This window comes from Dendrobium catenatum, unplaced genomic scaffold (assembly GCF_001605985.2).
Source record: "Dendrobium catenatum unplaced genomic scaffold, ASM160598v2 fragScaff_scaffold_85, whole genome shotgun sequence".
In the NCBI taxonomy this organism is placed as follows: domain Eukaryota; kingdom Viridiplantae; phylum Streptophyta; class Magnoliopsida; order Asparagales; family Orchidaceae; genus Dendrobium; species Dendrobium catenatum.
Window position 1 is genome coordinate 1 of NW_021318547.1, and position 61,745 is coordinate 61,745.

Below are 61,745 nucleotides of genomic sequence, written 5' to 3' on the forward strand. Positions count from 1 at the left end.
CTATATAACTATTAATTTTTTATTTTTTATCAATTTCAGCATTAAATAACTCGTGGAAACTTGCTCAAAGATATATAGAATATTTGATTATTAAAATATGTTAATTTTGTACTAGCTCAATTTATTAAATTAAAAAATAAATGCCATAAATATTAACAGTTGAGAACTTTCAGCAGCGTACTGTGATATATGGAAAGAACAATACTTTAGGACAATCATCTCTATGTTGACAACAAATGCTAGCCAAGTTTGGGAATGTCGGAAGAGGTGGATATTGATGAGGTTTTATGAATTTATTTGTGATATTTAATGTGCAGCTGTTGTGTTTGCTGTCATTTTGGAAGAAGGTTCGGCTATGGCTTACAGAAGCAGGTTAATTTATGAAGTATGGTTTATGGTTGTTGCTGGGGTAGGTAGTGCAGCTAGGTTGAGGTCCGAGGGATGAATAGGCTTTTGTGTTTTTTGACGTATTTTTGAGGTGTTTATGGCTTCGAGAGATTGTTTATCTAGAGTTGAAAATATTTTGTTGAGTGCGGGGCTTGTTGTGGTTGTGGAAGATGTAGGAATTTAATTGGCTCTTGATAAAATCTGTCAGGATTGTGGTGTAATGATTAAGTATTTAAGTGGAGGAAAATGTGGTCTTGAATGCTATTGCTTGTAGTGTTGTAAGACAATGAAGTGTAATTGTGAAGATGTATTTTTTGTTTGCTGTGAATTATTAGATGGAGACGTGAGGTGAACGGGCTAGAATGATATGTGAAGGCTGTAGCTTGAGGAGGTCAACATGTAGAAGTTGGGACATCAGCATATATGTCTTCTCAATGTGGTAGAGCAGACATCACAATGGTTCAAATTTTATTTGAAACTAAAATAAACTTGTCAATATATGTTGTATGCTTGAGGATAGATGTAGTGAAGCAATTAATAGTATAAGTTGCATGCAGAAGACCATCTGCATTTGGTAAATCAACAATCTCCCACTTGGTTGAAGGAATATAATATTTTGTATCCTTTTATAATTACCAATGAGGATAAAAACAATTCTCTAAGCGCTGATCTAAGGTTTGAGACCATTGGATTATGGATCATCTTATGTGATTTCCCTAACAAATGTCCATATCACAAGTATGGATCATCTCATCCTCACGAAACCAACCCTAGATCTTCATGTCTATATCAGATCGAGTAAGCTATAATTACCTTTTGAGTAATAAGCCTTTTGATTGATAAACCAATAACAATAATCAACCTCTACTAATAATATGACCTTTGTATTAAGTAAGAAATTTGTTGAAAATATTTTGCATAAGAAATCCATGTTTTGAGAGAGCATTTAATGTTTAAATTAATACAAAAATAAAATAATTTAAATAATTCCATCCAACATTTATTTATATGTGTACCCATACACAATTCTATGGGCATGGTGTGACCCAAGAGTTATTCACTAAACACTTTTATTTGTTGGAATCAAAAGGCCACTAATCTACCCAGGTAAGTCAAGTGAAGTTTGATAGTTTATGGTTGAAGCAGCAACACCACATCTTACCTATCAAATAGCCTGATGATTTTGCATTAATGAATAGCCAGCCCTTTAGATGTCTTGTGAATCAACCTATTTACCATTGGAGCTATTATACTCATAACATTGAACACATGAATTAAAAATGAGCACATTTTCTCAGGTTAGTTGGGAAACTTGCATATTTTAAGATTTAATGGTCTGTGTAGACCAAGTAGAGTGGTCCTTATGCTCTACGAAGGGTGTGGATGGATTCTAGTTGGCAGAACCCTACATAACATATGTATACCTATTTTCATCCTGGTCTATTCCTTATTGATCTTACTTGGGTTGAAATACAGGTTACATCAAACTCAAATGCATGTAATTTTGCTTATTAGTAGGCAAAGAAACTGTTTTACTTGAACCTAAGAAAATGGATCCTAGTTTTGATACCCAATGTGCATTAAAATGTCCTTGGACTCTAAGATCATTTCTTTGATGGATTAACACATGGCCATTTGTGCCTAAGAGCCAAGGTTTAAAAATACGCAATTGGATATTGAGCCTTTTTGTTTTTATTAGACAAACTGTATGCCTCGCGGAGACGTAAGCATCAAAATAAAATCATTAAATATATTTAAATATGTAAAATAGAGATTTAAAGTGTAACAATTTTAAATCATAAGAATTCATACAACCATACAATTATAAGCAAGAAGTTTAAGATGTATAAGTAAATATAAATTAGAAATCTAAAATAAATAAGTAAACACATTCTAAAATAAATTAATTATGATTTAGGGCTCTGAATTGACAAGTCAATTTCACCACTTAGAGGTTCTTCATTAGAATCATCTTTATAATTGATTGCTTTCTCGCCTCAATCATTCTCTCTTGTATCAACATCCTTTTAGTCTTCTCTATCATTTTCAATCTCAATCACCTTCCTCTTCCATAATTAATAAAATCAAATAAGAATATTATATAAAATAATAACTATATTGATACTGCATAATTTATTTTATATAAAGTTTTATACTAACATCTTTTGTTACCTTCTTGATAAGTTTGGGCTATAATTTTTCAACCCAACATATAAAAAAAATGAAAAAAGATCGTACGCTTCTATAAAATTCCTCAAGACACATCTTGACATGCTTCTCTAGTTTAAGGCATTTTTCTTCACGTGAGGCTATAGCCTCAAAGAACTTGTGGCTCTCTGAGGTGTGCCTCAAGGTGCTTATCTTACTGTGCAATTTTAATTATTATCTATAATTTATTTGATACCTACCCGATGGCGCACTTTGGGGTTATTATGATATTGGTTGATGATACAGACTAAAAAGCGACTATCTAACTCAAAGTACAAAGCATGTCATATATGAAACTCAATATGGCAGTTGAATTGGGAACATATATCATCTTTTGTTTTCCTTTTCCAATCTTTGGGATTTCTATTCTCTTTGTTTCATGCATTCCTCCAATGTGGTTTCTACAGGCTTACATTTTTTCATTCTATACTATTTATGGTTTTCTCAATATAACCTTACTGGGATAGTCCTAGTGAAATTTTTATGGATCTTTAGTAATTATATAATAAAATATTTAAGTAGTGCGCCCATGCCTTTCATGCTGTCGACTAGATTTTGATTTATCTAAATATCTGTATGTAGTTTCTGGATAGATAAAGGCATTTTCAAGCCACTGATGTTTTTAAGCTAGCATTTTAACACCAAAATCAGTTTTCCCCAGGTTTCTATTGGTAATATGCGCTCTTGACTCGATTTCAAGTTATTCACTTTGATATTGAATTTGATGAAGTGTGAGTGATTTTGAGCATCTTCAAACTTTCAGAGATGTTTACTGGTTCTAGATTTGATTTAGAAAGTGTTGAAAATAGAATCCTTTACCTTTGTGATTGATAATGTGTAAAAAATGTGGCGTGTTTGCTGACCAGGTTTATCTGAAGTGTAAATGTAGGTTTTAAGAGCACAGCACGCATCCATATCCATTGCATTACGATGTCTCGGCTTTTCATTTATTTACACTAGATTTTTTTTTGTGTGAAGATAGTTCTTTATTGATTATATTCTAATGAACTAGGCGTGAAGGTTAGGACGTTACATAGAATGTGGAAGAGAATGATTTCTTATCTGAATTTGATTGAATCATACTCTAGGTGACTAGAGTTTCTTGCTTCATGAAGTTTTTTGGCCATCTTCTGACATGCATATAACAAATTTTCATTTCACTGGAGGATTGAAATTTTGTCTGATATTAGTTAAAAGTTTATTTTGTAGATTTTGTTATTAGAGATGGACTGATCCTGAAAATATATTGTGTACAAAAGCTTATTGATGACATTTCTTATATGCTAGCTATTCAAAATTATTAATTCTACCCTTCCATTAAGTTCTTAATTTGCAAATTGGTTATAGGGGCAAGTAATTGTGCCTGAAGAGGAGTGGGAAGAATTTATCAGCCTATTGAGGAAGCCTTTACCAGCTGCATTTAGAATTAACGCCAGGTAATTCTTTCATTTATTCATACATATTTTTAAGCCGTTCATTGTCATTTTATATGCGAAGACTCCTCAAGTTAGAGCATATATATGTCTATTAGCTTTAATTTGTTCCATAAATGAGATAAAGTAGGTGTCCTAGAGTGCATTGGTAAAGGTATGCGCCAGTTATTTTAAACTGGAGACGTGAGGAGTGACAAATTTCTTCTTATGAAATGGCAATATATTTAGTTCATTCATGAAAAAATATGATTGCTGGTAATTTAGATGACGACAAAAATATTACAATATGGAGAAGCCAAGGGAGTGCTTTAATATTTGATACTTGGATTTAATATATAATAATTCTTTCACTGCAGACTTTTGATATATTGAGAATCCATAGAATAGATTCCCAATGCTAATTTTTTTATTTTTTATTTTACATGGGCAACTCATCATTCAATTGACCAATTAGATGTCAAGCATGGTAACTATAAGTTAAACGAGCTGGCCAATAACTTTTAAATATTGAGATGGATCATCTAGAGGTTCTTCATTATTAGATGTGGGCTGAGCTTCCATGAAGGAATTAGTAGGCTTACAACAAAAAAGTCTTGTTTCTTCAAGAAGATTAGTACCATATTTCCTATGGAAAATAGATGCTTTACTATCGACAAATTCAATTCTAAGGAGGTCCTTGGGTTGTCTCAAGTCTTTTGGTGAAAATATTTTTGCAGGTAATGATTTACCTCAGAGAGGTTGAGTTCACTTACACTGCGCAAGACGTTGTCAAAATAAAGGGTTTTACAAAGTTTGTCAAAACTAGGCTTGTGGGCTTACTATAGATAGTCTTCATGGTTAGACCTATACGATTCTTCCCTTTAGCAACATACCCAAGAGGTTGCTTAATATAAATTACTTCTTGCTTTTAATTATAAAGAAAGACATCCCTTTGTAGAAGAGCCTAACCTTGATCGATGGCCATAGATAAACAAATTATGACGGAGTTTATGCATGCAACTGGAGTTGTCAAAATAGTATGCCCCATGAACCTAGGTGAACTCTTGGCCACCAATCATGCTTGTAGGAATCGATCAATCTATATGAATGACATTTGATTGCGAACACCAACTTTTATGCAATTGGTTTTAACCCAGGAAGGGGGCAACCAAATCATAAGTATGACAATTGGTAAGAGCGTCTATTTCAATATCCATGGCAATTTTTTTATATAAAGGATTCTGTAATGCATTTTAATATTCTCGGGAATATATATAAATGACAAGGAGAAGCCAAGGGAGGAATGAAGTAGGTAAATGATCAAATGAAATATAAGAGCTAATAAGATTATGTTGTCATATACAATTGTCGAGCGCAATGTGTGGATGCAGGTTAAATGATTAATCGATTGGCGGATATTCAGTTGGATCTAACAATGTGGTTGGAGGTGCTATTATGATTGCAGGTCAGGTTTGATGAGAGTATTGCTATAAATGTGTGGAGTAGGAAGAGGAGCCTCTCATGCTGCAGGTTTAAGAGTAGAGGAGGGAGAAAAGAAAGATGTAGTTTCATAAAATGTGACGTCAACATAAGTATATACTCATTTTGTATGCGGATTATAACACCAGTAAGGCAGTAACCCTTATGAGTGTGAGAGTATTCAAGAAAGCTACACTGAATAGCGTAAGAAGAGAGTTCTTCTTTCAAGTGAAGTGCATGAATAAAGTAGGTACAACTTGACTGCAATAAAGAGTGGATAGGGGTGGGGTGTGGTTGAGAAGTGGAAAAGAGGTCTGATTAATGAGGTAGCAAACGATCATGACATCATACAAACATAATTAATGATGTGCATTTAGGTGAAACGTCAATGCTCTGAGAACATCAAGGAGTTAGCGATTTTTTTATCCAACAACACAATGCTATTGAGAGGTATAAGGACATTTAAGTTAGATGAATGCTATTATTGATAGAGCATAATATACAAAATTGAAATTGGATGAATTCTAAAACATAATCAATGCTAAAGGTTTTGATTAAAGATGACGATTGAACCTATATTTCTTAAAAAAAGTCTAAATACAGAAAGGACCTTTGAGTGACAATTTAGTAAGTAGATCCAAGAAACCCAAAAATTAGTAATAAAGCTGCTAAAATTATGAAGGGCCATATAAGGACATGGATATGGTTCCAAATGTTTGAGTGACTTACTTTAAAATGACGAGGACAATTACCATTGGTAGTGTATGGAAAATACATGCAATGGTGTTTATATAATTTACATGTATGATTATCAAATTTGAGTAAACGAAGAACCACAAATAAATTTGAGTACATATGGATATAACAAAGATAAAATCTTGAAGTTTGCAAGGAGGATGACTCATACAACAATACCAATGAAAGTGTTAATGGTGGAAATGGTGCATAAGGAACATTTGTTTTAGGGTAGTAGACCCCACCAATTTTCTTCTTTGAGCCAATATCCTGAGAGACATAATGGGAAGGATAAAAATCATAGAACAATCATGTGGCTCAACAAGATAGTGAAGATGATGGGGACATCAGAGCATGGAAAGTGTATCAGAGGCATGGCTGTCGATCTACGATTACGATCGAGTCGATGTATTTTTGAGTCATTTCATGTATTTGTTTTATTATGTTATTTGTTTCTTGTTATTTATGTTGTATTTATTTTTCCGTTTTTTACCCCTTAAGGGAGATCGTATGTAAGCCCTGAGGGCATTGTCGTCTTTCGTATTTTGAGTCTTATGTACGAGGTTATTTATAGCCTCTATATTTCACTTTGAAAGTTTAATGAATGAGTGATTGATAATATTTTCCCCTTGCTAGATTTCATTGTGAGATTTTGAGAGTGTTTGAGAGACGAATTCCTAGGAGAGAGAAAACGGATCACCCACCAACCTTGGAGACGGCCAGGTTAATGGTTCTATCTTATCTATCATTTTTCCCTCCTTCCTCCCTCAATTAGCCGCTGGCCACCATACAACTTCCACTTGCCATCGGGTAACCTCAACTCCATCTCCACCCTCATCTGACAAACCCAACCTCATCATCACCCCACCGAAATTTCCCGCTCTCAAGCCCACCAATCCGCCGGCCTCATCTCCCTCCTCCCTCCAAAGTTCACATCACTACGTGAATACTTTCCATAAATGACTATTATAAATTTTGGAAGACTTAATTTCAAATTTCAAAGCAATTTGAATTTGAAAATTTCTTTCCTAATTTAAGAAATCTATTTTAGAAAAGTTTTTAAATTAAAGCATATTTGAATTTCAAATTCATTTGGATTTTTTTAAAACCTTTCCTAATTCCTAAACCCAAATTAAGAAACCTTCAATCCCTCTCATCAATCCCCTCCAAGTCCATCAATGTCGCCGGCCCCTCTAGGATTGGATTATGAATTCTTTCCTAAAACCCAATTCCCCACTTTGGAAACAATTCCAAACTTCTCTCTCTCTCTCTCTTTTAAAAAAACTTAATTCCTTCCCAAAATTAAGCTTTCCCCCTTGGAATTAAATCCCAAATTCTGTCCTACTCTAACCACCCCCTCTCTCTTACCCCATATTCTTTTTAAATTATTTCCAAACCTAGAGAATTGATTTGGAAATTAATTTCAGCTTTCCCTCCATAATCCTCTTCTCTAAATCTGAACTCAATCTTTCCCTAGTCTTCCCCCTTGGCCGACCACCCTCTCTTGCCACTTCCTACTTGGATTCTTGAAAGAAACCTCTCTTTCAAGGGGAAACAGCAAGGACAGCAAAGGATTATTACCTTCAACACTTAGGGGCTGTTTGGCTGTCTGAAAAAAAAATGCAGTGTAAACTAAATTCAATGTAAAGTAAATGTATTGTATTCCAAATACTTTGAGACTGTTTGGTTGTCTGCAAAATAAACGCAGGAGAAATGTTTCCCTTGTTTGATTAGGTAGATCCAGAGTAAAGTAAAAATGATTTTTATAATAATTTGAAAGAAATCATGGATACTCATGCAGCCATCTTTTAGTATTTTCATCAAAACCTCTCGCACCGCCATTTTCAATTTTCAATATTTTTGTCACATTCATAAGACTCGAATTAAAGAGCTCTTAGGCATTGTTTGGGATAAATATTACTTTCTAAAGCTGCTTTTTAAAACTTTTTTTTTTTAAAATCTTTATACTAAAAAATTAATTTATAAATAAATACAAAAAAATGAGGCAACCAAACAGCCCCTTAAACGCTTGTGAGAGACTTATTCCTCTCCAGTTGAACCTTCAAGGGAAGCTACGACGAACTTCTTCAACTTCTCGCCTATTTGTTTCTAGGTTTTGACAAAGGTGAACTTCTTTCCCTTTTTAATTACTTTCCTAATCCCCTAACCTTGTAGGTGATGACGAATCACAAGGAGTCGTGCTTCGCCTTATGCCTAAGCTTAGTAAACGTAGGATTGAGCGTGCTTTCTATTCTTCTAATCTTATTGTTAGATTATGGATTTGTTGAAAGCTATTTACTTCGCATGTTGTTGAGTTTCTAACTTATTTTGATAATTCAAGCGTTTGGCAAGTGGCTTAGCCTAAACGTAGGCACCCCTCTCTTGTTTTCTATTATCGTTTCGATTGCTAATAATTTTAATCCTACTTGCTTAATTCAAGAAATCATGCAATTTCGTATCGCATACATTTAAAAACATTTTAGTCCTACATCAGAAGAGCAAAAAATTTTAAAGGAAATCGGGCATGTGATCAAAGGACTCACAATGCTTTTGCCAAAAACATGTGAAGGGACCCATTGGGTACAATCATGGGAGGAAATAGAACATGCAGAGAGGCAAAAGTTTTGCGATTACTTGTGATATCAGAAGAGGCATCCAAATCTGAAATACAGAACATGCCTAAAGAGGCCTCTGCAGTATAGCTAGAGGAAATAATGAGAGGCAGATGTGGAGGTTTGGGAGTTTTGAATCAAGCGATCGTATTTCGCTGGAGAAAGCATGACAAAATGTATAGGAGTGATAGTAATGAAAGAACCATCACCAAGAATAAATGTCGTAGATGCATGCTGGGTTGAAAGAGGATTAGCCAAATTTGGTCCAACATCGCTTTGAAGAAATATTGCCGCGTCTATAGTGTGTATGTCCTCTACAACCACAACTACCGCCACAACATCTACAACCTCCATGACCAACATGATGCATGGTAGTGAAGGCAAAGGTTGTAAACGAGTCGAGTTGAGTCGAGCTCGAGCTCGAGTCATGCCTAACTCTAGCTCGACTCGTCAGGTAAATCATGAGCTCGAACTCGAGTTGAGCTCAAAAGATGAGCTCGAGCTCGGCTCGTGGTAATATAAATGGGCTCGCGAGTAGATTGTGAGATTACGCAAAAGGCAGCCTCACGTGATTCCGTTGGAGAGGTTGTTGCCAGAGAATAAGAAGCGTTTTGAGCTCCCGACTGTTGCGTGAGAAGGGGAGAAGGTAATTTTTTTAATTTATTTTTGAGGACCGGTCCGCCAGTTGTATTTTTTATTTTTGTTTTTTGAAAATTGCTCCAACCTCATTAATGCAAAGCAGCATTTTGTTGAAAAGATAAATATATTCTAAAATCCTCCCTGCATATTTCGAGCTCTGGACTATCACGTGAGAAGGGGAGAAGAGGAGGCAACTATTTTTTTTTTAATTTATTTTTGAGAACCAGTCCATAGTTTTATATTTATATTTTCATTTTTAAAAAATAGCTAGAACTTCATTAATGCAAAGCAGTTTTTTCTTGAAAGATAAAGATATTCTAAAATGCTAGCTTTTTTTTTGGGAATAGAAGTCTACTTTTTCTTAATACTAGCCGATTTTATCGGAGTAAAATTTTTATTTGTTGATTTATGTAAGTAAAAAAATTCAATTAATTAAATAATTAGGAGCCTGCTCATGAGCTGGCTTGGCTCACTTACACGCCTAGTGAAGGCAATATGATTAGAAAATTATGGATAAGACAATCACAATATTACTTAAAAATACGGGAGAGAGTAGTGGCAAGATTGAGAACCATGGAATTGATCATCAACTGAGATTATACATGTTGAAGGAATGGATGAATGCCGAAGAGAAATTGAACAGCCAATAATTTTCATTTTGTTGTTGCTAAACTTTGGGATCAATGACTAGGCCTATGGCAAAGTAACTCATCTCAATTCCCACCCAAGGTGCTATTTCAAATCCTAAATGAACAAATCCTTTTGCTGCTTAAAAACTTGGTCTTGGTACAAAGTATAGACTCTAAAGAGGTTGCTTTTATAGAAATAAGTAAAGTATATAAAATCTCAATTTGCCTTGTCTGTATCATGAAACATGACTATGAACTTTGAATTTGGATTTGTGAGTTTAAGGTGTATATCTGCCCTATTTTGCATTTGATTGTCATTATCTTTTATGGATTTAATACTGTGATCAGAGTCATTCAAGAATCTATTAAGTGATAATGTAAGATGGGAATGTTAAAATGAATGTAAAGTGAAGCTAGGAAGAGACAGATGGAGCAGTAGTTGTATGAGAGGAATTTTAGGATCAAATCTCATTTAAAGATATGGTAGTGAAAATTAAACTTTGGTGCTTAGGCATTTGTAATGGTTGAGAATGAACAAAAGGGATAAGCCAAAGGTAACAAAGATAGAATTTTTGCCAAAAAAATTATGCAAGCTAGATTCAAAACATCTAATAGTATACTAAACAAGAACAAATGGAGTACAAGGCTTAATAAAAACAACCCCAATTGATGAGAATTTGGCCAACTGCAATGAGAATTTCCTCTTCCAATTATTTATTGTTGAATTTTTTTATCTTTCGTCATTTATTTTGGTCTTTTATCCTGCTATTAGTAACATTTATTGAATATAAGATAATGACAAATAGATTTAAGTTGTTTAGGTGTGCATAATGAAGGGTAGAAGATGCACTAATGATTATTTGATAAGCTTAGTGATGATGGATTAGAAAGATGAAGGGCTGTACTGAAGGTAACTTGAATATTAGTCATACAAATAAAAAATTGTGCAATGCAGCTTTAACAGCATATGCAACATGTAACAAGGATGAATGAGATTCATTAAGCCGACCTCAAATAATTAATACAAAAATATGGTCTATTCCACCGCCACTGCAAGTTCCAACTAAAAATGTTAGTCCGTCATGGTTCATGAATTGGAAGGCATAACGTTTTCCTGATGTGAAACTACTAGGAGTTACGATTAAAATTAAAAAGAGAATTGTTAAAGTTTGCTTTTATAAATTTATGTGGATCATGCAAGATAAAGTTAAGAATTAGAAACGTAACTTAGCTTAGGCCAAAGGATGTCCTCATCATTTCCATTCCAACGGACAGGAATGGAAGAACTCTAATCTAGCAAGTAAACCTCTTTGAGAAATAGGTTTTGATTTTGTTCTTTTTTGCACTTACATGCATTACAATCTGTTTATTAAGCTTTCCATACATCGTTCTTGCATAATTTTTTGCGCTTCTGATTGTACCCTTATATTTTGGTGAATCCTGGTCTTTTTCTTTTTATTTTGCATATAAAAAAGATTTGTTAAATCAATCATGATTTCTTGAATATTTCACATCTACCATAACCAACTGTTCATAATGGCACATTGCCATGTTAACTGCCCGTTTCACAATGGAAGTTGATGTTAGATTGCATTATGCTACAGTGGCCAATTCTTCAAGGATATACGGTTGCAGTTGGAAAATGAGTTCATGAAGTCTCTGGATACTGAGGTATCGAACCTGTACTTTCATTGACTCCTTGTTTAACTTTTGGAATTCTTATAATGTCAGTTATATTTATTTCATTTTTGTGTATCTCTACAGACTAGTAATGACTATGAAATTGAAGCTATTAGACCTTTGCCTTGGTATCCTGATAAGCTTGCGTGGCATTTGAATTTTTCTCGTATGCAGCTAAGGAAGAATCAAATACTTGAGAGGTAATAGTTGCTATGATGTGAAAAATTCTCTCTTTCTTTAGAAGTGTACGTCTCTTTGATTGTTTATGAAAGTTTGGACTACTTCTGAAACTGGTTTCCTGTACTACATGCTCAGCATGTCTTGGTTGCTTAACAAAATTTCTACGCATGGGAGCAAAACTTGTACGTTTGGCTCAAAGGTCAATTTTCCAGGGAGGTTTTGTTTTCTTTTAGGTAGCATATGATATTATTAAGTGAGCTTGTACTAGGTGGTGCAAGACAACCAATTTAAATGAATAAATTCCCTGCTGCAAGATATATGCAGTTATTCTATTTTGCTTGTATTTTTTATTTACCTTTGAAACCTGGGCTGTTTTTAGCATTTATTTTTAAATAGTTCAATTTTAGTCTATTGTATTTATTATTTTCAAAGCATAAAGTGCAAAGAAATATGTAAAAATTATTTTTTCTTTAATGCACAAAACACAAAATGAAGTGTCACTTTTACTAGTTAGAGTACTTAGTTGTATATCATGTATACATACAATAATCATTTAATAAATTAAATTTAAGCTACATAAGTTAACAGTTTTCAGCAAATGTAATGATACTTTCAATATTAATACTAAAAAAATGTAAAATATGAATAATTTAATGATTGAATTAAAATTTGATATAAAATAAAAAAGAAACAGATGTACTGATATAAAGTTAAAAAGAAGTCTGATATGAAGCTGATTGTCAAACTCTATAAATTGGAGTAATTTTGTCAATATCACCACTTCTACAACAATTTTGGATAATAATTACCCCCCTATTGAGATAAAATTGGAGTTTCAAATTGGAGTGAAAATTTTTTCGGATCATAATCTCTCCAAACAGAGCAGTCAACCCTCTTTTCTAGAGGATGTTTGAAGCTTTTTCACAAATGTTAAAAATTTTGGGTGTCATTCATAATTTTATTTTTAGGATGGTTCAATACTCTTGATGATTATCTTAAAATGGGGTATTCATTGCTTATTCAAGACAATATTATATTCGAGCTTGTGAAAGGGACATACACACCTCCTGTACAAGATAATGTCGTGCCTCTTTTTGGAGGTGGAATTATAATCTACTAAGAAGTTGAGAGATCTGAATTTTTCTGCAACTACAAATGACAATTCGTTACTCTTTGTAGAGGATACACACCACCAATTCATGATAATATTTTATTGCAGCCTGCGAAGGGAAAAAATGCATTCCAAATTCCTAATAAAAATAAAAAAAACAATGATGAAAACTTACGTACCATACTTACAGCCTCTTGCCTCGTGATGGTGCCAACCTCTTTCTCTTGTTTCAAATACTCATGAAGCCTATTTATTGATACAAATGCATGATAAGAAAAAATTTAAAAAATTGACAACAGGGTCACAGCGAGCTACACACTTCAAAAAACAGTACAAAGTAAAAAGATTTTTGAATAGGACCACAAACATAAATACGAATAGCTAGAACATCAAGACATTCCAGAGAACATGTTTTAATAAGAGAATTTACTATATTCTCAGGAGCTCGCTATACTACCTCTCAATCATTGAAAATTTGGAAATCGCTCCTCGTATGCCACCCAAAACTTCTTACAATTTCAAGCACGACTATAGTTTTAAGAAGTGAAAGATTCTCAGAATAATATACGAACTTATACTTCAATCTATACAAGTCCCACCTTTTCAATCATCATGTTCAATAGTAATAGGCCATAGTTGTGATATAAGTATGCGCAATGAGGATAACAAATTTAAATTTTATTTTGTATTCTAGATTTCATTATTTTATTAAAATTATTCTAGTTAATATCATTGTGTTTGTTTTCAAAATGTTAGCAGTTTGTTAGCAATTTGTTAGTTGTAGTTAGCTATTTATTAGTTTTTTTTTTGTAGTTTGTTTTTTTATTTATTTATAAATATGAAAAATCCAAGTCATGTAAGGCTAGTTCATGGCATGAATAAAAATTCTTGTAATGGTTGTATAGTCTTCTTCTTCATCTATTAAGGGATTGCAATCCTTAATTAAGTATGCGGCTTGAAGATCTTTATAAGTTATCTCCATTTACAAACATAAGGTTTGCTTTCAGGTTATTTCTTTCTCTACTTCCTTTTTCTGTCAACTCTCTTCTTTTACATTTTTTTTTATTATTGATTGAAAATGAGATTGTGTTTGATCAAATTTATACAATCTAAATTTATGTCAATTGCATAAAGTTTTAATTAGATTTGCGGCTTTTGTGATCCTTAATTATGGTTATTACTTTGTAGTAGAAGGAATTTTTGTTTGAATTGATTTAACTCATGCTTCGTTTATCATCAAAAGCAAACAATAGTTGTACTAGATTAATGGCTAGTGTATTGCCAGTTGTTGCATAATTGTTACATTGGCTCCAAATCACATATTAGATCTGGATAAGAAATCCTAGACTTTAAGATATCCTACATTAAATTTAATATCCTAGCTTAAGGTTGTACCACAATATTTTCTAGACTTAGAATATAATCAATTTAAAAAATAAATAATGCAATTAAAACAAAGTCAATTTAGCTATGATTCAAGACAATTTCAACATAATTTTATAGAATTAGGACAATTTTTCCTACATTTGTTGGATAATATAGAATATATAGTTTCAAAGTACTGAATTTGCAAATTCAAAACTAGTAGGATTTGCTCAAATATTTTGTCAAAGTGACGCAAATATAATCCGCGTGGGCTAATAGGAAATATAAGCTTAGGAAATGTTTGAAAATGTTTATTTTTTTCATTTTATTTTGTTTCTAGTTTTTTTTTTTAAAGATTTAAAAACAAAAACATGTTTGGATGGTATGCTTTTTTATGGATCATAAAAAAACTTATTGTCATAATAAAAATCCAACAGGGTTAGATTTTAATTGCAAAGGGACAATAGTCGGATGACAAAAGTCTAGCAATGGTGGTGACAATTTTTGATGGTGGCTGTCGACAGTGATCACCAAAAAATGCTATAAAGTTTTGATGCTCTCTCTTTTCTCTTGAACTTGCCTTCCATATACAGAATAAGGCAATATTTAAAGATTTTTTGAGAGGGACATTTTCGTAGATTTGTCCATAATCCAAACACTCTATTATAACTAGTTTAATGCCTTAGTTATGTTAGAATTGGATGATTGGACTTGTTAGATACGTCTTGTTGAGCTGCTTGATTTGAATGTAAGCACATCAAAATTGGAGATTGTTTGATCCCGTAATTGATGTCTTGAAGCTTTCAAGTATGTTTTAAGTTTTTGATTTGGGTTCATTTGGGCTCAAATTGGATGAAATAGGAGTTCTAATGCTCATGAATTCAATTTTGGAAGTTTTTAATTCAAGTATTACCTCGATATTCATACCGATCAAGCTAGCTTTTTGGATATGCATCATTTTCCTGCTATTTTCGGATGTTGAGGGTTGTTTCATCCACAAATATATTTTAAATCTTTAAAAAATTTCTAAATGTAAAATTAAAATTTTGAAAAAAATTAAACGGTGCTACCACTCCCTACACATCAATGTGGACCTCCTTTCATTGTGAACTAAATAAAATTTCCTTAATTATAATTTAGCTTTCATAAGATTGACTAATTGATTGGAGCAAAATTGTTGATCTTAGCATATTCTGATTCCTTCTCCTAAAAGATGCTCGACACTTATGTCCTGATGTTCTAGTTATTCATTTTTATGTTTGTGGTCCTACTCGAAATATACATTTTTTAGTGTGTTGTTTTCTTGAAGTGTGTGGTTCGCTGTGATTCTGTTGTCAAATTTTTTGAATTTTTTCTTGTTATGTGTTTTTACCGGCAAACAGGTTTCATGAGTTTTTAAAACAAGAGAATGAGGTTGGCACCATCACGAGGCAAGAGGCTGTAAGCATGGTATGTAAGTTCTTCATCATTGTTATTTTTAAATTTTTATTTTGAAGTGTGATGCATTTTTTCCCTCTGTTTGTCCTGTTCATATTCTTTAAAATTGCATATTGTACCTCACAATATTTCACAGCAAAAAAAAGGTATTGAGTTTAGACTTTTTATGCTGTAGGTACCACCTCTGTTCCTGGATGTACTCCCTGATCACTATATACTTGACAGTAAGCCAGTTGTTTAACTTTGCCTATTTAAACTTAGAAGTTTGTTTTACTTTATCATTCGATTTAATGCTTTTTCAACTTGTAGCCTCATTTTGGAATATATGCGATATGAGTTTGTTCTTTTCTTGAGTGGCATCATCCATAAACCACGACCTTCTAGTTTTCTCTGGTGCAGCTAGTAATGGAAGAGATAGAGACAACCCTCCTACCTCTTTTAAAAGGAAATTTAATTTTTTTGGGCTTGAAGTGTTTTTACTTACTTATCATGAGCAAAACTGCAACATACTATAATACCTCAAATTACTTATCATTAACAAAATTGCAAATTACTATAATACTACGGCCTTTGTGAACGCTGAGTTGCTAATGAACTTTTAAGGCTAGTAAATTTGTGGAGGTTAATGATAAGAAAAATAATTAAAGAGTTTGATTTATAATTAATGTACACTTATTTTGAAGTTTTTGCATATTTAATTTTCATGTATAAAAACTTTCATTGCTTAACATCAAGTGTTATAGTGACAAATGTCTTCTTGATTTGTGCAGTGTGTGCAGCCCCAGGATCAAAAACATTTCAGTTGCTTGAAATAATACATCAGTCTATTAAGCCTGGTTCACTCCCTCATGGACTTGTGTGTTATTTTTTTTATAATTTCGATCTTTTTTGCTGTCGGCCATGTATTTTAATTCATTTTCTGTCTGAAATTGAAATAAGTTGGTCTTCAGTATCCATATCGAGTACCTTTACTATATGACGCTTCAGGTCATTGCCAATGATGTTGATGTTCAAAGATGCAACCTTCTTATCCATCAGACTAAAAGGATGTGCAGTGCTAACTTGATAGTTACAAATCATGAAGCTCAATTCTTTCCTAGTTGTTTGCTACAAGGGGAATTGAAGAAAGATATTTTGCAATTTGATCGTGTTTTATGTGATGTTCCCTGCAGTGGTGATGGTACTCTGCGGAAGGCCCCTGATATCTGGCGAAAATGGTAAGATTTTGTTCCCAGTCCAGTTTTCTTTTCTGTTTTTCTGTTTTGTCTTATAATAAGCTTGTATTATGTCCAGGAATGCAGGAATGGGTAATGGACTTCACCGCCTTCAAGTGGAAATTGCTATGCGTGGTAATGAGTTCGGAGTGGCTTTTGCCATTCCTTCCTAACTTTGCTGAGTGTATACCGGTGGCTGTTAAAGATATGCGGGTGCTACTTTTAATAGAAATTATTTATTCAGCATGCCTTTGCTTGTATATTTTTTATTTCTTTGTTGAGTTATTTTATTTGAATTTTCAATCTTAGTTCCTTATGCTACTAAGGAGTTGATCTGTCATCTGTGCTTCTTTATTTGAACCTTTTAATGTTGCCTTCATATGTAATACTGTCCGGGCCTTGGGAAAGCGATGGCTACCTTTTCATGAAACATTTTTTCCATTTTAAAGTAATGAGTTGCTTATCCTTGCTCAAGTTTTGCAATTTCAAGGTGGTATCTGTATAAATGATGCAGTAAGGAAATCAGATTTCTGAATTAATCCTTGTATGGAGTTGTTTATGATTTTGTTTCCTGTTATTTCATGAGAGATGCTCTTATGTAAATAGAGCTCGTATTATATTTCTTATGGCAGGTGTTACCTTACTCAAGGTGGGAGGAAGAATGGTTTATTCGACCTGCTCAATGAATCCAGTTGAAAATGAGGCTGTTGTAGCTGAGGTTGCTTCTGAGCAAACTATAATTTAATTTAATTTAATTTATTTTATTTATGTAATTGCTTTTGTATTCATGCATCGATTGTGCAAAATTTAGAAGTAAAAACGTTTATATTCTACTTTATGGTAACGATTAATATATTCACTCCCTGAATAGTTTCTTATTTTTATTGCAGCAAGAATATGCAACCTTCTTATATGAAAGCAAACTTTAGTCAAATACTTGACTTTTATATTAGTGGTATGGGTAGAACTGTGGATGCTTGCTAGTATTTGAGCAGTCTTAAGCTCTGTTTGGCATTATTGTTTTGTGTTGTGCGATGTTATGCTATCCAGTAAAATAAATAATTGTTTGATAAAATCATATTAAGACTTGTTGTCTAAACTTAAAGAGTTATGGTTGCATATACTAGTTCAGTTATCATATAATTAATTGATTAAATAGAAGTGCTAAACCATAAATTTTCTTGCTACTTGTATCCTTATTCTAAAAAGCTGCTCTTTTGCATTCCTTCAACTGGAGTTTTCTCTCAGCTTTTGACCCGTTTTTCTATTAAAGAAAAACTAGAAACAAGTAGTATAAAGCTATGCTAAACAAAGCCTTAAAAATTGACCACCAGGATTGATGAAGTATGCTTACACACTCTATTACCTATCTCATCCATATTATTCAAAAAAGCAATATGATTGTCTATGCTGTATGGTTCTAAGTTTTAGTTTATTAATAGGTTACCATGCATCTTCCTTGATAACATTCTAACAAGGTGAACATGAAATTGATCTTGGGATTGAATTTGGTAGTTGATCAATTTGTTCACTTATGATCACAATTTAGTCATTGGATTATAGGTAGATCAAAGGGACCATTTTTATTGAAGTTTTGTTGGTCTGATCTTTTGATGTAAATTTCTAGTGATTTTGATTTTTTTAAAATAACAAATTTAGTGGTGGGATTGTGACTTTGGTTGATCAAGTCATTAAAAAAGTGCATGTTTTAGATAACTCGAGTCTGTTGTTCAAAGCAATGGTGAAATAAATTAGGATGTTAGTAGTAAAATTCAAGTTGGATGGTTGAAGTGGAGGAATGCATCAGGCCTACTGTGTGATATAAAAGTACCTCTCAAACCTAAGGGAAAATTTTATAAGATGGTGGTGAGACCTGCAATGCTTTATGGCATAGAATGTTGGCCATTAAAAGAGAAACATAAAATTAAGTGTTGTAGAGATGAGTTTGCTTAGGTGGATGAGTGCCTTTACACTTAGAGATATAATGCAAAATGAGTTTATATGTTAAAAAGTTGGAGTAGCTTTAGTGGTAGATAAGATGAGAGAGAGTCGCATTAAATGGTTTGGTCACATGAAATGTCTGCCTTCCGGTTAGGAGAGTAGATGTTTTAGATTTGGCCTATGTTATGAAAGGTAGAGGTAGACCAAAAAGGACTTGATTTGAAAGTATTAAAAATGACATTTTTTATTAGATTTAAATGTGAATTTGACTTTTAATAGGACATAATGGAGAAAAAAGGATTATGTTGCCAACCCTACATAGTGGTATAAAGCCTTTTTGGTTGTTCGTGTAGATCATACCATTTAGATTGAATATCAAGTCAAAGGAAGTTCATCGGTGAAGATAGATTTTCAATTGGATGCCTGATGATTGGTATCAGGAGGATGAAAATTTAGACCATCAGGTGGCAATAAATACATTGGTATAATGGAATATATTTCTATTTTGAATTTACATTTGATTTTTTTTAAAGAAGTTAGTTCATGAATAAATAAGGTTTTTCCTAAATTGTGGAGTTAAATAAAGTTGTTACTTATTTGATGATGTTGGTTAGGGCTGTCATGGTCGGGTCACAGTTTGGGTGCGGATCCAACCTGGAACTGATCTGATATCAGTTGACCCAACCCGTTTTTAAAAACGGTTCATTTTCTCGGACCCAAACCCGACCTGTCAATCGGTAGTCTCGTCGTCGTTGTCCTTCTGGCTCAACCTAACACAACCCGGTTTTCTTCTAGCTCAACTCTTTTTTCACCTCCTCTTTTTCATCATCTATTTCCCCTACCATTCACATTTCAACAATCTCATCTCCCACATTTTCCCAAATTCCACTGCTTTTTCCATAGCAGACAAGCCTTTTTATTGTGAAGAAGTTAGATCGCTGAAAGGTGGCGTTTTTCCGAGTTTGGCACCGCGGTGGTAGGAAAGAACCAAACTGCGATTCAATTTCCAGGGTAGAACTTGACTAGAAGTGAACTGGCATCAGAAAAAGGAGTTCTGAGACAAATAACATGGGAGGATCGAGCAGCTAAGTAGGCTTCTGCGTGCATCTGGTCCAGAGGAGATCAGTGAATTCTCTTCATTTTTTCTTGTGCCAGTCCAGTCAGAGCGAGAGACCCATCATCGTAGTCACGCATTCATTCTCCTCTGCTTTCGCCTGTTGAAGGAGCCAAATAATCGGGTCAGCCTGTGTCAACTTCCGGTTAGCGAGTTGACCCAAACACGATCCGTTTTTTTTCAAATGTCTCGAATTTTAGAATCCGAACCCGAACCATTTGTGAAATGTGTTGACCCTAATCCAAAAATTTCGGGTCGGATTTTTGGGCCGTGTTAAATATTGACAACCCTAAAGTTGGTATTGGTGAGATAATGCCAAATATAAATTAATTCGTGTTAGGAGAGTAGATGTTTTAGATTACCCATGTTAAGAATGGTAGAGGTAGACCAAACAAGATTTAATAAGAAAGTATTAAAAATTACATTTTTTTTATTTGATTTAAATGAGAATTTAACTCTTAATAAGACATAATGAAGAAAAATGATTCATGTGCCAACTCCATATAGTGGGATAAAGACTTATTGCTACTGTTGTTGCAGATCATAACATTTAGGTTGAAAATCAAGTCAAATTAGTTCATGGGTGAAGATAAATCTTCAATTGAATGAGGATGAAAATTTAGACCATTAGGCGGCGATAAATACATTGGTATAAGACGGCTACTAAATTTTGAACTTGTTTGGAATATGTTTCTCTTTTTATTTTAAATTCGATTTTCTTTTTATGAAGTTAGTTCATGAATGAATAAGGTTTTTCGTAAATTTTGGAGTTAGAGAAAGTTGTTACTTATTTGATGTACTTGGTTTGGTGAGATAATGCCAAATGTAAATTAATTCATTTGAATTGGCATGACCAGTTTAGACAGGTCATTACAATTATCCTAAATAAATTCACACTTCACCAAAATTGTCCAAATTAATCTTATGTTGATTTTAGTAGCAACAAAATCTAGAGAAATCTTGATATGCTTCAATATTTCAAATTCATGTATTACTTTGATGTAATTCATACAAATAAGGCTTGGTTATGCAACATTTGTGCTTTACAATCTTTTCTTTAAAACAAATGAATGCAAAAAGATGACATTACAGAAATGGAGACTTAAAACTTATTCTTTGTAAACCTTTTTGCACAACTTATATCCAAGTCCCTTCAGTTATCCTTTTCTTTTTTTTGTCCTTCGGCACTAATTTTATCTGCCTATCATACGAATGCATTTTCTACTCCCCAAGACTATTTCTACAATCATATTATCAATGAATGCTACTCTTACTATTCCTTTAATATAATGATTCCTCAATCAATTTTTACCTGTTTTTCCTTTCATCTATTTTTAATATTCTCATTTTTACCTCATCAACTTGGCTATTGGTGAAGTTTTTACGGCAAAACATTAGTTGGACTTAGGTTTTTCAGACCTGGCGGGCTCACTTAGTTCTTTGGGATGACCAACTATGCACACTCTGGTTCCTTTGATTTAGCTTTCTCTTGACCAAGCTATATGCCATTATGCCATTGGAATAACTTTTTTAAGTATTTTTTATTTAGTAAGATCTAGCTCAATAATTAACTGTTATATCTATGGGAGTATATAGATGCAACAGATTGAAGATTGCATTAATGGTTCGTTGTTAAGATAGGATCAATCCTATTGCATAACCTAACAAGTGTCTTGTCGTTGCAAGTAAATAAATTGGATAAATACATGAATTGCACCTTTGTATATTAAGTTATAAATGATCTGAATGTGAACTAGCTGGGACTTGTTTGTTTCGATCCGTTAACACCAAGAAAACATGAACAATTGGGACTTGTTGTTTCTATTCGTTTACACCAAGCAAACATGAACAATAGGGAAAATTGATATGCATCAAATACTTCAACAAAGTTCATAATTTTTATAGTACATCTTCTAAGCATCATAACAAACAATTTGTTGTCCATGTTTTTTAGAATATATTTGATGGGTTATTTATTATTGCCTTTTTCTCTTAAAAAGTTTTATATTTCATCTCAACCAGATTCTTCGAAGAAATAAAGGATCAGTTGAGCTTCTTGATGTTTCCCATGAGTTACCAGGATTGGTTCGTCGACCTGGTCTTAAAACATGGAAGGTTATTTTCTCTCTGATTAAGTTCTCTGCCAAAATTCCTTCAATGAACCATTTAATAAGATATTTTTATTGTTACATAGCTCAAGAGTTTGATTGATGAACTTCCTGAACATGCCTTTGTAATAAAAAACTTATTTCCTGTTCTTTTTATTATAATTAAATGCTCAGGTTGATATAGTTATTGCTGGAGTGTTTGGCGTAATAATTCTTTCCCTATTCTTATTTAACCTAAATGTGAAGGACCACGATTAGATTGTGGGAAAACTGACATCGAGTATCTCTATTTTATTGGAAATGATCTGAGCTTGAGTGAGCTGTCAGAAGCTTCGCATCTATTTTGGAAAAGAAACATAACATGAACAACTTTTGTTTACAGGAAATTGACCCCTATGCTGAACAAAAGTTCTCCAAATTATGGCAGATTTTCTGCCCAGCAGAAGTTTCTTATAGAAAGCAAGTTGATTTATTCCTTGTAACTGTATAAGGGAATTGATATATCATAAAAAAATTATCTTGATCCGAGGCAAAATCAAGTTGCAAACTTCCAAAATTAAATCCGGGACCATGTGAACTCCGATTTCAGCAAACTTATAGTCAAACTGAACTTCTCGGAAATACGAACCCAACGACACTAAATTTGACTCAATCCAAGCTCAAATGAGTCCAAATCAAAGACCCAAAGAACACTTGGAAGGTTCAAACTATAATTTGGATTACCAAACGATTTCCAAACATGACATACTTATATTCAAATTGAGCAGCTTGACAAGATGAATCCAACGAGCCCAAGATTGCTAAATTTTGATATCATTAAGACATTCAAATGTCTTGTAACCGATTCACAATCAAGGGAATCAACATCGGCCGTCCATTCAAACAACTCCCAATTTACCCTTGATCTTCTTCCTATTTACTGGCCGTGCCACTCTTGGAACTATATAAATAGACTCCTTAGGTCCAAAGCAAGGAAGCAAGAAGAGAGATCGGAGATAGCTCTTGCCACCTAGCTCCTCCTTGACCACTGCTCGGACTTCGGTCTGACCACCGCCGCACCACCAGCTGATGCCGGACTTACGCCGGATAACCACCTGAACTTGTTTACTATTTAAAAGACTTATCGTAACCCTCTTCATTTATCATTAAGCTACTGGAAATGAGGGTTAAAAAAAGTTGAAGTAAGGATAGGCTGCCCATAACCTCTCATAAAAATAGAAAGCTATTGTCCTCCAAATGATATTTTCTTATATTATGAATTAATTATGTATGTTTAATTAATTTTGAATCAGCTCAAAGCAAACTTTTGATTGAGTGATAAGAAATTAAAAAATAATTCAAAATCATTTTTGAGCTCAATATTCTGGCTTCACACGACTCAGTATGTCCAAGTTGATTTTTTTATTAGGTTTCTTTCTAAGTCATATAAAATACTTATATTTTAATCATTATATTTTTATCATTATAGCTTTCTTTGCAGCCATAAGAAGTTTAATGGCATCTGAATAGATAAAGCTATCATTTTTTATGTTTTGAAATCTTTGTTATTCTCAAGTTTATTGTTCAGTGCTGGCTAATATGTAGGCTTTTTAAAATTGACCTAGTTTAGCTTTCTAGCTATGATGCACCGACACGACACGGACACAGGGCACGACATTTTTTAAAAATATAGGACACGGGTGCGGCGTAGACACGACATAATAATTTTTTAATATAATATATAGAAATTAAGGTGACATTATATTAAAAATCACAAGCAATAATAAACCAATTTCATGATAACTAGGTACCGAGCTTGTACCTAGCGGTATCGAGCATGTACTAAGCGGTACCTAGCGATACCTAGCAGTACTGAGCATGTACCTAGCGATACCGAGCATGTACCTAGCGATACGTAGCAGTACCGAGCATGTACATTAGCTTTTTTTTTTGGTAAGTTTAAAAAAACAACAATTAATATTTTAGGTGTCGAGAGTCAGGTGTCGATGCCATTTATCAGTCATTGAGAGAGGAGATGAAAATATCTTTACTGCCAAAAAGAAATGAAAATGAGAATATTCGATGATTGAGAATTAAGTGCGGACGTTGATTTTGTATTGTGGATAGGAAATAAGAAATTTACTTTAAATCTCGCAAAATACAAGAAATTATATTTAAAAAAATTCATACAATATTTAAGATACGCGTGTTGGACACGCGTGTCCAATTTACATTAATATTTTTTAATTGGACACGTTTTCGGCGTGTCCGACACGTGTCGGAGGAGTGTCGGACGAGTGTCGTGTCGGACACAATGTCGGACACTACACGCCTCTTTGAGGAGAAGTGTCGGTGCATCATAGCTTTCTAGCACCACACAAAATATGTTTTTGCCCTTATCTAATGCGAAAATATAGTCATTCTGTTTTTTTTTTAGATAAAAAGCATACTATTTCTTAATAATACTCCTGTGCTTTTAATAAGTTTCTCTTCTTAGTTTCTCTGTGGTAATCATATTTGACCTCTTATGTAGCAGGTTCGGGATAAGGGACTTTGGCTAGCAGCTTATGAAGATGTTCCCATCTCTAGGAGAGGAGTGATCTTTCCAAGTATGTTTCCTTCTGATCAAAGCTGCCTGAAGAAGTTTCAGTGTGATAGTCAGGATGTGATGGATAGCTCAGCAGTAGAAAATAAATGCAGTTTTGAGTTGAAAGATCATCTTGTAAATATCATAGATCCTGATAACGAATTGAAAAAAATTAAAAATAATGCCACTCTGGTTGATGTAAGCAAAGATGCTATTAAACGAGAGGATGATAAAGGAGTTGGTGCGTCTCAGGATGACTTGAATGAAATGAAAGCTAGAGTTTCTAGTTTTGATCTTGAACGTTGCATGAGGATACTTCCTCATGATCAAAATAGTGGAGCATTTTTCATTGCTGTTCTGCGGAAGATTTCTTCATTACATGGTACTCTTTTATATTCATATCAGCCAAAGTAATGTTCAAAATCATATCATCCATCGGTAATTGTTTTTTGAATTCCATGTTTTAGTCATATAATTGTGCCGTTATATTGGTCAGATGATTCAGTCAAACGGATTGGCCAATCTACTAGGAAGCGTAATACACAAAAAGGCACTACCAGTCTGGGACTTGAGAGGGATGATCAACTGGTAGCAGAAGCAGCTTCTGGTCTTAATTCAACCGATGAATTATCATCTGTGGTGTCAGAAGAAACTGGATTTAGGTCACAAGGACCAGACCCATATTCCAAAGATGATGAGGCAGAAAAAGTAGTGGCATTTGATAAGATTGGGGATGACAGTTCGGAAACTAGGCAAACCAAAGGAGTGCTACAAATGCAAGGCAAGTGGAGAGGGGTTGACCCTGTTGTGCTTTTCAGGGATGAAAACACTATCAACAGTATCAGATCTTTTTATGGTATCAGTGATTTGTTTCTGCTCGATGGTCACCTTGTTACTAGAAATATTGATGCCAACCATGTGAAGAGAATCTACTACGTATCAAAGTCTGTTCATGACATTCTAGAACTGAATTTCAAAGTTGGGGAGAAACTCAAGATTACTTCGCTTGGTCTGAAGGTTTTTGTAAGTATTGTTTAGAATCTGTGTTATTTGTGTATTTTTAAATTACAGAAAATTGTTTTGACTTGTGGTTTATGTTTTGCCCTGAACCATTACCTTTAACATGCTTCTTTAATAGTTTTACCGCTAAAATATTGCCTCATGTTTCTTTATTGTTGCGTTATTTTACTGGAGAGCATAGTATATGAACAGATAACATCATATAGTAGATGTAAAGCCTATTATTTGTGGTTGGACTGTTTCATCAATTTGTTTCGTTAAGAAGCATTTCTCTTTGTATGCTCACTGCAATTTCATCAATTTGTGGAGAAATGCAAACTAGTGGGAATATTAAGAAGTTGACCTCCCAAAGAAGTTTCCTTTATCATTTCTATTTAGAGCGCTTATTCTCATCAAATTATTAATTTTTATCACGAGGCTATGTATTATTTAGCATACTATTGTTCTCATGAATATTTTTTATGGCTTTATTGAAAGTAATGATTCTGTGAGCATGACGTGTTGTGTAACTTCTATAGTTTTTTTGTGCATCTACTTGATGCCAAGTTAACTAACTCTTCATTTATTTACACGTTCCATTATGCTTGGGATTTATTGTTGAATGCATATTTTTATGCCAACTATAAGAAATCTAGCATGCAATGTTATGATGCCATTATTTCAATATATTTTTTAAATTGTGTCACAAAATTAGAAAATAGAGAGTCGCTTCCATTCAATGAAATCAATATCCTAACATGGTCAAATTTTCTTGGAAAACCTTATGCAGGTTAATTGAAAAATTTTCAGTCAAGGTGTGCTAGATTTTTGAATGGCATTTATGTTAGGTAAATAGTGGAAGCAAGCAATATAAGTTTTATGTTGGGATTTTTATGCGAATATGGATAATTTTTTTATTTCAAGATGAAACCATGCAATTTTGTCACGATTTGACTAACATGCAATTTTTATGATTCGAGATTTGCGTCGCGAGTTTGGTTGTAGTCATCTTTCTGTTCTCAGAAACAATCCAAGTTTGATGCATGCGCATGATCTCCTAATTGGATCTAGGCCTTGAAGGATATTTTGTAGTTTTTTAATTAGTTAGATTTTAGGGTTTTAAGCTTATCTATGGTACGATTTATTTGATTTTTTTGAATTGGTGAAAGGGCAGGGAGTTGGGTATGAAATTGTGGATGTAGGGTTAAGATTGTTAACAATTCAATCTTATGTTGATCTGATCTTTTGCTTAATATTGCTGCATAGTCATTCAAATCAATCTTGATGATTTCGAGGAAATCTTTAGGTAAGCAAATTCTAACGGTAAGTTGTCAAAATTACTAAATTAGTAAGTTGTAAGGAACTCTTATTTCACTTTCATTGTGGGGTTATTTTACCTCTTATGTGAATTTTAACAATATATCGCTCACAGAGAGTCCTCTACATTGATCATCATTATTTCTCTAATAAAAAGTTTACAATGCTATTGTCAATTGTTATGCATCGATAATGATAGAAGTTTTCAAGACTTATATGAGCCCGATAATGATGAGTCCTCTACATTGATCATCATTATTTCTCTAATAAAAATTTTACAATGCTATTATCAATTGTTATGCATCCATAATGATAGAAGTTTTCAAGACTTATATGAGCCTGATAATGATGAGTGGCTTTACCCTTAGAGATATGATACGAAATGAGTATATATGTGAAAAGGTTGGAGTAGCTCCAGTGGAAGATAAGATTTAGAGAGATTCGCCTTAGATGGTTTGGTCACATAAAACGGCGGTCTTCCGATGACCCGGTTAGGAAAGTAGAGGTATTAGATTTGACTTATATTAAGAAAGGCAGAGGTAGACCTAAAAAGACTTGGTTTGAAAATATTAGAAATGATCTTTCTTTATTAGATTTAGACGAGAATTTGACTTTTAACAGGACACAATGGAGAAAAAAGATTCATGTAGCCGACCCCACATAGTGTGACAAAGGCTCGACATTGTTGTTGTTTACGAGCCCTAAATTACATGAACTACTTGTTCCTGACTGAATCATTGACTTCAATATAGAAAACACCTACTTGTCTATGTAGAAGTGTTTACAAAGGGTGAAAGTGACGAGCACACAATGTAATAACAAAGAGATCAAGCATCATTAAAAGACACCAAGATTTGTTTGATTGTGCCAAATGAATAGTCCACACGCTCGGAGGAGAGAGGGATTGATTTACTGCCAAGAAGTCGCTAGTAAAATATGATGCAAAAAATACTAATCTCTAAATTCAAGTATATCTAATCTCACTATATAGAGAATTCCTAAGAGATAAGCACCTGAATGCTTATCAAAACACCACTACCATACTTATTATGATACCACCCACTTATATCATTAGTGTGCTTATTCGACACCATGCTTGTACTGCATAAAGAAAGTTCAGTATGACCACAAATGAAAGAATAAGCAATTTCCTCTCCTTTATTTTTCCTCTCACTTTGATTTTTATTTACCTCAATTTTTTTCTCACCTCTCTTTTTCTTTACTAATTAGCCCACTCACTCTCCTTCTCCTTATCTCTCTCCTCTTCTTCTCCCTCACTTCTCTTTCTCTATTATTCACTTTTTGGTTCATACAATTTCCTTCTATATTTATTCTTTTATTTTTTTCCTTTTTTTAAAAAATTCAACAATAGTCATTTTGCCCTGCTGATTCTTCACCGTTAGTCATAGAATGAAGGGACCTTGTTCCTTTTAAAGTAAATGTTTACTAGCTCCCTACGTAAAATTGATCTATAATTGATCTTTTGTCTGCATTATCTGTAATTTGGCCTCATGCCTACTAAAAACTATCCTTATGCCTTACTTTCAATTAATAAGAATACTAAAAAAATAGGTTGTTTTGAAATTTAAATTAAGTTAATTTTTTTTATCAAATGTAATTCAATCAAAATGTTTAACCTTTACTTTTCAAGAGAAGGGTACTTTGTATTTATCTTAAAATAATCTATTTTAAATTAGTTGCATATTTATTTTAAATTAGTTGCATACCCTGACAATATTATTGATGCATAGGCTAAAATTAAAAAAAAATCTAGTCTACATTAGATTTTCTTCTACTAAATTGTTATTTTCTCCATTCTAAGCAAGTGCAACTTAATTTTCAAGTTCAGCCATTTTATTCTAAGTCAGTTATTCCTTCTGATTGGTCTCTCATACTTTTAAGATATTCGTCAATAATTATTATATTGAATGACTAAATATTTTCTTGGGATGATTAGCTTCTTTCCAGTTTGAACTATTGAAACAAGTTGTTGAACTTTAATAGTGTTTCTTAGTGCCTAATTGCCCTTTTAATGACCTATTTTCTTAACTCAAATTTTCCTTCACAAGAAGATGTGGAAATTTAAGTTTCGGACAGGTTTCAAACTATGATGTAAATATCGAAAAGTTCCATTGGAGGATAAAACCGAGCTTTCCACTTTATATGTTTTACTTATTTGAAATATCAGTTTAGAGAAGGCTTTCCTGTCTATTTAAAGTTCAACTAAAATATATTTCTTAGCCTATTGTGAAAGACATGCTTATGAATTATAATAATTTGTGGTTGAAAATCTGCCTATATTTTTGTTTTAGAAAGCTTCCATTAGTTTATAGATTGTCATGCAAGAACTGGAAACTATTCTCCAACAGCATAGGCTAGTTGACCAACATCTTTCAAAATCCCATGGCTATAGTTGTAGTAATGATAATGGTTCTTTTGCTAGCAGGTTTTCCTAAATTTATTTCATCTTTTTCTGCTGAATCAGGAGCGGCAATCATGTAAGGATGCCTCAACCACATGCATGTTCCGGTTGTCATCTGAGGGTCTGCCATTACTTCTTCCATACATTGGTAAACAAATTTTGTGTGCATCCTTAGCAGATTTTCGACACCTTTTACAGTATCGGACGATAAAATTTCCTGATTTTGTCGATGATGACTTCCGCGAGAAGGCATCGATCCTCATGTCGGGTTGTTGTGTGATAGTTCTGAAGCAAGGTAAGAGAAAATGACAACTTTGAATTATTTGGCTATTTCAACATATTGATTGACCTTTTATATGTTTGTTTGTTTGCAGGAAATGAAAAAACCTATCAATATTCAGCGGATTCATCAGCCATTGCTATTGTTTGCTGGAAAGGCAAAACCAACCTGAGCATCATGGTTTCCCAGTTGGATTCCCAACAGTTACTTGATAGGCTTGCAGTGCGTTTTGGAGGCCAAAAAGGTTCACCGCCTGATCAAAATAATTTTGTATTGGATGAAAGTAATAATTCAAGATTGGATATTACTGAAAAGGAGTTATCAGAAGCTGGACATGTGGAAGGTTTTGAAGAAGACTAAGAAGATATTTATGGAGAAAATACTGGTTGTAATAACTAATAGGGAAGAAAAAGGAAGATTTTGATCCTTGGGGTAAGGTTAATGGATTGAATTTGGTGGTATTTGTTGAAGTCTATGGTTTAGGGTACTATGGGATTCATCAGCTGCTACTGAGGTTTTGTTCTATTTACATGAAATCAATAAATTATTCATATTGATGTTAAGGTTGTTTAGATGCATTGAATTTTGCTTGTGATACAGCATGGAACTAACAATTTAATAGCAAGTATGGATAGTTCTTTGTCATTTTTTTTTCATATTTAAATATTTTGGTGAGGAGAAAAATGTTATGACAATTTATTTTAAATAAAAAAATGTCCAAAAGTCAAATTTGGAGAGAATTTGTAATGAAATTGATTAGTATAAATGTTAAGGTATTAAAATTATTTATTGCATATAAATAATATCATGTCTATATATAATGGTTATGGTAGGAAATTATAATTATAATATATGGTGAATATTGAGTATATTTTCATTTATTGCAATTTCCTTCATAATGCTCTTCTATTGTCTATAAGAATAGTCATTTGTATAAATTTATTATTCAATTCAATAAAGTTGATTATAATTGTAGTTATATTATCTTGTTAAGAAATATAGTTGATAGGATTGTCCCTTGCTGGTCCTTTTCTTTTTTTTTTTTATTGGCTTTTTTTCCTGTTTAAGATAAAATGCAATTAGTATGCTACTTTTTAATATATTTTACTTAATGCTCTTGAATATGACAAGCATTTATTTACTTCAAGAGGCATATCACGTTACAATAATATTGCATTGTTCAAAAGCTATTATCAAAATTTATCATCGTTAATTTAATGGTATGATCAATTTTGGTGCTATGGTGTCCCTTCTATCATAAAATAATGCTGCTTGTGAAAGGATTTTGCTTGGAATTTTATGTTCGGGTCAACCCGACCCGACCTGTAAGTTAGTCACCGCCCTCAGTTCGTGTGCTTCTTCATTCAAATCCTGTCGGTGTCGGACCCGTAAAGCATTGGCAGCGACATCGACGGCAGGCGAAGTGGGCACCAATAGTGAGTTAGCGAATCGATGGCTCGACTGCTCGGCTCTATGAGGCTCGGTTAATGCTTTCTGCGGCATAGTAGATAGGTGGATGTTTGAACTACTTAATTTTGAATATTTTTTAAATCTTTTAAATATCATAACAATATATTTTTTTTCATAATTCATAATTTTTATTAGTAGAGAAGAACATAATGAAATAAATAAATGAGAATTTTGAATAAGAAATTTTCCAGAACATAATGAATAATTATGAACTATGTTATATACAAATTCAAATAAAGCTGATGCTTAAAAAAAAAAAACCTTAGTTTCATGCAGCCATGGCTGCTTTGAATGCTCCTACAATTATACCTAGTTAAAGGAATGAAATATAAATATGATTGCATTTTGAACCAAAGAACCTTAACTTCCATGAAATCTTAGTTTTCAAGACTTAAAGAGCTCTAAATCACGAGCAATTATTACGTCCGGTCACCGAACGTATTCATAGATCAATAACTACGCGTCACGTCACCTGAAACTCGGTATTGAAACCTCAGTATTGCTCAGTATACATTCAGATACGTACGGTTATGACCGGACGTAATAATTGCTCCATGAATAATAAATGCTTGTTATATTCAAATGCTTTAAGGAAAATATATTAAAAAGTAACATACTAAATGCATTTGATCTTAAACAGGAAAGAGAGCCGAATATGGTATTCCTTAGTTTGCATTCACTTGCTAAATGGACGCCAGTCTAGTCAATTTATACCAAAAATAGCCCAAAATATGAAATGATTGAGCTTTATAAGACAATTTCATGAATATATATTGAGGTAATTATGAAGTATATGATGAAATCTCACCACTGAAGTTTCGAGAGGTTTCTTAGTTCAAACTTGGTTCACATTCCTCTGGCCAAGTGGAGCAAATCAAAACAAGAGAACTGCAACTAGGGGTGTCAATATTGGACCCGACCCGAAAACCCGACCCAATTCCGACCCGAATATTTCGGGTTTGGGTTGACCCGAACCCGAAACGGTTGGGGTCGGGTTCAACGATTCGGCCCGTTTCAAAAATCGGGCCGGGTTCGGGTTGACCCTTTGACCTGGCAACCTAAGATTGACCCATTTTTGGACCCGAAAACTAGCAGTTTTTTGTTGGCACCGGTCATTCGGGTCGAGTCAGGTTGACCCGGACCTGAAGTAGGTCAGGTTCGGGCCCGAAAAACAGACCCGTTTGCAAAAATGGGTCGTGCTCGGGTTGACCAGAATAGTTCCGGGTTAGTTTCAGGTTTGACCCGAATCCGCCCCGTGACCCGAAATTGAAACCCCTAACTGCAACCACCCGTATTCGAAGGTGCATTTTAAGAACTAGATTTGGTGATATGATGCCCGATAAAAGCAAAAAAAAATTATCTATGAATAGTAAGTGCCAAGAAAAGCATGCAAATACAGAAGACAATTATTGATCTTCCTTACAATAATTATGTAATTACTTAGTAACTACCTTATACTTTATATATGTTAAAAGTCGGTAATTAATTAAGTAGTTAAGAAGTTAAGCAGTTGCTAGTTACACAGTTTAACATAGATGACATAGTTATGATAAATAATTGTTATCTTATTTTTTTTTATAAATAAAACTCACAAAGGGATCTACGCGTTAATAACATTAAAAGGATACAAGTCATACCAAGGACAAAGACAAAATTATAATACAAATTTTAGCATAGAGGAACTAACAACAGTGGAAAACACAAGTTCTTCGGGCTTAACCATTGGCAATAAGCTTTATACCACCACCCAGAGGCTGGGCAAGGACATCCAGAGGAGAAAATGCCCGCACAGTTGAAAAAGTTAAAGCTAATTTAACATCCCAAAAGGCCACCAAACAGAACAAGAAACAGCACCACCAATGATTGCTAACAAACCACAACAAATAATTGTTATCTTAATGTAGTAATTGTTATCATAATATAGGGTTTGATCTCCAGTATACAATTGCTTAACTACCTTCCATATAGAAATTATGTAATCACTTAGTAACTTTATCAGTTTTTGAGCCTTAGATAATCAATTAGGAAGCAGTTTAGGGATTAAATAGCTAAAAAATTAAAGAGGTATATGTATGAATTACTCTTACAAATGAATGAATTAAAAAAAAAAAAAACACCAAAATTTTGACATGCAAATTATATAACCCAAAATCATGAAAAGTACATAAAATATATGAGTTTAATTTTTGTAGGCATATGTCACTCAAGAGGATGTTCTAATGAAAATTTTAACTGTAAGAGATTCCTTATATTATTTTGCAGAGATATTGTTTCCTAATTCATTATCTAAGGCTCAAAAGTGGGAAAAAGCTGATATAGTGATCATGGAGATGGGCTTACAAGATGATATGAATACTGGAATTGGAGGTCGCAGTAGTGAAGCCATAAGTGGTGGGCAAAGGAGACGGCTTAACGTTTGCACAGAGATCTTAACCCGCCCAAACCTACTATTCATTGATGAGCCCACGAGTGGACTTAACAATGCAACATCATACCATGTTATGAGCCAAATAGCTGACCTTGAATGTCACCTTGAAAGTACTACCATTTCCTCCATTCACCAGCCAAGTTCTGAAGCTTTTAATCTATTGATAATTTGTGTCTTTTATCATCGAGAAACACAATATATTTTGGTTTGATTTCATTAACTAGTGAGGTATATAATTGTGCAATAAATTGAAGTTCTTATGGTTATAGGCTAATTTGTTTTTGTCATAGTTTTGTTGGCTATAAATTATGCATGCAGTTAGTCAAGTACTTATTTTTTTCAACTTGTGAGCTTGGAAAATTCGAGCACCAGCCCCTCTGCGGACCCCTTTCTTTTTCTTCTAGTCCGAGGAGAGTTTTAACGCATAAATCATGAGGCAAATTTTCATAAGGTAGATTAGATTGTGAATAAGACATCACCCAGAGATTTCGCCCTTATTTTGCGAGGAATTTATGATCTGAGTTCAGGTTTCATATAGGCGCAAGCCCCTATAGTTAATTACCCCTCTCAGTAACGAGAGAGAACTTTGATTAAGACTAGTCATCAAATAGATACGTGATATCCATGTATAGTAGCAGCATGAGTTGGTATTTGAAATTTTAATATTAAAAAATGGAAAATTAACCACCTTGTGAGTAAGACGTCCCGGGCTATCATGGTCCTTAGTTTACTTAGTCAGACGAGGTAGTCGACCCAACCTGACCAAAGGATCCTTGTCGACAACCATGTATTACTTTGTTCAAGGGTACCTTGTAGACCTGCGTAAATATTTGTCTAAGTGGAAAAATTTGAAGCCACCTTAGCTAACAAAGGGCTTTGTGCACTATATATTATATCATATTGATTCATATCTCAAAGAATTGAAACAATTGGGGAATATGCGGGATCTGACCATGACCGTAATTTAGTGGTGTCATATAACAGTAAAATCACTCGGTTCATAGGGTCCCGATTGTAATCATTTACGTGTGGTGTCATTTAGTAGTGAAACCACTGGTTAGAGGACACGTGTCACGTCCTTACTGATAAGAGATTATTGAGAATGAATCCTATTGATATTATCAGTCATACATTAACTCTTTGTGAGCTGAAATAATTTTTATAATTATCCACCTTGGAAAATTATTGCGGAAGGTTGATGGGTATTTTGCTTTAATCATTTGAAGATTTATTCCAGTTTTAAATATTTATGCTTTGGTGATTTTTTTTTTGGATTTTGAATTTTCATCGGCATTTGGGTGAAATTTTTAAGTATTTAGGTTTGGCTCTGGTTGAAATTTTTTGTCAAATGGTCATCATTAGGATAATTATGGCCAATTTTATTTTATCGATTGAACTTTTTTTGACTATATCTACTTGCTAATAGAGGATCAGATTTATCATTGACTTTATGCCTATATTAGTAAATTTTCTTTGTTATAGGCTTTGAAGATCTAATATTAATGTATAAATTAAATATTATGGTTGTTGTTGTAACCGTATATTTGTTTGATTGTCCGAACCCTATCAACTCCTATCCATTAATGTAAGAAGATCATGTTCAAATCTGAATTCATGTTTAAGCAGTACAGTATCCTCAGACATCACATGTGTGCCTACAACACAGACCCTCGGGTCCATGCGGTTGTATACTTGTGTATGCATTTCACAAGATGAATTTATGTGGTGGTTGCACTTATGTTGAATAACATACCTACGTGTATGCACATACGACGTATTTTGCACTTGCGCACTATTTAGTTACAATGTATAATATTTCGCATGTTGCATGATAGATTAATGCATTAATGTATGACAAGCATGTGCACATACACATCTATATGTTCATTTGCATGTTAACATATCCACGTAAGCATGCCTATATGTATCCATTTATGCGGGCATATATAGTCGTGCATTATTCAACAAACTTGCGTGACATGTGTAATAGCTTATCATATTAATGCGGTACATTATGTACCAGTATGTAGGTATGTATAAGGAATTTATGTAGTGCATGACGTATTTACATATCAAAGTACTGTACAACTGCATTGTACTGCTATTATATAACACATTTTTGCATGATAGATAATGTGCCTGCACAATATGTTTTGTATTTGGCAATATGTATTTTGCACATGGTAATATATATGCATCTAGAATATTTGGATGTTAGGTAAGGACACCTATAATATGTCTATTCATTCCTATATGCATGTTGTCATGATATGCCTGTGTTGTACACTTGGATAATACATGTTGTATGTAGTGGCCTATATGCATGATGCATTTTGCACGTTAATGCAATATATCAGTGCGTATTTTGATGCATGAGGTTGTTTTTTTGTAGCGTTCAATTATAGTCAGCTATACAACTAGTCAGTATTGACAAGTATGCATGGTTTCATTTTGATAGTTATAGATGCCTTTTATCTGCTTGTATGTGTGTTGCGGATCTGATGGCATGACACTGAGCTGCAAGTCATCTGCTACTTTATGCATATAGACTATTATGCACTAACGAGCCTTCTGCAACAACTCGTAGGTGTATGTATTTGATGAAAGTCTTCTGCATTTGCTCACATTGTATACCCAAAGAGTTTCCTGCAGTGGCTCGTAGGTACTTATATTTTTACAAATTGATTACCTCTACTAACAAGATATTGTTGCATTTACTTTATACTAAATCATTGTTGCTTGTAGGAGTGTCGCAACATTATTTATTTGTTATTGATTTCCACTAATAGGTATATTATTTTGCATATGGAATTTCTTGCATCACTGCCAGCAAATACTTGCATTCATTGTATGATGCACCGTGTGTGTTTGCAAGGAGCTTTGTTGTTTGCAAATGAGTTGGTGTATATATCTGCATACTGATGCTAACTACCAGGTGAGTTTCATCCATCGCATAATTTATCTATGCATATTGACTGACATGTTACTCCTTTGCATGCTAGCTTTATGTTCATAGGAGACTTCCGCATGCATCTATAATCCCCATTGACATTGATTGAAGGGGAACTATTGCATTCACACCTTATCCACTATTGTTGGTTACAAGTGCATTAGTGCCTTCACCTGCCAATTGGTTGGTTGTTGATCATAGGGAAACTACAACACTTACTGCATTTGATTTCATGACTGATGTGAATATTACACATCAAATGCCATCATTAGTAAGCAATTTATTTGATGGGGACTTGCCATCATTAGTAAGCAATTTATTTGATGGGGACTTTAAATTTGCTTGCAATTAGATAATTCATTCTCTTCAATTTCATTGCTTATAGACTCGTAATCACAAGCCCCCACTACCTTTGATAGTAGTTTGTAGTTTACATAATGATTTTGTTCATTGATGCTGGTACTACAATCAGCATGATAATTCTTCAATACCCATTATGAGTTTTGTGTCATTGCTTTTGTGTATATTACCACATTTTTTTAAAAATTTTGATCCTTGCAAGTGAGTTGTGCTTAGAGTACATTATTTATCCATTACGGGTTCTTGCATGTTCCTTTGAATGTTCATCACAAGTTCATTTAGTGTTCATGTTTTTTCCATTTGATGTTTGGTTCTGCAGGTATGCAGGAATTCTGTAGGATTTGTGTTGTATTTTTTATTTTTTTTCATGTGAAGGTCAACACAACTAAATTATTCATCTACTTTATTTTGATGTATACAGTTTTTTTTGCATCCAATGACTTTCTCTATCCACAAATGAGGAACCCTTCTGATCATTTTCTTCTAATATATATGTATATATATATACTATATATATATAATATATATATATTTATATAATATATATATATATTATATATTATATTATATAATATTATAATTATATAAATATATATAATATTATATATATATATATATATATATATAAAAATTAAATATATATATAAATGGAAACTAACTAATAAGATGGAGTCCATAATATGAGATTATAATTGAGGCAACCAGAAGATATATGTATCTTTCTGCCATGAAATAACTACATTCCATGTTTTCCCAACCTTGATTCTAGTGCCAATTGATCGGTAGTAAGGAACTCCAACATGAAATATTAACACCAAATACTTTGAACAATTTTGTATCATTATGGAGCATGGAAGTTATCTATCAAAAATAGAACTTGAAGAAGGCAAGAAAATAAATAATAACCTTTCCTCATCCAATTAAGCTTTTCTTGCCAAGGCATATATATAATATTATACTCTTCTAGCCAAGTGACTTAAATAAGGATTGGCAGAATAAGTGGAAGGAGAAAGGCAATGAGACCCTGAGAGATTAGATTGCTTGGCTTCCGACCCATTGATGAAAACCTCTTACAGGAGTGAGTTCAAGTTTAACTATGCACTTACTTATTTTATCAAATTTATAAAGCTATGTTTCTGTGAAATAATTAAGACTAGTTTTGCAAGAGCCAAAAATATATTGTGTAATAGTTTAAGGGAAAATTTTATATAAAAGCATCTTTCTTTAATAAAATAATTAATTTTCTTAATTCTTTCATGAAGCATATCTTTTTTATTTTCACTCCTCTATGTTCTTATTTAATATAATTCTTAATAATATAATTAAAAATTCATATATGCCATCTGTGAATGGAGGGCTTAATATTTAGGGGTAGAAACTATAGAAGGCTTGGGTGTGGCGCAATCTGGGACATCCTAATTAGTTTTGTTTTATTTTTTATTTTCTTAAAAGAATAGGCTTTTAACTTATTTGCCTACCTTCTAAATTAATCATAAGTTTACCCCAAATTTTCAGAAAAAAATTTCTTTTTTTATTTTATTACTATATAATTAGCATTACAATCTTTATGTTGTCCCACTCTAAAAAATAATGTCCACCCTCAAAATGCGATCTATTTATTCCTATTTATAATTAAATTACTTACTTAGAAGATTGTTGAAGCTTCCTCCAGGTAAGAAAAGTTATTGGGTTGGCAAATGTGTTTGTGCAAAGATGAAAGATCGCATAAAACTAATGCTACAGTAAAAGACTTTAGGTTTTAGATTGGCAAAAGGCTCTAGACACACATAGGAAAGTTATTGTGTCTTTTGATGAGATAATTTTTCTCAATGTGATTATGCATCCCTCAACTCATCTCGTCTACTAAATGACATTGTTAGTCATTTTACAAATATATGATATGATTTTTTGGATATTATGGAGGCAGGCTGAATTCATACATGTATACAACAATGCAGCATTAGGTAGTAATGTTGAACAAGGTGTTAGTGTCACACTGGATTTAAGAAAGTAAAGTCAACATGGCACAGTCCTGTGAATGGAGTAATTCTTGAGATAACTCTTAAACGGCATTCAGTTGAGATGATTTGAGTCTGGTGAGAGCAATATACCACGTTAGGTGTACAGGTGAACTCTGGTTTGATTATTGTCCACTGGTTGGTTGAGAAAAATCGTGATGCTTGGGTTGATTCTTTGGGGGGCATTGGAGTACTTTAATGGGGCAATCATCGCGTGCCGGTGACTGCTACCTTATTTCTAATATTAGAGCTTATTTTTCATTATTCCACTTTGCTAACAGGTGGGAAAGATTGAGGTAGAAGAGTTGATTTGAAATTATTTTTAAATCTAAATTAAGCTTTAATTTAGGGAAAGCTTTAATGCGGTTTAATTAAATTTGTAAATTACCAATGTAAGGACAGACAGAGTATTGTATCCAAATTAAGAATTATGAATTTGTGCTATTGACGTAGGGAAATATTATGATTATGTGATTAATTAGTAGATAGATCTACTATATTAGAGCTGGATTAGCGTAGAATTAGATCAGCATATTAGATCATATTTACATTAATTATATTATTTCATTTATTTAGATGTCAATTTTTTCCATAAATTTATAATTTAAGGGCCTAGGGTGCTACGAGTATCTATTATATGGAAGACCAGAGCATTGGAGAGAAATTATAATCATATTCTTCTCCTTAATATAGTGAAGAGAAGCCCCATCGGACTCTCTCCCCTTGGACGTATGCATCTTCGCCGATATCAGGATATTACAATCGCGTAGTTTTTTTATGGTTGTATAATTATTAGTATATATATAATATTATATATTATATATATAATATTATATATATATATATATATTATAATTATTTCGGCTGAAGATATTAGCACAACAAAAATTGCATATTTGAAATGTTTTTGCCAAAATTTAATTTAAATTAAAAAATGATCGAAAGTCAAACTTCAAGATAATTTATAATAAATATTATTATTATTTTTTAATCAACTTAAGTTAAATGTCAGGAGTAAAGTTGTGGGATAATTGCTCAACTATTATGTATAGCTTACTATTCATAACATGTAAACATTTAAAAACCTTCACATATTTGTATAAATATTGGCATATGCATCTTACTAAATTTGATGATTAATATAAATGTTAAGGCATTAAAATAATTCATTGTTGTGGACCTCTGAAAGGACATCGTCGGCTGCAAAGTGCAGAGGGTATACAACCACACCACCCCGAGGGATAGAGACAATCGCAGGCCTCCGCGGTCCTCGCTAATGGGCCAATGGAAGGGCAGATTAGATCGTGCATACGACTAATCATTGAGGATAGCGGCTCTTACTAGCACACCCCGATGGATAGTAATATATATGACATGATCGTAACAATGGGTTTCCCCCACCCGTTACATCAGCTCGAGTGGGGTTTATTTATTGTGGAAATCTGTTTCCCAGGGCGCAAGCCCTCGTAGTTAATTACATCTCGAGCCAAGGGCCTGAGAATACTCTTGATTAAGGATCCAATATTATTCTTTCCGGACAAGAGAGATTGGTACACAAAGGGAGACTAGGAAATTCCTACTCAAAAGGAAAGATAGGGGGCTCAAATAGCTTAGTCAACACGTACGGTTTAGATCCACACTCGGAGGGACTAAGATATTGAAAAAGTGGAGAAAAGAAATCAATCACTCAAAAATATCCAGAGAGAAAGGATGGAAATGGTGTCATCCATGTGGCTCGGATAAATAGGATTTATGGCTCCCGAAGAAGATGAGGCTTACCTACTATTTAGGCATACTACGAAACACCCAATGTAGTAGCATCAAATCCTAGATTTAAGGTAAATATTGGCATATGCATCTTACTAAATTTGATTATTAATATAAATGTTAAGGCATTAAAATAATTCATTGTTGTGGACCTCTGAAAGGACATCGTCGGCTGCAAAGTTTAGAGGGTATACAACCACACCACCCCGAGGGATAGAGACAATCACAGGCCTCCGCGGTCCTCGCTAATGGGCCAATGGGAGGGCAGATTAGATCGTGCATACGACTAACCATTGAGAATAGCGGCTCTTTCCAGCACACCCCGATGGATCGTAATATATACGACATCATCGTAACAATGGGTTTCCCCCCACCCGATACATCAGCTTGAGTGGGGTTTATTTGTTGTGGAAATCAGTTTCCCAGGGCGCAAGCCCTCGTGGTTAATTACATCTCGAGCATAGGGCCTGAGAATACTCTTAATTAAGGATCCAATATTATTCTTTCTGAACAAGGGAGATTGGTACACAAAGGGAGACTAGGAAATTCCTACTCAAAAGGAAAGAAAGGGGGCTCAAATAGTTTAGTCAACACGTACGGTTTAGATCCACACTCGGAGGGACTAAGATATTGAAAAAGTGGAGAAAAGAAATCAATCACTCAAAATATCCAGAGAGAAAGGATGAATATGGTGTTATCCATGTGGCGCGGATAAATAGGATTTATAGCTCCCGAAGAAGATGAGGCTTACATACTATTTAGGCATACTACGAAACACCCAATGTAGTAACCTCAAATGCTAGATTTAAGGTGAGCTTAGTGTTTACCCAACATTAACAACCATTTCCTAGCTAATACACCTGAGCTTATACCTTGCCTGAAAAAGGGATACCATCTAACCACCTAAGCGCTTCAAATCTATGTTATCCGGACTTTATGAAAGATGGGTAGGTAGTTTAATATTTTGGAAAAAGGTCTGACATCTAAAGAGTTTTCTAATTAGCCCTGGACTTGTGTTGGGTGAATGTTCCTAGAGCTAATACAATTAAATTTTACTTTAAGTTAGTTTCAAATGTAACACATGCTATTTGAAAAGGCTAAATCAGATATGCTTAAGATTTTAAAAACATATTTATATAAAAATATTTTTTTTAGAAAAGATTGGGCATCATCCTCATATGCCAGATTATTCGGACTCTACCCGCAAGCAGGGATGTATCTTATTAGAAGGAGAAAGAGAGATACAATAATATGCATGCGACCCCGGACGGATCCGACTATTCTCTAGATTGTTCGATTTCTATATTATTTAATTCTTAACATTTTAGAATTTGATTACGAGTAGACAAATAATTTTATCTTAAAGAGCCTAACGAAAATCATGTCACACACATACAAGAAAGAAACCTAAGAAAAATATGCAAGTTTTATTACACAAACAAAATAAGCACATCAATAAAAATTCACAAAAAGTAAAGTCTAAAGTTCGTGGCAAGTGCCACATAAATATAACCCAGGGTATGCAGAAAAGTAGTGGTAGCAAGGCTCCACCGACAACAACCTGAATTCTAATCCTAATAAATGATGCAAGTCTTAAAAGCTGAGCATTTCATCTTCAAGGCTCCGTCTTCAAGTGGATCATCCTTCTCCGGATCATTTCCCTTTGGATCATCTCTTTCGGGCTCCGTCTGGTTCGTCCTCTAAAAGGGTATCCAAATGACTAAGAACTTTCCCGTGAAGGGGCCTTTCTTATTCTCTTTGGATACCTTATATTTGAAATGTCATACTTTTAGACTTTCACAACTCAATAATAATCAAATTACATAATATTTTAAAAGAGAAAAATTTAGACACAAACCCCTACATGGTTATCCTAATAAAAATTATCCCAAATAATTTATACATCACATCTAAGCAGTTTATAATTATGCGAAAAAATAAACACACTTGACCACGCTCTTTTAATTTGAAAGGGGGATGAGCGTGTCTCTGGAGCATATATAGAAAATAATATCAGTATTTAAAGCTTAATTTTGATTGCCCCCCCTTTTTTATTAGCACTACATGAGCGTGGCCACATGTATAAGACTGAATTAATATAACAGCGGCCCTAGCCCATGGATATTCTAATGCACAATCAATCATAAGCAAAGTATAGAAAGCATAATAGTAAAATAAACATCTATCACAGCACAACAGAATACATCAAAGTAATCAACACACATGTCATACACGAAAATATCTCACATCATAGAAGCAGGAAAAGAAAACATAAAAAGTAAACACCGGCCCTAATCCTAGAACTAAAAGTGGTGCCCTAACACATCTATATGTGTGTAACAAGCTTTTTGTGGCTTTGGATGGGTCATATGTGGGGTAGTTAGTTCAAGTTACCTAAAATTCAGGTTTGTTAAAGTCTTAAAAGGAAACTTTAATTAAAGTTCAAATATTAATGGTTTGGGATCCATTTTAGTTAATTTAATTTGTAGATTAATTTTAATGCTTAGGGTAGTGATATTTGAAGTTTAAATTATATTAGCTAATTTTGGAAAGTCCCGGGTCCTCCTAGGTGTCAAACTAAAGAGGTCCAAAAGATCACTATTAGAGATAAGCTAGATTTGGGGGTTCTAGCATTTTAGTTAAATATTAGACCTTAACGAGAGTATTTAAGAATTGAGTTTGCTGGATTTGAAGTTTTCTAGGTAAAGTTATAAATTTTAGAAGTTTCAGGCAATTATTGAATTATCAAAAATTATTTAATTAAGGGGTATTTTAGGGGTTTTTATCCAAATCTGCTCCAAACCTCTTGGAATCATCCCCACAGGTAATAAATGATCTAAAAAGATGTTCCCAAGTATTTGGAGAAATTTGGAATTTTAAATTATTTTTAATTATTTAATAGGGACAAAAAAGGTAATTTTTAGTTAAGGTTGAATTAAGGCTTGGATTAAGGTCCAACTAAAAGGCTCTAATTATCTAAGGTCAAGGGATAAATTCTAAAGAGTTTAAGGTATTACGGAAAATTTTTTGAGTTGAAATTTATTTATTATAATTTTTTGAAGTTATGGGGGCCTAATTAATAGGTAAATTAGGGTTTGTTAATTAAGGGATCTAAAGAGTCCTAAAAATTCATAGAAAATTCTGAGAGATTTAAGATGTCACTAAGTTTAAGTTTTTGAAGTTTTAAGTTAATCGGGGATCTATTCTAGCTCCTAAAATTTTTCTAAGTTCACTAGACGGGTCCTTAATTATTGTCCTTAGGGTGTCGCTATGTTAAATAGGTTTAGAATCAAAGTTTTGGACTAATCCTTAGAAAACATGAAAGTAATGCATGAAAAATAGGAGGGTTTAAGCTAAGTGCTCGTCCATCCTACACATGCAAAAGACGACAGAAAAGAAAACTAAATGGTGTTTATCAAAGCGATTAGTGAATGCTATTCACAAGCAAATCCTATGCTTAAAATTTTAAATAGTGGATCTCAAAAAATTAAGAATTTAGTGGTATATGTAATTTTAAAACAATTTGAAATACCCATATATATAATAAACATATATGTTTTAGAAAATAATTCAATTTATATGATTATGTGAGAGATTCACAGGTCATCCAAGCAAGGCAATCAAAATATTTCAAAATAAATTTGTAATTTAAAAATAATTAGTACATTAATTATTTAAATAATACTTAAATAATTAACTAATTAAATAATGCAGAAATGCAGCCGAGCAATAACCTTATGGTATCTGAAAATATTTTTAAAATAACAAAATATTTTTCTGAAAAGTTTAAGGTATTATACGCCAAAATCGGGTTTAAACAGAAATAGTTATGAATTTTTAAAAATTTAAGTATTTAAAGGGTATTTTTAAATAATTTAAAATAATTAATACAACAACATCAAGCCTTTATTCCACTACGTGGGGTCGGCTATATGAATCCTTTTTCTCCATTGTCCTATTAAAAGTCAAATTTTCGTTTAAATCTAATAAAGAAAGGTCATTCCTAATATTTTCTAACCAAGTCTTTTTAGGTCTACCCCTACCTTTCTTAACATAAGTCAAATCTAATACCTCTACTCTCCTAACCGGGTCATCGGAAGGCCGCCTTTTTTATGTGACCAAACCATCTAAGGCGACTCTCTCTAATCTTATCTTCTACTGGAGCTACTCCAACCATTTCACGTATATGCTCATTTCGTATCCTATCTCTAAGGGTAAAGCCACTCATCCATCTAAGCATCCTCATCTCTGCCTCACTTAACTTAGTATTATGCTTCTCTTTTAAAGACCAACATTCGGCACCATAAAGCATTGCAGGCCTCACACCCTTTTGAAATAAACAAAAATCCAAAAATTAAAAAAAATAAAAATAAAACTCATATTTAGGATTTATTTTTTAAAATACTAAGGAAATTTTGGGGCTTACGCCCATTCATTAATAGAGAAAAAAATTACAGTAAAGGACCCAGCTCCAAGCAAAAAGCAGGAGTGGGGAACAAAAATTACAAGTAAAGCTCTGTAAAGAGAAAACCTATACCACCCCCAAAAAATGAAACCAAAAAGTGTGGTAATTCCAAAAATCAGGACTCATAAATTGCTGCAGCCAAAAGAGGCAGCCCGAAATCATAAGAATCAAAAAAGGCTCCTGGTTGCCTAAACAATAGACCCTCCAAGGAGCTAAGCTGCAGCGGTCATCATTGTCCTGCAAAAAAATTCTCAAACGCAGCATAATGTTGATGTTATAGAAAAGATAACAGCCAACCGAGATGTTCAATGAATCCAGATAGTCAAGAATGCTATAAACGTCATTGAAGGAACAGCAGAACCATAATGGAAGGTTGCCAGGAGGAGCAACAGAAGCACCCAGCTGGAAGTAAGCCAGCATATTAACCCAATAAATGTAGTAAAGCATGAGCATTTTTCCAGTCCACGATCTTAGCATAAAAATCTTTTTTAACTTTCCTGGCCACCGTGGTATAGCACTCAATAATGTTGCCAAAAAGCCTATCATTACGGGCCTGCCAGATAAAATAAACAGCAGCATTTAACATCAAACAATAACAATTCCTCATGATCCTGTTATCAGAAATATCTTTAATAAACTCAAAAGCTTGCAAAAGATTCGGTCTGAGAAGCAGAGTTTGAGATTGAGGGATTAAGGAATTGAGAACCATGAAAGAAAAATCACATTCAAAGAATAAATGTGAGTGATTTTCACCGAAATCCTGACAGAAAACACAAGAGGTGTTAACTGAGATACCCCGTTTTACAAGCTGATCAGAAGTTTTCAATCCATGTCTAACCGCAAGCCAACCATAAGAGGAGTATCTAATGGCAAAGTGCTTGTGCCAAATAAAGCTATGCCACGTTACCTTTTGAAGCTGCTTAAAGTATTCATTTTGAAAAAGTTTGTTCGAAACTTTTTCCCCATTATTCCAGAGGCAATCAGTAAAGCTGCTGGCCAAATACACAGAATTGATCTTGTTAGCCAAGAGAAGAGGCCAGTGGTCAGGAATGGCCCAGGTGCCGTTAGAAACAATATCAGACACAGTCAAGGAGTTAAGATTATCTTAGCCAGCTAAATCCAGATCTTGAAAAATACTTATAAGAGAATTACCAAAGAACCAAGGGTCCCAAATAAGAGAAAAATTACTGCTTGGGTAGACCCTAAGAGAGATGCATTGTGCGATGTCGCAATTGCGAAATGATTGGTGAGAGGTGACAACAGCCTCAGTATTGACTTATCCGAGTCAGCACACCGTCCACGCCATCAGATCTCCCGCTGTTCTGGATGGACGGTCCAGATGGTGACATACTATGATTTGAGCGACGTAAGCGTTACACGGGTTAAGATCCTCCGTTGTTCGACTGGATCCGTGCTATTGATCGTAGGATCAACAGCCCACATCTCGCATGGCTCGACGAAGTGTTAACCCGAAACCCTAGAAACATTTTTTGGCATTTTCTCTTGATCGAATGAATGAAATTTAATAAAATTTTAAGCATATGATATACACATGAAGAGCATTATTGGGGGATGAAAATTATGTTCTAAAAAGCACTACATAGAAAGCTATTTGTCCTTATGTGTTGTGACCTAGGTCTAAGGTTTTTAAGGAATCTAACTGTTGGATCTTGGGGATTTAAGTTCGGTTTAGCTTGTAGATTGTCATCCTACAAATCTCTAGTTGAATCCACAACCAAATGAGCTCTTGATCGTCGAGAATTGGCTATAGAATGATTTTAGCTTTGATTGGCCGGAGATCTCGCCGTCGACAAGGGTTTGATGGTGGATTTAGGTTGAAAATGAAAAAAAGAAGATTAAGACCTAAATACTTAGATCAAATTGAGAGTCTTAAAGAAGAAATCTTTATAGAGCACAATAAATAATCATGAACTATGTTTATCAATTCAAGAAAAGGTGAGCTATAAAGGTTTGCTTAAAAAAAAAAATTAAGTTTCATGCAGCCATTGCTTCCGAGCATATAATTCTCTATCATTGGCAAGTTGAAAGGGCATTGAAAGCCCATCGTTTTGACGCATTGAGATTTGTTTATCACCAACATAATGAGATTTGTTTTACATCGCTTTAATGGTTCCAAATTCATTCGTTTGAGAGAATAATACTTTAACATCATATATTTAATTTGAACACGTTTACTAATTATTACAAGAGAGAGAGAACTTAATAAATTTTTGAAAAAAAATTGATTGGGACAGAAGAATAATTTCCATTTTTAAGATAATTTTTTTTAACAAGAGGGTACTTTTTTAAGATGGTGTTTATTAATTTATTTGCTTAATAATTAAATTTAAAAAAGAATTAAAGTCTTGCCGCAGACCATTTTTTTACAAGCGTCAGATTTTTATTTTTTATTTTTAAATCGTTATACCATTTTTTTAAGACCGGATCATGGTCTGCCGCGGACCATTTTTTACGACATGATCATAGACTTCATAGTCTTGCCGCAGATCGGATCATGGTCTTGCCGCAGATCGGATCATGGTCTTGCCGCAGACCATGATCATGTCTTAATTCTATCTCTCACCTAGGAGTCATGTACATTAATCATGGTTTGTGGTAGCGACCTGAGTCCAATCCGGATGGACATGACGTGTGGCGAACGTGGAGGCACATCAGGTGCAAATGAATGCGGGTCGGTGGGAGGACTGTATGTAAGGCAAAGACATTGAGGTGAAGCAGCAAACATGAGTGGCTGGCCAGGCCAGGGTGCGGGCCTGCGGGCCGGGCATGGCCGAAGCTAGCCATCTGGGTGCAGGATTGCTGGTTTGGGGAACTGCGGCCTACAGGCAGCCAACAACCATCTGATGCAGTTACACAAGGTGACATGCGAGCACAGCAGCCAGGTTTCTGGGTCAATCTGGGTTGGTTTCATGTTTCTGGGTCAACCTGGATATGACATTGTTTTACAAACCGGTTGGAATCCCGAGCCGACCCGTATGACAAACGGGTTGACCCAAATTCTAAATTTTCAGATCGAATAAGTCAGATTTTGACACACCCAAGTACAAGGCCAATTTTTATTATTATTATAATTATTGTATTCAAATAGGATAAACTAATTATCGAGCTATTTTCAAATAGGATAGCAGGCTCGTAGTCAGTATAGGATGCCTATAAATCTACAATAGACATAACTAAGTGATTCTAAAACTAAATCCTAAGCAACTAATTTAATTTAAGGTATTAGTAGATAAGTATAAATGTAATAAATAGAAGATGAGGTGGCATACACCCACTGGCTAGTTGCTTATTTCTCCCCATGCCTTTTCTATTTATATAGGGGGTACTCTCTTGTAGTGGACAACACAATGCTATTCTATTTCTTATTTCTTTTATCTATTTTCTAGTTTTCTGTTCTCTGTTTCTATTTTCATGCTTGCTCTTCTTGGTTCAAGAACCGAGAGCTTATGTTTTTTTTTTTTTTTGTGACGAGGAAGCACTGTCCTTAGGCCAGTGTAAACCCCGGTCGACCTAGCAATGCAACCCACGCCTATACACGGGCCAACACTTAGGGCTTGTCACGGATTGCCAGGGGATTCGAACTCGGTACCTGGGTAAAGCCCAGCCAGTTCTCAACCACCAAGACAACCCGCGGTGGGTGTCTTCGACCGATTAACTGAAATAACTCAAATAAGTCAATATGATGTGAAATTATTCCCTGCGGAGTTCATACGTGGAGAATGGTTCGGATTATAAGTGTATATTTTATATATAGGGGTGTCAATTTTTGATACGATCCGAAACATGACCCGAATCCGACCCGAAAAAATAGGTCGGATTCGGGTTGAACAAATCAACCTATTTTAAAAATCGGGTCAGGTTCGGATTGACCCAGACACTCGAAATTGACCCGAAAGTGACACGAAAAATCATATTTGACCCGAAAACTCGAGATTGACCTAATTTTGATCCGAAAATCGAATATTGACCCGATTTTTTACCCGAAAATTAGCAATTTTAGGTCAACTTCGGGTCATTCGTGTCGGGGCGGGTTGACCCGGACCCGAATCGAGTCGGGTCCGGAAGGGTTCGGGTTGACCCGAACAGTGCCGAGTCAGTTCTGGGTTCGACCCGAACCCAACCCGCTGACCGAATTGACACTCCTAATTGTGTATATATAATATATACTAAAATTTGATTCATATTATGAATAAATTTGTACAAAGTGTATGTACTTATATATCTGAACTGTTCTTCCCGACCGGACTCCACACAGATCCTATTGATATTTTCAATTAGACATTAACTCTTTGTGAGCTGAAATAATTTTTATATTTGTCCACCTTGGCAAATTATTGCGGAAGGTTGATGGGTATTTTTGCTTTAAGTATTTGAAGATTTATTCCAGTTTTAAATATTTAGGCTTTGGTTTTTTTTTTATTTTGGATTTTGAATTTTCTTCGGCATTTGGGTGGAATTTGTAATTATTTAGGTTCCCCTCCAGTTGAAATTTTTTGTCAACATGGCCATCAACAGGATAATTATGGCAAATTTTATTTTATCGATTGAACTTTGTCGACTATATCTACTTGCTGATAGAGTATCGGGTTTATCATTGACTTTATGCCTATATTAGTAAATTTTCTTTGTTATAGACTTTGAAGACCTAATATTAATGTATAAATTAAATATTACGGTCGATGTTGTAACCGTATATTTGTTTGATTGTCCGAACCCTATCAATTCCTATCCATTAATGTAGAAAGATCATGTTCAAACCTGGATTCATGTTTAAGTAGTGCTGCATCCTCAGACATCACATGTGTGCCTACAACACAGTTCTTGGGGCCCATGCGGGTGTATACTTGTGTATGCATTTCACAAGATGAATTTATGTGGTGGTTGCACTTATGTTGAGTAACATACCTACGTGTATGCACATATGATGTATTTTGCACCTGTGCAATGTTTAGTTACAGTGTATAATATTTTGCATGTTGCATGATAGATTAATGCATTAATGTATGACAAGCATGTGCACATACACATCAATTTGTTCATTTGCATGTTAACATATCCACATAAGCATGCCTATATGTATCAATTTATGCGGGCATATATAGTCGTGCATTATTCAACAAACTTGCGTGACATGTGTAATAGCTTAGCATATTAATGCAGCACATTATGTACTAGTATGTAGGAATGTATAAGGAATTTATGTAGTGCATGATGTATTTACATATCGAAGTAATGTACTGCTCCATTGTACTACTAATATATAACACATTTTTGCATGATAGATAATGTGCTGCACAATATGTTTTGTATTTGGAAATATGTATTTTGCACATGGTAATATATATGCATCTAGTATATTTGCATGTTAGGTGAGGGCACCTATAATATGTCTATTCATTCCTATATGCTTGTAGTCATGATATGCCTGTGTTGTACATTTGGATAATACATGTTGTATGTAGTGGCCTATATGCATGATGCATTTTGCATGTTAATGCAATATATCGGTGCATATTTTGATGCATGAGGTTATTTTTTCATAGCGTTCAATAATAGTAAGCTATACAACTAGCCAGTATTGACAAGTATGCATGGTTTCATTTTGATAGTTATAGATGCCTTTTGTATGTTGTATGCATGTTGCAGATCCGATGGCGTGACATTGCGCTGCAAGTCATCTGCTACTTTATGCATATAGACTATTATGCAATAACGAGCCTTATGCAACAACTCGTAGGTGTATGTATTTGGTGAAAGTCTTCTGCATTTGCTCACATTGTATACCCAAAGAGTTTCCTACAGTGGCTCGTAGGTACTTATATTTGTTGCAAATTAATTACCTCTACTAATAAAATATTGCTGCATTTATTTTATGCTAAATCATTGTTGCTTGTAGGAGTGTTGCAGCATTATTTATTTGTTATTGGTTGCCACTAATAGGTATATTATTTTGCATATGGAATATCTTGCATCACTGCCAGCAGATACTTGCATTCATTGTATGATGCACCGTGTGTGTTTGCAAGGAGCTTTGTTGTTTGCAAATGAGTTGGAGTATATATCTGCATACTGGTGCTGACTACCAGGTGAGTTTCATCCATCGCATAATTTATCTATGCATATTGACTGGCATGTTACTATATTCCTTTTGCATGCTACCTTTATGTTCATAGGAGACTTCCGCATGCATCTATAATGCAAAATGACATTGATTGAAGGGGAACTATTGCATTCACACCTTATCCACTACTGTTGGTTACAAGTGCATTAGTGCCTTCACCTGCCAACTGGTTGGTTGTTGATCATAGGGAAACTACAACACTCACTGTATGTTGATTATTATTTCTCACAAGCTGGGGTTACTGCATTTGCTTTCATGACTGATGTGAATATTACACATCAAATGTCATCATTAGTATGCAATTTATTTAATGGGAACTTTAAATTTGCTTGCAATTAGATAATTAATTCTCCTCAATTTCATTGCTTTCAGGCTCGCAATCACAAGCCCCCACTACCTTTGATAGTAGTTTGTAGTTTGCATGATGATTTTGTTCATTGATGCTAGTACTACAATCAGCATGATAATTCTTCAATACCCATTGTGAGTTTTGTGTCATTACTTTTGTGTATATTACCACATTTTTTTTTAAATTTTGATCCTTGCGAGTAATCGAGTTGTGCTTAGAGTAAGTTCTTTATCTATTACGGGTTCTTGCATGTTCCTTTGAATGTTCATCACAAGTTCTTTTAGTGTTCATGTTTTTTCCATTTGATGTTTGGTTCTACAGGTATGCGGGAATTCTGCAGGATTTGTGTGGTATTTTTATTTTTTTTCATGTGGAGGTCAATACAACTAAATAATTCATCTACTTTACTCAAACATCAGAGTGAATAATTGCTAAAGGTAAAATAGCACGATGAGTGTTATTAGAAAAAAATAATTTGTGACCTTTTGAGGTCGTACAATCAGAACAAAATGGAAAACTATATGGTATATGAAGACTTTTGTTTGCGGCAGATATAGCCAGAGTAATGCGGGAATGGGGATGTCCCAATTTTTGATGCCAGAGAGAAGCATTGTGGGATGTGGCCGTTAATGCTGTTGCTGACGAAGTGTTCCTTCCTGCCTATCGAACCAGATAGAGTCCTTGTTTACTTGGACCCGTTAGAAGCATTTTGTTTGTCTTCATATCCTTGATAGCAAATCCATTAGAATTAAAGCATACAGAAACATTGTTATCTTGAGTCAGATTAGAAATATATAACAGGTTATGAGATAAATTTGGAACATGAAAAAGAGGTTGGAGTTTTAGCTTACGATACGGTGTTGGCAGAATGCCATTACCGGAGTGAGCGATTGTTAACGATCTGCCGTCACCGATAGTAATGTTGTCATTACCATTGTAGGAGGTGGCTTGGGAGAGATTATCCACAGAGTTGGTGAGATGAGCCGAAGCCCCGGAGTCTAAGTACCAAACATGATTGTCGGTATCCGTGGCTGCAACCATGGTTATGTAACTGAGATGCTGGCCTTGCACGTCCACGCTTTCTAGGACCTCTATATGAGTAGAGAGCCGTAGCCGAGTCACCAAGATTCAGGTGATGAATCGATTCAGACTGAAGATTGATTTCTTCAGTAATCAAAAGGGAGTATAGCGAATCAAGATCCATTGGACTCTGCATTGTGCGAATCACCGTCTTCACAACATTGTACGTCGGTGGTAGTCCGTTTAACGTGTATAAAAGAATGTCTTCTTGATCAAGAACGGACCCAGCAGGCGTGATGTTATCTACAATGGTTTTGATTTACTGTAGATACTGAGTCATAGTCTGGGATTTCATTTGCACGTTGTGTAACTCATTTTTGAGCTGTATAACACGCGATCTATTTGACGATTGAAGTCGGCGTTCCAGTGTGGACCAAATAGCGGAGGTGGAGGTAAGATGAATGACATAAGAGAAGATCGCCGGAGATACCGTGGAGCACAAAGCAGCGGCTAGGTTTTGGTCTACAAGAACCCATTCTTGATATTTCGGATTGGGTTCTTTGCTACCATCGGTACAGATTTTATGACTAGCTGGAGGGGAAGCCATTGGAAGAAGAAAGGAAGCAAATCCATTTGCATTGAAGAGCTTGAGAACATGAGAACGCCAAATCGGGTAGTTTTCGGAGGAGAGTTGGAGCGGAACAATAACTTTGATGTTCGAGATAACAAATTTGAGAACGGCAGGAATGTTGCCGACTTCATCTGGAAATGATTCTTGTGCTTCTTCCGTTTGGGATGAGACGTCCATGATCGGGAAAAAAAGAGAAGAAGTTGGAATCAAGAAGTTGAAGAAGAAGAGAGGAAGACCTCGGAGAAAGAGGAGACACACTGCTCTGATACCATAAAAGCAGAACAAAAATGAAAAGAAATATTATTCATATCACGGTCAGGATACAGACTCATGCTTATATAGACTATAGCCGAACCTATACATTATACTAATAAGAGACTTCTAGAGGACAGGTAAACAGATATAGGTGTTTTAAACAGTTACATATTATTAGTTTCCGGTTCTACATCAACCCTTCGGCGCCCATCTCTTTGCATTGGGATCATTGGTGTAACGGGGTTACTCTTGCTGCTATCCTGGATGGTTCTTGCTTATTACATGCTAATGCTCCTAATTTACTTGTTAAGGATTTTGTTGCTGGGGATAAATAGAATTTTCCTGCCTCTGTGTCTTTGCCTGCTGCCAATGCTATTGCGTGTATTCATATTTATAATAGTTCGGCTCCTTGTTTACTGTGGAATAATATGGTTGTTGGGCACTTTGGTTTATACGTGAAGGAGTATCATAAAGACCTGCCTCTCTGCTCTTGGTCTGACCTGGTTTGGCATAAACAGTGTGTTGAGGTTTTCAATTTTCACTTGGTTATCTGTTGTGGGTTAGGGGTGTCAATTCGGGTCAATGGGTTGGGTTCTGGTCGAACTTGAAACTAACCTGGTATTATTTGACATGAACCGAACCCGATCCGGTTTTATAAATAGGTCCGTTTTTTCAACCCGGACCCAACCCGCTGGGTTTCTGGGTTGACCCGATCCGACACAAATTTAAAGGATATGGCTGAAGAAGCGGCGCTACTTCCAGTTCCGACAAGGTGGCGAGCTATCCCGGCGAATCGGAGGCACTTAGGCCGGCGAAGGAACGTTGTTGAAGGAGACCATTAGGCCGGCTACAGCCTCGAAGGAGGCGAAAAAACGCAGCAGCAGCGGCGGACAGGCGGTACGGCAGCAACGAGACTACAGTGTCAGCGGCTGTGGCCGAGCGGCGATATGCTTAATGCAAAGAGGGCGAGCCGGCGACGGCCTCTCCTTCAAGACAAAGAGACGCGAGTCACGTCACGCGACTGACGTGCTCAGAGCGCTGCGACTCGACTCTACGCGTCGGGGTTAGGTCTTTTCGTGGGCAGGGCAGGCAGGCTGGGGCAGCAGAACCGGGTAGAAATAATTTTGGGTCAATTTCTCTAGCAAGAAATATTACAGGAATTCCTTCAGGCGTCACGATGCTTCAACGCATAGGCACAAGATTGTTGATTTCTATATTTGTGATGGTTTTGTCAGCTCTGGTAGAGATGAAAAGGGTAGAAACTGTAAGAGTATTTGGCTTAGTAGATGAGCTAAACTCTGTACAACCTATGAGCAGAGGCAGAGCCAGAATTTTTATCAGATAAGATTAAAAATTGAAAATTAAAATAGTGAAAGGATGCCTAATCTAAGGGTTATAAGAGAAGATTGTTTCTTATAAATTGTGAATTTAGGCTAACATTTTGTTATCGATCGTTCAATATTTAAATATAATAATAGACTTTAAAATCATTGAATTTATTTTGATTTTATATAGTTGATATATCTACAAAAAATTTGCATCATCGACATAAATCTCGAGCGGAAATTTGAACTGAAAATTTTTAGAATTATTTGAACTCTAGTTTTTGTAAAATTATAGCTGAACCGAATGTCTACATAAAAATAAACTCGATGATGCCCCCCTTAAAATAAAAAGGGCTTCGATCTTAAGGCGTTGTTTGGATACATGATTTATAGAACATTGGAACCGTTAAATCTCACAACGAGTTAAATCCCCCGTTTCACTCTTTTTGCCGTAAAATGCCGGATCTACTAAATCTCGGGAGTTCGGTGGAAAGATGGCTACCTTCGCAATGAGCAAGCTTCTTCTTCGTTATTACTTCCGATCGAATAGACGAACAGCGATGTGTGATTTTGGATCCAACAGGAAGGAACGTCGTTGAAGGAGGCGAATAAGTTATTTAGCTACTCGTTCAAAACTCTACCCATCCTGCCACACGAAGAAGGCAAAGTGAAAGAGCAACGAACAAGGGTGACAGAATATGGAAATAAAATATTAAGAGAATTAGTAAAAAGAGTTTCATTGAGAAAAAGTAAAAAACTTAATTAGAGCATAAGATTAAATTAATTTAAGTTAATTACTTAATTAAAATTATATTATAATTAATTTATAAATAATTACTTAAAATGATTGATAATTAATCCAAATTTTAATTCTACTATTTATACTGTTAAAAGACTTAGTATGTTAATTTGATATACCTACGAAGATATAGAAAGGTTTTCATTGTGTTGGTAAGGTTTTAAACCAAGCTTAGATCCATAAAATAATCATCTTAATTTTAATTACAAGCGATCTCCATCTGCCAAATCAACGAAACTTCAACCATCTTGTTAGGACATTCACAACTTGAATCGCCAAAAAGAAAGGTGAGAATCAAATCAATCCATTTAAATCATCAAATAGATGAAAAACAAGAAATAGAACCGCAGGATCTCAAACAATCAAGCTTACTCATGCCTAGCCCGCTCCGTACAACGGAGACTTACTGCTCGATCAATTGCTTTTGCTTTAGCTGGAAGATTGTTGAAGAAACAAAATATATTTTGAGAGCCACAGTCCTCAACGATCGTGGTGTGAATCCACGGGCACCGGAGCGTTCCTTCCTTGGAGAGCCAAAACTCAAAATGAAAGCCGCAAAAAAGACGGGTGAATTTTGAATCATTGTTATTTTATATCATTTGATTGATTTCTCTTCTTCCAGTGAATCCATGGTTTAGTTCTGTTAGTTCAACAGTTTTTCTCATCAGAAAGGTTGTTCAAGCGCTTAGCCTAAACCTTCGCTTGTTATTTCGTTATATTGAGAGAGAAGGATGAAAGAGAGAGACAAGGAAGGGTCCCTGCCCTTAGTTGGAGATGTAGCAGGCGATTAGGGTTTTTTGCTCTTGGGTTTCCTCCCGCTCTTCTCACGCTTTGGTTAGGGTTTCATCCCGCTAGGGTTCCCTAGCGCCCGTGTGGCTCGGGTTAGGCAAGCAGGAAGCTTCTCTTCTTCCTTCTATTTTCTGGTCTATACTTCTTTTTCTTTTGATTCATTCACCTCCATCCTTTTGCCCGGAATGGTGGTGAATCGTTTGTTCCACCGTGGCTTTTTGGACGGTTCTGCCAAATCTTAGTCTTTCATTGAGGCTCTCTGAGATATGTCTAATGGTGTGAATTTTTCAGTACTGAAACCTTCTACTTGGTGGAGGTGGTGCGTTGTTGGGGAGGGGGCTATAAATAATTCGGTTAATTTAGGTATTAATGCTAGTATTCCTATTTTTTATCCAAATGCGGTTGTGTGTAATGAAACTAACTCTGATGTGGTTATTGACCAATTTGATTATGTTGGCTTTGGAATTATTGGGGGGCTGTGGTGTTGTGGACATTGCTTCAGTGATTTTTGTTCCTATTGTTAATGTTGAGGGGGTTGTGCCTTTGGCTAGTGAGGATGTGGAGGCTAATAATGGTATTTGTAATCTTAAAGCCAACCTTATTCTCTCACCTAATTTAGTTGATGAGGATGATGATACTTAAACTGGTGACTATCAACCTTCTTCTCCCATTGGTGTTGTGCCTAATGGGTCTAGGAAAATCGTGGATTCTACTGTTGAGGGCATGGCTAATGTGGCTTTGGTTAGTGAGGGCATGGAGACTAATAACTGTAATATTAACCTTATAGCTACCCTTTTCTCTCGCCTAAGTTAGTTGATGAGGTTGCTATTGGTGAGTTTGGAGGCTGTCATCCTTCTGACACTATGGTTGAGGCTTCTTCTGACTCTCCTATAACGTTGTTGGAATCAGTTATTAACGTCCCTGTTTTTCTCATTTCTAATGAGGCTTTGAAAGTCAAATTGGCGGGTAATTTGGAGTGGAATTGCTTGGTGCAAAACGATTGGCTTAATGGTTATATGCTTCTTCACCTTTCGGGGGTGATGAAGATGAATTGAATGGGCATGATGATGCTTTTTAGGAGGGGTACAAGTTGGATGTTAACCGTATTAATGAAAAAACTTTCGCTTCTGGTCGTGGAAATGGTCGTAGAAGGAAGCATAAAATGAAATAGTTTGTTTTTCTTTGCTGCTTTGGATGTTGTTTTCTGCTTTTTGTATTGGTGGAGGTGGTGCCTGGTGGCTGTGGGGTTGTTGATTGTCTTGTTTTTCTGTTAGGGTGGTGTTTCTGGTTCTTTGTCATTTGGTGTTTGTTGTTTGGTTGTTGGGTTGCTTCTTTGTGGTGTTGTCTTCCTCTTATGTCTTTCTTCTTTTTACGGTGCTTTGTGGTTGTTGCGGACGTACGTCTTCTTTATCCTTATCTTTGTTGTGGTTTGTTGTATCATTTGCAGGCTCTTTCAGGTTGAACGTCGCTGCATTGAAGATATTCGTTTGGGATGTTTTTTTTGTTGGGAGGTTGCTATTTTTCGACTCTTGATGCCGTTTGCTCTTATTCTGTGGCCTTTTGCCTTGTTGGCTTCGTTTTGGTTTTTTGTTTTCTTTTATGTGTCTTTAATTGTAATAGATCGAATCAAAGGCTCGTAAGTTTTGCTTTAAATGATGTATTTTTAGAGGGCTATTGATTCACTAAGGACTTGTAATCTCATTTTCAAATTAACGCGTAAGCCCCTTTGGTGAGTTTTATCCCAAAAAAAAAGGGTTTTTGCTCTTGGGGGCATGGGCTCGACACGAATAACCTCAAGTGGATGTATCTCAGAGTTTTTGGTAGAAAGTCTGAGCCAAAATTAATTTACTTTTAGCTTTAGTTAGCTGTAAACTGTAATTAAATATATATTACTTCTAAAAAATTTTAATTGCATATACTTAAATTTCAAAGATGATTAATTTAGTCTTTCATAATAAAATTGCTAAAGCTGAAAACAATTTAGATGTTCGTTCGGGTATTAATAAGCATTTAAAAAATATTACTCAAATAACATTGCATTACTGAAACTTGGTTTCTCAACATCATTTCTAAAACTCTATTGTGCATAAGCAACAATACAATTAAACGAGACCTTAGAGTTTGGACGAAAAGCTTAGTCGGATTCCACATGTAATATCTCTCAATTTCGAGGTCCCCAACAACGCACTAAATTTGTTCATAATAAAGTTTTATACTAATATTTTATATAATTTAGAAATATTAGTATAAAACTTTATTATGAACAAATTTAGTGCGTTATTGGGACCCTCGAAACAGGTATGAAGTGAGTGCTTCCTTGAGGGACTCCTTCCGTCTTCCTTTGGCTATTTCTAACCTCTCCCCTTCCTCTTCTCTTTGTTGGAGGGTTGGTCAGTGGTAGTTTGGAGATAGTGATTTCAACCTCCTTTACTTTCTTTGGCTCCCAACTTTTGGAGGCAATTATTAGGGCTTCGTTGGGGGGTGAGAAGTCGAGAAGGGTGAGATTTGAGGTGTTAAAAAATGGGTTTTCGGATTGAATTCAGATCCAACTCAAAAATAACATGTAATCACATAGGAAACTTATTAGTTCCGGACACCGGATGTAGAGATACGTCCGGACATCCACTAAAAATTTGACACATGGAATGTACACGTGTCCGCTGAATTTTAAGTCAAACGCGTCAAAAGTGCAGTCAAAACGCACAGTCAAAGCTCAGTCCACGTGCCAAATTTTTATTGGATATCCGGACCTAGAAATAGGTCCGGTGTCCGAACCTAATAATTTTCCCATCACATGACCCAACCCTAATCTTACATGATTTAGAAAACAGGATGGGAATCCAAACCCGAACCCAATTTTAAAAAAGGGTCAGAATTTGGAACCTAAATCTGACTCTTCTGGAAAATGGATTGATCCGAACCCAAAATTGTTCAAGTAGGATCCGCGCCCCCTACTGGTGAGATGACGGCGACAAGGGGCTAAGTCTCGAGGAGATCAAGAACGAGACCGTTGGTCTGGTACGCAGCTTTGATTGTTTGAGATCAGGCAATTCTATTTCTTGTTTTTCATCTATTTGATGATTTACATGGATTGATTTGATTCTTACCTTTCTTTTGGTGATTCAAGTTGTGAATGTCTGAACGATATGATCGGAGATTCATTCAAGTTCCTAGTAAATGATGATATGCATGTTCATAATAATTATTATTTTTCTATAACAATTACTGCTATTAAGTTTATTTTTTTATTAATAATTTTGTTATTTGTTGTTCTATTGTGGGATATAAATATGTTAGGAATGACTAATTCCCTACATATTTTGAATGAACATATAGTATTTAAATTTTGCATGTATTTTAATTTCAGCTTTATATGATTCGGATTGGAAAATAATGAGATTTCTATTTTTCTCCTCAGTTTTTATGCTTGAAACAATTGAGAGTATATAAATATTGCATCATTAAATAGAATTTCCTGAGGTAAGTGGTAAAAATATCTGTCTCTCTCTCTATATATAATGGTAGTAGGGGTGTCAATATTGGACCCAACCTGAAAACCTGACCCGAACTCGACCCAAAAATTTTGGGTTTGGGTGAACTCGAGCCCGAACCGTTTGAAAACTGGGTCAGGTTCGGGTTGACCCGAAAACCCGTGATTCACCCGGAATGACCCAACAAAAAACGAATTCCCATGCTTGATTTCACCCTCCCACGTCAGACTCCCGCACCTACCCGGCGTGTTCGATTTGGCTGCTCGGCGTGCCCGCTTCGCCTGCCAGTGTCTGCATCCCTCGAGGCATCGAGTCGAGTCGCGTCCTTCATAGCGTGTCAGCGTAAGTCGGAGTTGGTCAGTCCGCGTCACATTGAGCCGAGCAGTTAAACCATCGAGCCGCTAACTCGCTATCAGTGCCCATTGTGCCTGCCGCCGCCTGCCGGGTCAGGTCAAGTTCGGCTCCTAAAAATGCCCCGTTTGCAAAAAGCGGGTCGGGCTCGAGCCCAAAAAAATGACCCATTTGCAAAAATGGGTCGGGTTTGGGTTGACCCGAATATTGTTGGGTTAGTTCCGGGTTTCACACGAACTCACCCCGTGACCCGAAATTGACACCCCTAAATGCTTGCTTGTCAAAGAAGAAAGTTCTGATTATATAAAGATATATGGTTACTTAGAAAAAGAATATATAAAGAAATTGAGGGAAGTTTGATGATGGAGATCAATTTTCTGACGCCGGCTCTGTTGCTCTGTTCTATTGTCAATAAAATTATATCCTTATATTAACCACATAGAATTGGATAGTTTAGCTTTTATGTTGTCATGAAGACTATGGCCGTTTAAGTAGGCTATAAGTTATTTATAAATAAAAGGTTGCTGTCTTGTAAAAAGGGAGAGCTAATAAGATCTGAATTTTACTCAGCATTTGTTTCTATTTTTATATCTTGATTAATTTATGGTGGTGGATGATATCATTCCAAGAAACAGTTCTTGGAGTTGTGTTCGGCTTCGATCACCCAGACGTCAAAGACTGTACGTCGAGCCCGGACCCTCTAGTCCGATGTTATTATGATAGGGGAAGTCTCACCAAAGAGTCAGGATCTCTAAGCTCAAAGATTCGCTTTCCTATATAGTAAAGAAAAAAAAAATCACTAAAAAAAGGCTAGAAAGAGATGCTTGAAAGACAGAAACGTAGTCTTCTTTCTGTACTCATCCAATTAAGGAATGCCTAGGGCTGCAAACGAACCGAGCCGAGTCAAGTATGCGAGCGTTTATGTTTGTGTTCATTTAATATCAACTTGTTCAAGTTCGTGAACATATTTAACGAAATTTTTTTAACTATCAAACAAACATGTTTATGAACATATCTATGAACAAACACATTTATAATAAAAGCAATAGTCTATGTAACAAAGGCAATTATTATTTATATTTATTAGTTCTATAGTCAAATATTAATTATTTTTATCGAGCTTATTCACAAGTTCAAAATCGAACACGAACCAAGCTTAATGTCGAGCTTGTTCACGAACTTCAAATGATGTTGTTCGCGAACATAAATGAGCCGAACGCATTAGTGTTCAGGTTTGTTTATTTAAAAATTGAGTATTTAAAATATTGTTCAAGTTTGTTTGTTTAGTTAATTAAACGAT

The 61,745-nt window shown here is 34.7% G+C and overlaps 1 protein-coding gene and 1 long non-coding RNA gene across 2 annotated transcripts; both read left to right on the top strand.

The window, feature by feature from the left end:
- Window positions 1–3,942: 3,942 nt before the first annotated feature.
- Window positions 3,943–30,480, top strand: LOC110094233 (tRNA (cytosine(34)-C(5))-methyltransferase; the record flags this gene model as incomplete). Its single annotated transcript, XM_020819415.2, is given in 14 exon segments — window positions 3,943–4,031; window positions 11,706–11,772; window positions 11,866–11,981; window positions 15,820–15,886; window positions 16,050–16,098; window positions 16,645–16,730; window positions 16,862–17,091; window positions 17,168–17,223; window positions 17,721–17,806; window positions 22,166–22,258; window positions 24,767–25,199; window positions 25,314–25,840; window positions 29,619–29,850; window positions 29,930–30,480. Coding segments are annotated over 14 exon segments (2,397 nt in total), but the record flags the coding sequence as incomplete, so codon positions are not given.
- A 25,574-nt stretch (window positions 30,481–56,054) lies between these two features.
- On the top strand, window positions 56,055–58,368 carry LOC110094228. The gene is made up of 2 exons (XR_002302846.2): window positions 56,055–56,381; window positions 58,051–58,368. It is a non-coding gene; the product is annotated as an uncharacterized LOC110094228 (long non-coding RNA).
- Window positions 58,369–61,745: the final 3,377 nt, after the last annotated feature.